Source organism: Eretmochelys imbricata, chromosome 10 (assembly GCF_965152235.1).
Source record: "Eretmochelys imbricata isolate rEreImb1 chromosome 10, rEreImb1.hap1, whole genome shotgun sequence".
In the NCBI taxonomy this organism is placed as follows: Eukaryota; Metazoa; Chordata; order Testudines; family Cheloniidae; genus Eretmochelys; species Eretmochelys imbricata.
This window is the reverse complement of record NC_135581.1, coordinates 8,516,697-8,580,699: the sequence shown is the minus strand read 5'-3', so window position 1 is coordinate 8,580,699 and position 64,003 is coordinate 8,516,697. Positions and strand designations below refer to the sequence as shown.

General features: G+C 48.7%; 2 protein-coding genes across 11 annotated transcripts; both read left to right on the top strand.

Annotated features, from left to right (window-relative positions):
• The first annotated feature begins 9,742 nt into the window (after positions 1–9,742).
• Positions 9,743–45,749, top strand: NATD1 (N-acetyltransferase domain containing 1). Its single transcript, XM_077828724.1, has 4 exons — positions 9,743–9,864; positions 10,283–10,476; positions 33,459–33,577; positions 40,917–45,749. Exons 1-4 carry the CDS (start codon positions 9,806–9,808, stop codon positions 41,031–41,033), a joined length of 489 nt encoding a protein of 162 aa, XP_077684850.1. The 5' UTR covers positions 9,743–9,805; the 3' UTR covers positions 41,034–45,749.
• Positions 45,750–50,924: 5,175 nt separating this feature from the next.
• TMEM11 (transmembrane protein 11) lies at positions 50,925–62,589 on the top strand. Of its 10 annotated transcripts, none has more exons than XR_013347275.1 (7): positions 50,941–51,023; positions 52,292–52,406; positions 54,336–54,422; positions 55,572–55,724; positions 59,243–59,330; positions 60,047–60,254; positions 61,706–61,843. XR_013347275.1 is itself a non-coding variant. In XM_077827908.1 (2 exons), exons 1-2 carry the CDS (start codon positions 50,962–50,964, stop codon positions 62,220–62,222), a joined length of 579 nt encoding a protein of 192 aa, XP_077684034.1. In that variant the 5' UTR covers positions 50,925–50,961; the 3' UTR covers positions 62,223–62,589. The 10 variants fall into 10 exon arrangements, 1 of the variants encoding a protein (XP_077684034.1); XR_013347277.1 differs by having other exon boundaries at positions 60,047–60,202; positions 61,706–61,842; XR_013347276.1 differs by having other exon boundaries at positions 50,953–51,023; positions 52,271–52,406.
• Positions 62,590–64,003: the final 1,414 nt, after the last annotated feature.

Genomic DNA, 64,003 nt, shown 5'->3' with positions numbered 1-64,003 from the left:
ACATCAGCTAGGGCCACAAAACGTGGCCGTGTCACGTCAAACCATCGTCGCCCTGTGGCAAGCGTGGCCACGTTCCATTCAAAACGTGGCCAAGGACAAGGCAAAACACCGCCGGCCGGCCCGGCCGGTTATCACACAACGGTGCCACCTGGCAGCTAAATGTGACTGCACCAGGTCTATAATGTGCCGGGCACCTCCCGTCCCCAACGCAGCGACATCTCGGCAAAACGCTGCTACCCAGCATCAAAAACGTGGCCGGAAACGAGGCAAAACATGGCTGAATCTTGTGAAAACGTGGGCACCGTGCAGCAAAACATCACGTTGCAACAAAGCATCCCTGCGTTTCGTCATCAGAGTGTCATCGTACTGCTTTCAAAATGTTGCCCCGTTGCATCAAGCTGAATCACATGGCAGTGAGATGTCATCAAATTCCATGGACCTGTCATTGCTACACCACAAATCATCACAACACAGTGACACTCCACAAACAGCCTCCGAAATATGCAGGACAGCAGATTTCAGGGAAGATGCCAGTTTATGCTTTCAGGCCGATACTTTTACCTCAAGGAACATTGCTGGAAGAAGATGAGTTACCAGCCACAGGAAGTCTGGTGTTTTTCACTCCCGTTGCGGCTTTCCCTCCCTGGTGAATCCCAATCCCACAGCCTCCCTCTCTGCTCTAAATCCCACCCCTCGCCATCACTCCTTATGCTGCTGCCTTCCCTGCCCCGTCAATCCCATCATCTCCTTCCTTTCCACAGCCTGAAAGAGTCTCTAGGGTACCATGTGCCTCTCCTTCCTCATGTATCTCACTCTGCCACCCTTCTCCAGAGCCTGCAATTCCCTAATGGTTCGTAGTCCCTCCACACACTGCTGCCTTCTCTCATCCAGCTCTTATTGTCTCCTTCTCAAGATTCTGGCATCATGTATGGATTCAACAATCATCCCCCATGCGTAGCTATGTCGTGTTTACGCTTTTAAGATATGCACATTGAAAGGAGCAGCAGGTTGTCCATAACTCCCCATCCTCTGCTTCACCACACTGTCACCCCAGGTACCAGGAAGAACCCCCTGGCTTGCTCCCAGGACCTCCTCAGAATCGAATTGATGGGAAGGCTGTTTGTAAGACTTGTTCTGGGAATACTGACATTTCAATTGTGCTGATTGTGCCACCTAGTGGGAGGAATATTAAGCCGATCACAGTTAGGCCAAGAAATGGATCTGATTTGACAGGTATCCCATGCTAAATGACATATCTTAAGGGTCGCTGAATGGCTCAGAGATTGATAATGAGATACCAAGTCTCCTACCTCTAGGTCACTGGTTCAAATCCAGCATGGGAGTAACCAAGCATTGTCACTGTCTGATAACAGACTGAGGCCACCCTCAGGCCAGTTGCCAGTAGATAAGCGTCTACCTGGTAAAAATCACTGCATCAGTTGGCCCCCTTGTGGGCACTGGCAGACTCAGCAGAGAGGCCAGAAACTAATGAGACTCTAGAGAACCTCTCTTTTAGCTCTAAAGCTGGCCCTTCCAGGTTTCTTTAGCACAAATGTTGGCTTTGCATTTTAATGGCCACAGTTCATTGACCATAGTGAGGAAGGGCTTGCAGCAGCTCTGCTCCAACAGGAGCTGAATGCCAGCATTTCTTCCAAGGGAAAATGAAAGATAGAAATCAGACACTTCCCCGTGCTCCTTCTTGCTCCTTCGTCATCCCTGCCATTGTTCTTGGCTCACACAAGCCCTCAGGAGCTCCTCTGCTTTGACATCACCCTCTGGCATGCTGCTGTTTCCTATCTCTGTCCTGGTCTGCAGCATTAATTAAATGAGTGCCTCTTCTTTCCCATCTCCCCCTTTGCTTTGCTCCCTGGCTCAGCCCTGTGTGGTGGGTTTTATGTTATGGACAAATATCAAGTAAGTGCTATGGTCAAAACTTTCATGTTTAAGGAGCCCAACTTAAGACATCTGTCATAAAAATAAAGGGAAGGGTAACCACCTTTCTGTACACAGTGCTATAAAATACCTCCTGGCCAGAGTCAACATCCTGTTACCTGGAAAGGGTTAAGAAGCTCAGCTAACCTGGCTGGCACCTGACACAAAGGACCAATAAGGGGACAAGATACTTTCAAATCTGGGGGGGAGAAAGGCTTTTGTTTGTGTTCTTTGTTTACATTTTTGTTCTCTCTTGGGCCTGAGAGAGGCCAGACAGAAATCCATCTTCTCCAACCCATCCTAATCCAAGTCTCCAATATTGCAACCAGTATAAGTAAGCCAGGCAAGGCGGATTAGTTTATCTTTTGTTTTATGTGAATTTTCCCTGTGTTAAGAGGGAGGTTTATTCCTGTTTTCTGTAACTTTAAGATTTTGCCCAGAGGGGGATCCTCTGTGTTTTGAATCTGAATACCCTGTAAAGTATTTTCCATTCTGATTTTACAGAGGTGATTCTTTTACCTTTTCTTTAATTAAAATTCTTCTTTTAAGAACCGGATTGATTTTTCATTGTTCTTAAGATCCAGGGGTTTGGGTCTGTGTTCACCTGTACCAATTGGTGAGGATTTTTATCAAGCCTTCCCCAGGAAAGGGGGTGTAGGGCATGGGGGGATATTTTGCGGGAAGACGTCTCCAAGTGGTCTCTTTCCCTGTTCTTTGTTTAAAACGCTTGGTGGTGGCAGCGTACGGTTCAAGGCCAAAGCAAAGTTTGTACCTTGGGGAAGTTTTTAACCTAAGCTAGTAAGAATAAACTTAGGGGGTCTTTCATGCGGGTCCCCACATCTGTACCCTAGAGTTCAGAATGGGGAAGGAACCCTGACAGCATCTCATGTCTGCTTTTCAGAGCTGCTAAGCACCTATAGCTCCAAATCAAGAGAGTGGGAGTTTCGGATGCACAGCCATTCTGGCAATCAGTCCCCAAGTACCTCAGGTAGGGCACCCAAGAATGGAAGTACAGTCTCATGATTAGTGGCCACTTTTGAAACTGGATCTGTAGGCTTCAGCCACCAAACTCATTTTTTATGTGAGCCACAGAGGACTCAAATCCGTTAGGAATCCAGTGGAGAAAAGTTAGTGATTTAGCCAACCAGCCAACCAACCTTCTTCTCTGCCCTGAGCTTTAATCAACTGTACCTTCCCTCCACATATTTTAATGGCAACATAGGCTAAGAAACTCTGCCTTAAAGGACAAGCTGAGTAAGCTGCCTGAGTAACATACGCACAGACAGATCACCCACATAAGGATTTTTATATTCTCCACCCACCTTCATTCCACAAATTCTTTTATTGTCCTGGTCTCTATGAAGAATGCACGCAGGGTGGGAGGGGACAGTCCTGCTGAGTGCATCTCTACCAAGGGAAAGCCAATGGGAAGAGAGGTCTAAGGTGTCACAAAGGCTTCACTAAACCTTATGTTCAGAGGAGACTGCCACATCCTGGGAATTGGCAGCCATATAATGCTGAATGTCCTCAATAGCCAGGCCTATGAGAAGGGTATTCAGCACATGAATAATCAGCGTCATATCGCTTAGCGCTTACAGGGGATCTAATGGCTGGAAGCTGAAGGTAGCCAAGTTCAGACTAGAAATAAGGCACCATTTTTTAACAGTGAGGGTAATTAACCATTGGAACAACTTACCAAGCACTTTACATTTACAATGAGTTTACCATTGTCAGCTGACATTCTAAAATAGACTGTTTGGTTTTTAGGACCAACTTTGTCCTGATCCCCTGTCCCAATCCCCTGTCCCCTCACTCGGCTCTGAAACCCCAGAATGCACTATGGTTTTCACAATAGCTAAGTTAAGTCCAGTGGAGCACAGGGATGACCTGAAGTAGGTAGGAGTGTAATTTGCTGTCTGAAATGAAATCAGTTACTTTTTATGCTGTGGTCCTGTTTTGGCCTGAGTGGCTAGTTTGGGCCCCTGGGAGCAGAAATTGTGGTAGTCAGGTATTTCTTTGATGCAGTTTTATTCATTGACAATGAATGTACACACAAAGAAGCAAATAGCAGAAAACAGTTTCTTTTGCTCACAACAGCAAGAAAACTCTTTTCAGCCTGCATCCTGAACCAAAAACCTCCCCCCAGGTTTCTTTCAGGGTCAGACACTGCATTTTCAGCTGCTCCTTCTGGCTGGCTGTGTTGGTTTCTGGTCCACGGTGTTCCACCTTCACACACACACACAACTCACAGAGCTGTACCTAAAACAATACTCAACAAACATTCCTGGGTGTGTTCACATATTTCCTTTCTCCTAGATGGGGCTTATCCTTACAATTATGTTAACTGAAGAGTGTATTCAAGCTTATCAGTCTCAGTGAGGAACCCGTAACAAAGTTAGTGCAGGGGTTCTCAAACTGGGGGTCGGGACCCCGCAGGGGTTCGTGAGGTTATTACATGGGGGTCGCGAGCTATCAGCCTCCATCCCAAATCCAGCATTTATAATGGTGTTAAATATATAAAAAAGTGTTTTTAATTTATAAGGGGGGGTCACACTCAGAGCTTGCTATTTGAAAGGGGTCACCAGTACAAAAGTTTGAGAACCACTGAGTTAGTGTGACCACCTTTTCAAAAGGCAAAAGAGGGACACATGTAGGAACCCCACCCCCTCCATGACCCCGCCTCCTGTTCCTCCTCTTCCCCCTGAGGCCCCACTCCCTGCTCCTTTTCTTCCTTTCAAGGTCCCACCCTGTAGCCAGGCCAGAAGCCATAGCCAGGCCATGGTAAGAACCACCCAGGGAGCCTGGGCCACTGTGGGGAGCCTCAGACCCTCCACCTGCTCTGGACAGGGGGCCGGGATGTCTGAGAATAGCTCTTGGCCTGCGTGCCCGCCCCCCTGAGACACACCATCCAGGGCAGCTGTTACGACTGCCCCACTCTGGTTTCTGGCCTGGCCAGGAGGCGGGGCCTCAGGGGAGAGGAGGGACAGGGGGTGGGGCTTTATGGTGAAGGGGGGCTAAGGCCTACCTCAGCCCCCTGCTACCACCACCACCAGGAAGAAGCTGGCAACACCCCTGAGCCTCAGGCAGATGCAGAGCAAATGCTGTCCCGGAGTCATTCAGCCTAGGACTGGGACTTGAACTCTGCATTTCTGGACTGTCCTGCCTAATTTGGGATGGGTGGTAACCCTACACCCAGCTCATAACGGTACAGTTTAATACAGCTAAATTCAGGGGCATAACTGTTGGAACAAAGAATCGTGGTCAAAGTTATGGGATGGGGGTCTGCATTCTGGGAAATAGTGACTCTGGAAAAGGAGGCAGGCTGGAAATCATCTAAACATAGATTAATAGATTATAAAGACAGAGGGGACCATTGAAAACATCTAGTCTGCCTGCCTGTGTAACACAAGTCATGGGTTTTTCCTGAATTTCTGTTTGAACTAAAGGTTTCAGAGTAACAGCCGTGTTAGTCTGTATTCGCAGAAAGAAAAGGAGTACTTGTGGCACCTTAGAGACTAACGAATTTATTTGAGCATGAGCTTTCGTGAGCTACAGCTCACTTCATCAGATGCATACCGTGGAAACTAAAGTGTATCTTTTAGGAAAACATCCAATCCTGATTTTAAAATTTCCAGTGATGGAGACTGTATCACTGCCCTTGGTAAATTGTTCCAGTGATGAATTACTCTCACTGTTAAAAAATTGCATCTTATTTCTAGTCTGAATTTATCCAGCTTCAACTTCCAGTCATTGGATCTTGTTACACCTTTGTTTGCTAGATTGAAAAGCTCTCTGTTACCGAATTTCTGAGTTCTCAACATACTGTTGAGGCCAAGAGGGCTCACGCAATCTTTGGATGTATAAACAGGGGCATTCTGAATAGGAGCAGGGAGGTGATATGGCCTCTGTATTTGGCATTAGTGAGATCAGCACTGGAATACTATGTCCAATTCTGGTGTCCACACTTGTAAAAGGATTTTGAAAAATGGGAGATGGTTCAGAGTGCAACTACAAGCATGTTTAAAGGACGGGAAAACGTGATTTATAGTGAGACATTTAAGGAGCCGGATCTATTCAGCTTATCAAAAAGAAAGTTAAGAGGTGATTTGATGGCAGTCTACAAGTACCTACAGAGGGAGACAATATCTGGTACTAGAGGGGTCTTTAATCTAGCAGAGAAGAAATAACAAGATCCAGTGGTTGGAAGCTGAAGCTAAAAATATTCAGATTGGAAATAAAACACATATTAATAGTGAGGGTGATTAACCCTGGGAACAACTTCCCAAGGAAGACGGTGGATTCTGCATATTTAAAATCTTTAAATCAGGACTAGATATCTGCTCTTGTTCAACTACAAGTTATCAGGCTTAACACATGAACTACTAGATGCAGTTCTTTGGCCTGGGTCTGCAAGAGATCAGCTAGTTGATCATAATAATTTCTTCTGCTTTAAAAACATATGAGTCTATGAATCAGTAATAGAGTCTGAACTCGAGACTGGCAGCCACTCCACCTTCCCCTGTGATCCCAAATCTGAACAGGACGGGGCTTGATTGCGATTTGAATGGAAAAAAACCTCCTAAGTACGGCTGCTACTCTGAAACACTGCAGGAAGTGGTGCCGGTGACATAGTAGGTGCCACTTTTCCCTCTGCATCAATATTGAACCAGTAATTCTGCTCCTGGAGGTGCTGCTTTTCCAGTTAAAAGTAAATTCTGTGAGGTCTTGACCATTCGTGGTCTTAAGGAGCCTCTGGGGCTTTTTGCAAGTGCAGAGGTGTTAACCTTCATATCTTGGCAAATTCCATCACCAGTAATTATATTTAGTCTTTTTGAATTTCCCTTTCAGTTTAAATCAAATTAAGTGTTGTTCTTCGTTTCCTCTCCCAAACCACTGTGCAGCGTTACTCTGCATTGTTAATCATGTGCTGGTTTCCACACCAGCGGTGGTTTCCCTGAAAGGGCTGAATGAAACAATCCCTCTGTATTTCTCATCTAAGTCCCACATTGCTGTGTAGCTTAGTTAAATTGTTGTTCCTAAAGTGCTGTGTGATCCTCAGATGAGAAAGGTGCTGCAGAAGTATCAATACAATATTTTATCATCAAAATTCGATATGGTAACATGTCATTGCTAGGTAGAGTATAAGAACATACAAAACATCCTCGAGTGTAATAAAGAGAAATATCCAGCAAGAATTTCATGGCCTGAATCCTGATGACACAGAATAACAGGCAGGCATTCTGGGATTGATGCTGGGGATCTTTGAAGTCAATGGCAGAACTCCCATTGTCTTCCCAGGATGAGATCCCATTTTGAGCACTTTTAAGTTCTCTACGGCCTGTGACTCCTTCTGTCTGTCTGAGCTGATTGTCATAGGCTGCAGCTATTGCTTTGCTGAATAAGTGTATCTGGAAGGTCAGAGGTAGCTCTAATTGCTGGCCTGAGGCAGAGGCAACCAGGCAGAGATACAGACAAAATTCCCAACAGAGCTCAAATGTTCTTGTCATTTTCCATATGGGGATGGATTTTTAACATTCCTAAAAGGCCACCACACATTTCTAAAGTTTTATTACATGCTGTGGATCACTGTGTAGATTTGCAGGCTCTGGGATGGAGAGATCAGTGTGTGATTAGGTGGTGGATCATCCAGCTAAACACTCCATGATCTCAGACAGTGACATGCAACAGTCTTGCCTCTCAGTGACTGGAAACCTGATAGAAGATATCAACTACCAAAAGCATTTGGGAATTCTCCCTAGTTCAGCTGGCAGAGATGCTGCTTTGGCATTTGAGTACCTGTTCTGAAATCCTAGCAAGGGTATAATCCTCATGCAACATGAAGATAAATCCATAGCATCTAATATTGCAACATATTTTCAGGGGGCTGCTGAAAGAACCCAGGTGTGTGGAACTTGCTTTTGTCCACATTAAATCAAATTCTCCCTTTCATTTAATTCACATGATTCTTGGTAAATCTTTCACAGGACCATCTGAAGCTACACAGATGACAGCACTGTCTATTAGTTATAGCAGTCAGCTACTAGTCAGGACTATTAAGCTTAGCTCTATTAAGGTACATATAAAGCATCCATTACTGTAGTGTCTGAACTCCTCATAATCTTTATTGCGTATACCTTCACAACACCTCTAAGGGAGGAAAGAGACACAGGGACTAAGTATCATACCTAAGGTGACACAAAAGGTCTGTGTCAGAGAAAGTAATTGAACACAGGTCTACCGAGCCTGAAGTTAACATGCAAACCACTGGACCATCCTGCCTCACTTATGTGGGGTGTGACCTTGGACAAAAACTTGACAAAGTTAATTAATTCAAGTTTGTTAATCTCCTTGAGATCTTTGGTTTAAAGGCACTATAGACGGTCAAAGTATTACTAATTATTAAATATTATTATTCCCAGTTCCCTACCATTTGATACAGAATAACAATAATGTAGTCTTCTCCAATAATTTTTTAAACTGTATTTTATTAAGTTCGTCCAAAGCAGTTTCACTCAAATGTATCACACTCGCTGGTAGAGATTAAAAATGGGAATGCCCATACATACAGGATCAGATCTGTGGACATCTGGTCCAGTATTCAGTCTGATAGTGGCCAGCACTAAATGTGGGATAATCTGCCCCCCACATTAGGTCTCATCTTGATTTTTAGCAGCTAAAGCTTGGACTAAGACCTGAAGTCTGAGGATTACTCTGGGTATTCTTGATATCCATATAAAAGTCAAGTTCCTGTTTGAATCTTGCTAAATTCTTGGCTTGCACAATTTCCTTGGCAATGAGTTCCACAGTCTAACTATGCATTGTGTGAAAACTATCAGAAAAATGTGTACTGGGAACTTGTATTAGTTCTCTACCTAGGTACTTACATAGCCCCCATCTGAGCATCTTAGATTAGATTTATGCAGCATCAAATGAAGTCTAATCTAGTGTCCAATGGAGACCAGGGCATAGAGGAGGAACATCTGGTTGAGATTCTCTCATGACTGGGATACTGTAATGAGGTCTGCACTGACAAATCCCTGCACCAACAGGGTGCTGCATGGACACAGAGGTTTCCAACATAGAGTTCACTGCAGGATCATGGCCTAAATAAAGGACCTGGATTGTCTGGTCTGCTAAATTCACTTTTCACTGTGAACACAGCACAAAGTGGAGTGAAAGCAGCTGGAGAGAACCAGTGAAGAATTCCCCTCCTGCAGGGGACCTCACTGCTGGCAAAAAGCTGGGGAAGATGGTTCCGTTGCCTCTTGTGACAGCCTCCCCAGCATAGTAGGGAAGGGAAGGGTGGCAGCGGCTCTTGTTCCAGGGCTAGGGGGCCAGCTCTTGTTCCAGGGCCAGGGAGCAGCAACTGGCTGTAAGTGAGTGGAAAATCGGGCCCTTTATCCTTCAGATAGAGCATGATTTGAAACCACAGTACAAATCACTGACTGTACAGGTTAATTATTTTTTAATCTTTGTATCCTGTAAGGTGGCCAAGACAAAGAACATGTTTTCTTTTAATATTTGTGAGCCTGTTCAACTCTCTAGACAAATTGCACAGGAACTTTGTCCTTGCAACATGTAACTTTGTTTCTCGCTCTGGTTTTGCAAAATAGCGTCACTTACCTTGTAAATTAAAGTGAGCCCTGTGGCATCACTCATCGTGATTTCCCGACCCCCAGAGGAAAATGAGTTCTTCGGAAACAGGTGTATTCCCTCAACTGCTTTCAAACGTGTGTTAAACCAGAAAAAGGCACTTTCATTCCCTAATAAGAATGTCCACACGGGGCTTTACCCGGATGTAACTAGAGAGGTGTAACTGTAGTGACATAGCTGTGCCGGAACATTTCCCCGTGTAGGTGAGCCCACAGAAAGAATGGAAATGATTTCGAATTTCCTTTGGGTGACACAGAGCAGGGAAGCCTGTGACGCCAGGTGAGTTCAGCTGCCCCCTGAGGACAATCAGCAGGCTCTGTAATAATTTCGGAGGAGGAAATGAATCACTTGGGAGAAATGAATCATAAAACTACCCCCTTGCTTAAGACAGCATGATTCTTTTCCCTTCAGCAGAGAAGTTCACTTCTCTATATATGGGGGGGCGGAGAAGGTGCGGGAATGGGGGGTGGGTTTCAAGGTGCAGTGTTCCTTTAAGAGTCGAATGGAATGTATCAAAACAAAAAGGCTGCTCGGGCATTGGCTGGGAGGTCAGCACGTGAGTTCACAGCTGATTTCCTGGCTTTTTTTTTTTTTTTTTTTTTTTTTGGTGTGTGTGTTGCCGTGTGTCAGTTTCAGCAGGCGCTCACCATGTCTCTCCCCGCCGGTCCTCGTCCTGTCCCTTCCCCCTGCTGACCAGGGAGAGAAGGAGTGAGTCCAGCCCCAGAAGAACGAACGACATCTCTCTGTCCCCGTTAAAAAAAAAAAACAACCACCATCACCACCCACCCAGCAGCATGGCACATGCCGCTCAGCTCAATATCCTGGAGCAGAACTGCCCCATCCAGGTGGAGCACGATCGCAAGAGGAGACAATTCACAGTGCGGCTGAATGGTAAGGTTCCGGCTGACCCTGGGATCTCACTTTTCTTTCTTCCCTTTCTCTCGCTGTCCTCCACCCTCACCCCCCACCCCACCGGTTTTCTATCTTTTGTTTGCAAGTAAAGCAAAGAGGCTGGTAACGAGAAGAGTGCCCTCTAGCTAAATCAGGGACTGGCTTTCCTCTCACAGCTAGGGAATTCTCTCTCCTTCCTTTTCCTAAATTATTTTACAGCAACATCGAGGGTGGTTATGCAACAGATTAGTTTTGGTGTCAACAAAGAGCCACTGAATAGCAAAGAGCGATAGAGGAGGTAAAGGAACATGCCTCAATCTATTCCCTGCAAGCTCTTCTCTCAGTAACCTTCCATTCCTCTAGCCTGTCTTTGTTACTTTCTGGTAAACTGCTGCTGTATCTGTTCCCCCCCAGGTTGGTAGAGGAACACCTGTCCCTTAAGATCTATTTATAAACATTTTTAGCTGTGCACAGCTGGTTACCTTGTCTGGCCTGAACAAGAGCTCTCTGAATCTCCAAAGCTTGTCTCTTTCCCCCACAGAAGTTGGTCCAATAAAAGATATTCTCTCACCACTTTGTCTCTATTTATAAACAGGCCACTAAGGTTGATACTACCCACTTCTTCCCTTTTCTGTTAACTGCCTTGATTGCCAAGCCCTCCCTATATACTGACTAATCACAGTTTAAAAAAAAATGTAAACTCCCCTCACTGACATATATAACTAGCCCTGGATCATGTGCTCAAAACTAACAGGAGCAGATAGCAGGTTGTTGGTTAAATTCCTTTTGTTTTTTAGACTGGTGATGGGAAGGCACAGAGTGGAAATAACTGACTTTCTGTAAATTACTTTGAGATGTGAAAGATTATCCACAGCTTTTTGTTTTCAGGACAGGGGAGATAATTTTGATAGGTGCTTACAAAACAACATTTTAAAGCCGGATGGGAACTTCTTGGAGTGTGACTTCTCTGGCTTTGGTGTGCTCTCAGTGAATTGCACGTAATGAAAGTGGTAAGAAGCCAGGTTGCAGATTTAAAAAAAGAAGTAATTTCTACCTTGGAGTGTAGAGTTGTAGGGGGAGGAAGAAAACTGTTAGGCCTTAATTCTGTAAACACTTATGCATATACTTAACTTGGCTGCTGTGAGCAGTTTCATTGATTGAGTGGGACTACTTGTGGTATCAAGTTAAGCACATGTGTAAGTATTTGCAGGATTAGGACCTCAGAGGCTACAAGCTGGCCTATAACATTCAGATAATAGAAATTAAAGCTTGATGTAGCTAAATAAATTTGAAGTCCTCTCCAAGACCCCAATCCTAAAAGTGTAGAGAGCTCTTGGCACGAGGCCAGGGGAGGGGCTGTATCTGATCTGTTTTAGGCCCAATCTGTGACCACTTAGCACAGGAGAAATCCTACTGAAATCAGTAGAACTACTTATGGGCATGTTTGCAAGATCAGAGCCTGTTATAGTTAGTAATGCCACAACAATCTGGTTCTAATGTGGACCCTAGTAGCTATCCCTCTTGCTGCATTTGATTAGCTGTAAGAATGAGAAATAGGCACCCAACAATATCTCCTGTTGTCAGGCAAAGATTTTCTCAGCCTGTTTTAATGGTTAGTTCCAAATGTACAAAGATCCCAAAGGCTGTTTTGTTTTTTGTTTTGTTTAGTTGAGCAAAATAGCCTGTCTTCTGGCTCTACAGAAATTGCAGGGTAGATTGCTTAAAAATGTCAATGGATAGTTCAGAAATTATATGTGCAGTAGGAGGCATTCTCAATAAAATAACAAGAATAGTCCTACATTTTATTCTAGTTTGTCTGTCTGTTTGTTTGTTTTTTAAACCACTAATTACAAGTGCAGTCTTCAGGCTCAGCAATGGGTGAGCAGGACCGGACACTAAAGGTTGCAAGCTGAGTATGGGGAGATAGAGAAACTGATTAAGCCAAGCGGTCTCTTGGAATTGCAAGAGATCAAAATAAATCCATTGTGATGGGTTCCCACTTGAAACCTGTATGCAGAGTCATAAATTGGTGCCATTGTTTAAAACTTGTTTGCACATGCAAAAAGTGAGGGGAAGGCTATGGGCAGCAGATTATTAGGGATTTAATTTCTCATCAGAGTACTCCAGATTAAAATCTCTGGCAGTCAGGTTGTTGGCAAGTGATCCTCAGCAGCTGGAAAGGGGGCTGGTGGAGAATACACTTCAAACAAACAGAAAACCACCTATTCAAAAATGTAATGTGGATAAGCTAATTTCAGCCTGACACAAAATGAGTCACTTCAGTAAGGGACTGATTTAACTCCTGTGAGGTCAATGAGAATCATTTCAGTGGGAGATGGATTGGGCCCCAATGGTCAGATTTTCAAGAGGTGGGTGTGCTGGCTGTCAGTGCCTCAGTGGTTGCTGCTGAGTATGGGGCATGTGAGAACCTGGCTTGGATTCTTTTGAAAACTTGGTCCTCCATGATTCCAAATGCAACATCTCAGCAATGGTATGGTGAGCTACTCCTATTACTGTTAAGTACTTCTATGCCACCATTCATCTGCACAGTTTAAAACACTGCATAGAAATTTAGTAGTATTGTATCCATTCTGTAGATGGGGAAATGGAAGTACAGAGAAATTAGGTGACTCATATAATGAATCAGTGGCTGAGCTGGGAATAAAACCACAAACTTGTCCTAACCATTCAAATATGCTCCATGTTTATTGCTCCAATGTCAATCAATCTATTTTTATTTTCACATCATTATTAGCCATTGGTTTATAAAATCAAAACCTAGAATGCAGTCACAAGATAAATGTCTCTTATTAGGAGAATGTGGCTTGATGCTTGTTTCCAATAAATCCCTAGCAGTGAGAGACCTTCCATCTGTCCCATTTCTGCTGTGCTTAATCTCAGTGGCACTTCGATGCCCTTGTTTGAATTCTCCCTAACACAGTAAAACCTGCAAACATAGGTGGAGTTCCTGTGAGTTCGAAGGGGTACCCAGATCACAATGCTCTTGTCGTATGCAACATGAGGCAGGCGTACCAACAATTCCCTGATCCCCTCACATACCATCTATGGACTTCAGGAGCCATTGCTAGTTCAAAAACACCTAATGGTACTGCTGTGCCTGAAACACAGAAGTAACTGTATATAGGTTAAGAATGTGTCAGTATCTAAAGCTGTTCATGGTTCATCATTGTTTCCATCTGCTCCCTGTGCCTAAGCTGATGATGAAATTCTCTTCTCTCACGTGAGGCATATTAATCATCTTACGGGGAACTCTTAGCTTCACCCCATTTCTCCCCAAAAAATTCTTTGCCATATATGGCTTATAAAATTCTGAATAAAAGCAGCTGTTTCATTTTAATGCATTCCCATTCCTTCTTTGCCTCCCAAATGCTGAAGGGACCTAAAAGTGAATTTGGCTGTAAACAGACTTCACTGAGTTTCATTGAGCTAACTGGATTTTTAATCAGCTAAGGTTGTGTTAGAAACACAGGCGAAGAAAACTGTTCACAGTATGACGTTCTTTTTAAGCTGACCGAGCTCCTGTAACATACCACAGCTGTCCTCTCCAACTACTTAATCTTGAGGTAAATTCTCAACAGGAAACTGTTTTTAAAAAAAAAAAAAAAAGTGAGCCCCTCTGTTTTCTAAGTAAGTCCCTTTCAGTGGCAGTTGCATTGTCTCTGCTTAACACTGTATGCCGTGGTCTGTTTGTTCCTGTAGTAACATGCCAGTTGCTTAGTGTCATTGCTAAGAAATCTGGTCTTGCTTTTGGTAGGGTGCTCCCTGGATCAGACAGATGCAGTAGCTTCTTAGAGCAACTTGTTCCTCTTAATTCTGCCTTTCTCTTCTGCAGTAACTTCCTCTAACAGCTTTAATGATCCTCTTTGAACTCCCCAGCCATCAAAGTTTAGGAATAGTGTCCTCTCTGAGCTGAGAGCTGGGGAATGATCTAGTGAGGAGAAAATAAAACCATTCCCTGGGAGTGGCTTCTACCTATTTTTAAGGAACTGTGCCAGTTTACCAAAGTAGGAGTCAGATTCACGGACAAAGTCTGGGAGTGTTACTCTGGATTTACACCAGTGTAACGGAGATAAAAATTTGGCCCAAAGGCAGCAGCTCACGTCAGCCCTACCCTTCATTACATTGGGTGCACAGAATGCTCTGTTGTGGACTGGAACATGCAGAAGCAAATGGGAGGCAAGCAGCAGAGAACACCTGCCTTCAGTCTCATCTATCTAGTATCTGGACATCTCCCACATCTTTAACGTATCCCCTAGCACCCCTGGGAGGGAAGGAAGTATTAGTGTTCTCATTGCACAGACAGGGAACTTACACAGTGAGGCTAAATGACTTGCCTGAGATCACGCAAGAAGCCTGTAGCAGAGCAGGGAAATGACCCCTGGTCTTCTGAGTCCCAGGCTAGCACCCTACCCATTGGACCATCCTTCGTTCGTGGCCTCGTGCTCCTCATGAAAGTCTCAAGCAGTAGTAGCGACTAACATCTTAAAGCCTGAGAGCTGTTTGAAAGTGGAGAGGGTGAGGAGCTGGTGAGACAGTGCTCTTTTGTTACACACAAAATCCATTTTGGCCGGCCGGCCATCTGTCAGCTCTGAGTAAATCCCAATTTCACGGACTGCCCAGAAACAGTGAAGTTAGCCCAGTATCGTGATTTCTTTTTCCTACAGCGTGAAGGCAGAAGTGGGAATGTCCACTTCCCCTTCCCTGCTGTTGAGAAAATCACAGCCCTGGGGTAATATGGCCGCTGGTGGCAGGGGAAGGGGACTCTAACCACTTGGCACCAGCTGCTTCCTGTCTGGCTAGCCAGTAGGGAGAGGGGGCCGGCACTGACAAGGTGAGGCAATTCGGAGCCCCAGCCTGGCCCACCCCACAGCACCCGCTTGGCGCATGAGCGGGTGTGTGAAGGGGGCCCTCCCCGGGTGAGTGGATCAGGGTGTGTATGTGAAAGGGACCCTCCCCAGCAGGGTGTGGGGGGTTGGATCCTGGTCTCGCCCGGATCCTTGTGCTCCAAGTGGCAGATGCTAATCTCAGCTCCTGCGATGTCTCCCCTAGGCCTGCTGGAGGCTGCTGCAGGGTGGTCTGGGGCTCCTAAATTCTGTGTGTTGTCGGTGCTGCCCCCCATCCCAGGCTGGCCAGACAGGAAGCAGCACCAGCAGCCTGGGCTAGAGCTGGGCCATCGGACAGTGCCGTGTGTAAGACACCATCTACCCATCATACCACATACGCTCTACCCCCTGGGCTGGGACTGGCCTGCCACCTATCCACCCCTCTCTGGGACAGAACCAACCCACTACCCCCCATTAGCAGCTGGGGCCTCAGCCAGGAGGAGGAAGCTGGGACGCCGGCTTCCATCTATCCACTGTTGGAAAAGTCACAGCAGTTTGTGGGGAGGGGGGACTTGGTGGCTGTGCATCTCCCGTGAAATGCCAACACTTACCCATGGGGCTGCCCTGATGACTTTATTTTAATAACCCATGATTTACACAAGGCCTTATCTTTAAGGGAAGGTGGAGCTGGATGGGCTTGTGATCTTAAGACCCAGAACAGATGCCATGTGTTCTCCTCTTTGTGAGGAAAGGTTAGCTGCTAAGTGACCACATAATGTTTGACTCAATGAAACTCTTGTATAATAATAATAAAAAAAAAAAGAGAGAGAGAGTCACGTGCTGAATGCACTTACAGCCTGATTTTAAGAGGGGCCGAGCACCCACGATGCAGTGAGGGCTGCAGCCGTTGAGCACCTCTGCACTCAGCTCACTAGTGTGCTTAGCCTGTATTAGATCTACTGAAAACACAGAGCATTTCCTGACGGGCTGGGCTCGATTTGTTTCGTTTTGTAAGACTAGGAACTAAATTCAGAGGAGGTGTGTAAAGGAGCATAATGGTGCAACCCCCGCAGTGTAGACAAAGCCTTAGATTCCAGTTCACTTGGTCAGACTCCCTTAGACCTACTCATACATCCGTGATTCACATGCCAAGGAGCCAGAAAAAGCCGGGGGTGGAAGGGCTGCTATGCACCTCATTACATCGTCCTCTTAGTTGCTTCACTCCTCTCTTCTGACCCCTCAGCTGCTTAGTTGCACTGACTCAGACTCCCTTATGTTCAGAGGGCCAAATTCAGGAGGTAATGTGCAAAGGAAAGGAGTGTCTGCAAGTTGCACACGATCATGTTTACTGCCTCGGGACCAGCCAGGGTGGGGGCGCCATTGAGTCGAGCGCTATACAAGCAGAGTAATGCCATCCCTGCCCCCGGAGAGTTTAGGGCTTGTCTACACTACCTGCTGGATCGGCGGGCAGCGATCGATCCAGTGGGGGAGTCGAATTATCGTGTCTAATACTCCCCTTACTCCAGGGAGAGAGACTGCAGGCAGTGGTGAGGTGGAGCCGGTTCGCGCCGGTTCGCTAGAACCGGTTGTTAAATTTAGAAGCCCTTTTAGAACCGGTTGTTCACCTCCGCTCCACCTCTGCCTCCTCCCCTGAACGCGCCGCCCCGCTCTGCTTCTCAGCCCCCCACCCTGGGCTTCCTAGGGAGGCGGAGCTGAGGTGAGCTCGGGCGGGGAGGGGGGGCGGCACGAGGAGGACCGCCCGTGCCGCAGCAGGTAACCCGGGGGGGGAGGAGGGGGGCATAGGGGAACCGCTCCACACCCCAGCTCACCTCCGCCACCCTCAGTCTGAGCGGGAAGCCACGGCCTGCTTCTCAGTCCTCCCCGGCTTCCCGCCGAACAGCTGATTCATGGGAAGCCGGGCGGGGGGGTGTGCGGAGAAGCAGAGCGGGGCGTGTTCAGGGGAGGAGGTGGAGCAGAGGTGAGGTGAGCTGGGACCAGCACCCAGGGAGTCGGCGCCTAAGGCGCCACTTTTGATGTGATCAGTGGGGGAGCGGCCGCTCCCCCCCAGCTACACTCCCCCGCCCCTAGGAGCCAGAGGGACCTGCCGGATGCTTCCTGGGAGCTGCCCTAGGTAAGCACCGCCGGGATTCCCCACCTCGTCCCCCGGCAGGTGCCTCTGGCTCTTAGGGGTGGGGTGGGCACCCACTACGGTGGCCCACGAGACCCTCCTGCCCGGTTCTGGGGGCAGTCAGGGGACAGGGGTGGATGGGGCAGGGGTCCTGGGGGCGGGGCGTCAAGGAACGCAGGGGGGTTGGATGGGGCAGGAGTCCCAGGGGGCGGGGGAGGGCAACGACCTCCTCATGGGGTGAGGAGGGAACCCGTTGTTAAGATTTTGGCAGCACATCACTGACTGCAGGCTTCTTCCTTGCTGCCACCTACACTATTGCTGGCCTCCAGGCTTTATAGAATCCCTTGCCTATTCCCTCACAGGTGAGCTTCTTTCTGATCAAAGCTCTCCACACTGCCTAAATCTTCCTTGTTTGCTGCATACTTGTGATTGGGCCTGCCTGGCCTAATTCCGCTCTCTCAGGGCTGATGTGGGGCGTACACCCCATCACATATAGCTGTCCTGGCAAAGTACCCATCGTGTAAGCATGGCCTTCGAGTCCCCTCTGAACTCCCCCGTGCATCTGCCACCATTTCAGGAGATGAAAATAAATGCTTGAATTGCCTTGGTAGCAAGCTTAGGCACCTTGTTCTGACTTCACCCATCCCGGGTGATCATTACTTTTCCGTACTGTGGAGAGGGAGAGATTCCTGCTTTGGCATATCTGTGTAAGAGAGGATCAAAGTGGACCTTGCACAGATAGGGAAGTCAAGGATTCAACATCTCAGCTGGCCAAGGGGGAAACTTAACTGTGAGCTGGGATGGCACCAAATAGAATCATACTTCATTTTTCAGTCACATTTGTTTGCAGCACACTCAACCCAAGAGTTTGTAACTGATCCCCAGTCTCCTACAGTGCTAGCAGAGCCCATTCAGAGGCAGGAGAGGTATGTGAAAATGACATTGTGGTGACTCAGCAGAGTTAATTAATTTAACGAAAGATTCAGGTTCCATTTTATTTCTTGGTGAAAGTTCAAGAGTTCTGATTCTAAGTTCTGATTCTATCTTATCTGAGTCATTCACCCCTGTTGCACGGTGTAATTCTCTTAAACCAGTGCCCTGAAAGGAAAAGAGCTTTTGAAATCCTGGTGGGTGTCTTTACCTGTGAAATCATGATGGCTCTTTGTTTTCTGTGTTCTGAACCTGTCCGTTTCTTATCGCTCTACCCACATGCAGCATTCAGCAGCTGTTCCGTGTTTAGGTGCAAACTGCTGCAGATGGTACAAACACACTGTGTTATCTCCGAGGGATCTTACTTGTGTTCTCTCTTGTGTGGGTATTCTCCATATACAATGGAGGTTATTCTGAATGGAAGGGTTGCTGTTTGTGTCTGGAGGGGAAAACCTCTCATTCAGAGAAATATATGCATGTAGTTCTTCTCATGCAGTGAAATTCTTTCTGGGGGTACCTGACAAACCAATAAACTCCCAGGGTACTTGCACAAGACAGCAATGCAAGAGGAAACTGTCCTGATGCAAAGACTAGATCTGCTAAATACGCTTTCTGCATACCGAAAGAACAGAGTTGATAAAAGAGTAGAACCTTTTGATCTGATAGCTAGTCAGTGAATGGCAGTTTGTCACGTACCTGCTCATCAGATTTCTGAGATACATGTTCTCCCTCTCTTCTGCCCCGCCTCTTGTCCCTTCTGTAACGGTTTAGCTCATGGAAGAAGTTGATCTCTCAACTCACTAAGTGCCTGACCACAGCTTGTGGGGATGGCTGAGAAGATAACGTTGCTAGAATCTGGGTTTTGTGATGGGAGGCCAAAGCCCTTGACTGTCTTGTTTGGAAAGTGTTGGTTTACCTGGCTGTAACTGAATATTGCTGATGACTGATTGCAAAGGTGAGGTGCTGCTCAGCTTGCCTGACTCAAGTTCAGGATTCATTAGCTCTGGAGATTGCTTCTCCCCCGTTGGACTCCGCCCTCCCTCTGCACTGCAGCAAGGCCCGGAGCATGACGGAGTGGAGAAGGTGGCCCAGTCTCTTAGCTTTCCTCCATCCTGCAGGGACTGCTTTGACAGGGTGACTTCTTTTGGGACAAGGAGATGGTACTCCTGCATCTGTTCTGCAAGGCTCAATTGTAGGCTTTAGATCTGCTCCTAAGCACGATCCCTGCTCCAGGATGTCACCAACTCCTCTCCGAGGAGCTATGAAGCTATTCAGAGCTCACTTATGTGATGCAGCCTGAATCTCAGTCGCACATTTTGACCTAGCCTGCACTAGGTGTTTCCCTCATTAGTTACTAGGTGTTAGCTAACGTGGTGAGAACACACCTCTTTTCCTAGAGATTGTGCCCCTGTGCTCTTAGTTTGTCTTGAAATGAGACATGATGAAGGATCCCCATAGTGGGGGAATTGCCTCCTCACCCCATCAGCTAGCCGTTTGTTTGTGCCCTGATGCAAGAGGGTTTATATCCCTGACATGGTCATCCTGCCTAACGTACCTGCCGATGTTGCACCTCTTCCTGTCCACTCTGCTTGGTTAATTTCCAATTTATCATCTCTGCCGTAGGCTAGTTTCTGGAACCATCCCAAACTGGCTGGAATGTGTGCTTGGGGAAACTTGCCTGATAAGTTTCACTGGAGAGTTTAAAGATCTTGGTCTTAGACAAAAAATTCCTGCCAGTGCCAGGAATGCACTGATTCAACATTAATGTTAACGCAGCATTAGCACCAGTGGGAATCCTTTGTAAATTGCCCCTGATAGACTGTGCCTCTGTCAAGCAATAGCAACAGGGAGGGACCAGACGCTGAGGCTGTCTTACATGTAAAACGTAGAGATACTTCATTACCCATGGCAAACTCAGTCAACCAGCATGTCTGCATCCTAAAAAGCCCACTAGGGCTACTCCCTTTTCTGCCACAACTTCCAAAGCTGATCTCCGGGCAGTTAATTGAATGGCTACACCCCTCATTCCCAAAATCAATGGGTTTCAATCCATTCAGTTTCTCATAGGAAAAGCTTTACAACATGGCAATGAAAAGCCATTAGTCTCTTACTCAGCCATGGTCATTGCTGCAGGGGAATCCTGGACTGTGAATTGCAGGAGTCTGACTGGAGGTGAGAGGGCTCTGGGAAGCTTTTGGCCATATAACTTCATCTTTTTGGGATGTGGCTGTTTGGGCTGGATGGGGAGGGAAATTTGGAGCCCTGGGAGATGGAAAACAAGAAAGAATCAAGAAAGAGAATCCAGACTCTGGCTAGAAATGTCTGTGCTTTGCCCCATTAGCTCGGAAAGGGCCCTGGATGGGAGTAGCACATGCTGGTGGTTGTCTTTATAGACTGTTTGTATCTTCCATACTGTCCCAAAGGGGTGAGTTAGGTAGTGGGCGCCCAGTGACCCTGTAAGCTAATGCAAAAGCTATTAAGGCAGTTGTTCTCAAGTTGTTCTTGCAGCCCATCTTGCTATGAATTGATGCATCTTTCCTGTGCCCCTCAACTGCCCTGCCCTGTACAGTCACCCTTCCCTCTCCTCATTGCACACACAACAGAGCGAGGGAGGCGGAATGTTTCTCTCTTCTGTTCGCAAGTGTTTAGATCTCTTCCTCCTTTTGCTGCTCCCACCTGCTCAGGACAGAGGCTGGGGATGCCCATTTTTGGGCCCCATCAGGCTGGGGCCGCACATGCTGTCCTGGCTCAGCTAAGTGCCATGGGAGCAGAGGAGAAGGCTGGGGCAGCAGGAGGCTGCAGACCTGAATATATGAGCCACTCCCAAGGCTTGCTGGGTTAGGAGCCACCACTGGGTGAGGGAGAGAAGAGGCGAGCAGCTTTGCAGGACACATTTGGTGGGGGTGGCATGGATCAGACCTGTTTTTACCATTCATTTGCTAGTCCTTTTTGTAACAAGCCGAATTCAAAAGTCTGACTCGCTGGATTTTGACTCTAAATTCTCAAGCACCATTTTTCTTCCTTTGCCAATCTGTAGATTTCAGTTATCATCGCTGAAAATATTTGATGGTCAATTTGTGTACGTACGGTGAAATCGACCTTTACCGATGGTCTGACCTTTACCGGACCTTTACCTTCCCAAACCTACCTAGGGGGTTAAGGGGATGTTCCTGGTAACCTTTAAATCTAACATTTCATCTCTGGTCTTCCTCCTAAATTAGCTCCTCTCCCAGGTCCGGTTCTCTGCAGGAACGCGCACTGTAGGGATATTATTATAGACATTGTAGGATATATAGCACTGTGGTAGCTACTTGATAGTGCGTGTACAGTGGCAGCCTTTCATTCCTGATTGAGTTCAACAGGCCTGTTGTGCCAAAGTATCTCAAGACCCCGGGCTGTGGGGCGGGCTCGGAGGCGTCCTGTGCATTCCAGCTGGACTCCCCTCCTGGGTTTGCAGACAGCCAAGTTCCCCTGCAGTAAAGCTAGGTTTCAGAGTAAGCTGTAACAGCTGGAGCTGCCTTCCTGGGCTAGAGGAGGGGATGGATGCTGGAACCGGGCAATGCCTCTGTCTCCCTGATTGGTTTGTGAATTCCCTGTTACAGCAAAATTGTAACTTCCCTGGCTGTCATTCTATGTTCTTTGCAGTCTCAGGGGATCTTGCCTTTTTCTGATTTCTCTCCCCCACCCCCACCCACCCACTTTGACATCAGGAGGCTCTTCATGGGGTGTTGTGGCGTTAGTGAAGTTCCTATTCATTTTTTTCAGTCATGCAGCTTATAAAACACACCTCAGCGGTAAGGACAACTTTCTGGCTAATCCTGTGTAGGAGGACAGAAGCCCTTAAGTAGAGTCTCTGGGCTGGATGAAGAGGAGATTCTCACGGTGATAAATCATTATTAGAGTGATGTTTCTGAGCAGAATATGGAGGAGCTGTCAGAAACTCCACTGGGAGTAGAGAGGCCTGCTGGTTAGGGCACTAGCCTGGGACTCGGAATTCCCTGCTCCACCAAAGGCTTCCTGTGTGAATCTTGGGACAGTCACGTCGTCTCCCTGTGCCTCAGTTTCCTTATCAGTACAATGGGGATAATAGCTCTGATCTGCTTCACAGGGGTGTTGTGAGGCTAAATACACTGAAGACTGTGAGGTGCTCAGGTACTATAGTGACTGGGGGTTGGCAGATAGATTCCAAGAGGTGGGTTACAAAGACCTTCACGGTGTCCCTGACAGGCTGATTCCCTCAGAATGTGGATAACATGACCTGCACCTTCTCACACCTGCCCAAAGCTACTGATCTTGTTACACACCTTCCTTGTGGCCGTGCACTGTGTGAGTTACACCAGGTCAGCCTCTGTCAGGCACCGTGGGCCAAACTCGGAAGTGATGTGTGTTTGTCTAAGACACAGGTTCTCAACCTGCCAGTTGTGACTTGATGGGGCAGGGAGGGTTCATGACTTCTTTGCCCTTCCCATATTCCTGCATGGCAGGAAGTGGGGAGTGTCCCAGTACAGAAGAGGTTGGGAACACTGTCAGGGAATCTCTGCTCGTGTGACATGCAAGCTGAAGGGGTGGAGGAAGGTGGTGTTCATATCATCTTAGACTCTCTCCTGAATTTGGCCCAGAAAGGGACTGTGAATCCAGAGTGTTTGAATAAATGCAAAGTAACAAAGGTGCAGAGTTATTGGTCTCCTGCTGTCTGCGTGTCTCTTTCCCCATCCCCCCCACCTCCTCCCGTCCCCCTCGCCATGTGCTTCCTCATTAGTCAGCATTCCTGATTTGATCTCTTCTGGGTTTTAGCACCTGAATGTACAAAAGTGTTAAGCAAAATCCTGGGATTGAAGGGAAAGCCCATGTGAGACAATAACTGGCCTTCCAGGGCCCGCGATCCCTGGTGTTCCCTGGACCACAGCAGCCTTTTGCTCCATCCCCCACCATGGCGCTGCCTGTCCTATTGTTTTCCCTGCTTGGAGGCTTCCTAGCATTGATACTGCCGAGATCAGCCCTCATTGTTCAGAGGGTGAGAGCAGGAGACATTGCCCTGCTGGCTGAAGGGCTGGCAGAGCTTAGTCCAGGTTAGCCCACTCGTGCCAGTCACATGCTGATGGCGTCTTGTTCGTGGACATGTCTCTCAGGATGGTTGGCAAGGGGTGTCTAATGCTTTCTAGTGTCTGGAACCCACTTCTCACTAGGGAACCGCAAACTCATCCGGCCTAACGTCTGCCTACCTCGCATGGCTTTATGCTCACCCACCCCAGGATGTCCCCTGATTGCTGATGTGGCATTCTGATGAGCTGCCCCATTATTCCATAGGGTAAGGCCTTTCCCATGCCCAGATTGCGGGGGGAAGGCAGTTAATGTCTTCCCTGGTACTGCCGGCTGCAGTCCGTCCATTGAAATCCTGCGCAGTGTCCTGCGGAACCTGCTACATCCATAGTTCCTGGGGTGAACTGGGCCTAGTGGACTTGGCACTTTGAGCAGCCGTGAAGCTACGCTGCTACCACCCTTTGGCAGCTGGTGCCAACCTTCTTCCCACTTCTGATCCCCCTGTCAACCCCACCAGACTGAATGAACAGGAGCTTCAGTTGCACCCTGGCAACACCCAATCCGTGTGCAAACTGGAGCTACTTTCCTCTGGGTCTGCTGGGGATCTGCCCCAGTAGGTGCTGCCCCAGCTTACACTGAAGACTTTGGGAGTTTTCTAGGAGTGTCTGTGGGAGCTGGTTTAAACCCTAAGTTTGTCACCTTGCTTCCACCACTGCATAAGGGCCTGTTTTGATCATAAGCTGTTGGTGTGGTGGGTGGCAAGCAACAGGGGTTGGGGGCTTGTGCTGTAGGTCTGCATGGTCTAAGGGGCTGGAGATTGGTTCCTCTGAAGCCTGAATAGTCGTGGGTTTTATGCAAGTTAATCTCCACGCTTCCTGAAGAGAACAGAAACCAGGGACGTACTCTGTTCATGTCACTTTGTGCCTTCCCTAAACTGGGGTAGAAAGGTTTATTCTCTACTCCATCAGCTATGTAATCTGCATTGCAACCAGAAGAGCACATGTAATCAGCCCATGTGATGGTCCATCCTCTGTCCAAGGCTCCTTTGTGGAGAAGAGACCCTTGCACGCTCTGATCAAACACCACAAGTGCAGCATTAAATCCTCTCCAAGACAAGATACTCTCGGGTTCGCTAAGACATGGGATCGCTGGTGAGAGAGCCCCTTGCAGATGGCTAGTTATTCAGGCTGGCTGAACTTCGTGGTGTCTTGGGGTCCAGTTGCTTCAGCTGATGCCTCATGAATGCTTCCTTTCTTGCCATCGTGGAGTCGGGAAGGGGCTTCTGTCACAACCTCTCAGAATCATTTTTCATTTCATTCTGTAGTGTCCGGGATGGGGGCTTTTTCAGCAACTCTCCTGCTGCTGCTCTCGGCACAGGTACAGTGCCGCTACTTCTGACCGTGGTGGGAGGGTTGTGAAGACCAGGTGCGGGTGTCTTGTAACCACCCCGTCCTCTGAATTCTTGCAAAGGAGATTGTCCGTTCCTCTCCTGCCTCTGGAGCTCTAGCACTGCCCTGCTGCGGCCGGCACACGCACCATCAGTCTGGGAGTGTCGTGACTGGAACAAAGGAGGTGCCTGGATTCTAATACTTGCTGAGCCCCTGAGTCGCTGTGTGACCTCAGGAAAGTCGCCTGACCTCCCTCTGCCTGATCCAGGCAGCTGAAAAACCATGTATGTTTAAAAAAACGGCGGGAGAAAGAGAGAGGAGAAAAAAGGGGGAAGAAAAGGCAGGAACCCCACTGAAAACCAGATGCTGCATCAGAGATAAACTGAAGAAAAATCCCGTCTCATTTCACAGCATCGTCAGGGGCACTTCCATGCTATGTAAAGCTTTCATTTGAACAGCTAAGACCTCTCTGTAAGTCTCTCTCCCAAGAGACTGGGGGGAGGGGATAGGTAATGGCAGACTGGCAAGATGCATGTGCTTATTGCTGTGGGTGGAATGAATATGGAAAAATCATCTCTTCGATGTTTCTTTCCATCTGAAAAATGCAGTTCATGTTCTGGCCTGTGGCTGTGTCAGATTCAGTCACACAGGGGACACATGACAATAATAATAACCAATTCATGCATCTCCCCACCTCCCTGCGCTACACGCAAGAAACAGGGTTGGTGCAACGTTAAGGTTGCAAAGTGGAAATGGCATACACACAAAAAGACAAGAATGATAAAAGAGAAGGCCTCAACAGCCACGTGAATGGGATTGTATTGTATACTCCATTTTGGTATCTTTATGCTATATGTTTAATGACACCGGTGGTGACGCTGCAAAGGGGCATAAGCATGTGTCCTGCTGATTTCAATGGGACTCTGTGAAGGACAAACCGTACAGCTGCTGGGCATAGCCATTGCTGGATCAGGGCCTTATGCAGTACCATATTAATCTACCATAAGCATTTGGGCCTTGATTAAACAAAGACCTGAAGCATGTGCTTAAATTCCATTGACTTTAATGGAGCCTGAGATATTCTGTTGACTCAAGAAAATGTGAAATTACAAGCTGGGCTGGTAGTTCTGCCTATTGTTAAGGTTGCTTGACACTTCCCATTATAAGACTGTTGTCAATTGCTTATAACTTTGCCAAACTTTAACCTTTTGGGCTGAAACTTTCCATGTTGGGTTTCTGCCTCTGGAAGAATTTAAAAAATAAATAAAATCAGCCAAAACAGCTCTGCCTTTTCCAAGAACGAGGCTAGGGGAAAACACATTGCTTTGCCATCTAAAAAAAATTCTGGCAACCTTTCCTTTGAAAAGTTGTAATGCCTCCATGCCATTGAGAAGTGCCTTGAAATTTGGTAGCAGGGTGGTCTTCGTGTCAGAGATGTGCCTTTTGCCATCCCTAGGAAAACCTGCTCAAATCTGGCCAAGTTATCGGCCTTTGAAAAACTTCTACTTACGCATGCCCAGTAGAGCCTTGTTGGAGTTTAATGCCTACGTTCATGAAGATTCCGTCCTCACTGAGCGTGCTCGAGCCTCACATGGTTCCTAGTGTGCCATCCCATCAGAACGACTGAGCATGCTTCTCCGCGGGGCTGCAGCGGGCATGGATGGGGCTGGCAACCATATATAAGAGTAGAGAGTCTCACGCTCTCTTTCCTGTGTGTTATGGAGTGGGATGTAGGGGGTCTGGCCTAGTGGTCAGAGCAGGAGTTAGGTCTAGTGGGCGAAGCAGGTGTCCAGACTGGGGAAGAAAGCCAAGGGTCAGCACCAGAGTCAACTGCCAGTCACCAGAGCCAGGGGTCAAGCCAGAGTCAGAACCAGAAATCGAAGCTGAGGGTCAGACCCGAGGTCAGATGCCAAATGCCAGAGCCAAGGGCTAAGCCGAAGTCAAAGTCAGAAGTTGGAGTTGGAGCCAGGACTGGTCACTGAGGATTGGAGGCGAGGTGTGAGGGCAGGAGGAAAGGCAAGGAACAAGCATGGAGCAGGAGCATCGTGAGAACAGGGGGTAAGGCAGGAGCAGAGCAGGAATCAGGAACAGGGTTGGGTGCAGGAGGCAGGCACGAGCAGGGTCCAACACAGTCACAACAAGAAACCACCTTGTTGTTCAGACAAACTTCCTCCTGGTTTAAATAGTGTAGTTGGACCAATCAGTGGAGCCATGCACTCCTCCAATCAGAGCTCCCATGGATGATGCCTTGACGGGAGCTATAGTCCTAGTAACTTCTCAGCCCACCAGGTTTCAGTAGACATTGGGTGGAGACCAGGATGTGGTGGTGGCGGCTGTCTGGGGACTCCCAGCCCTGGGTTCAAGACCTAGGACATCACACTGTGTTTTCAATTACACCCACACCGGCACCCAGCCAGCATGGAGAAGGTAGCTGCCTGATTCAAATTCATAGGGACAAAAGCCCTGGACTGGGGTGGGGTTTGAGGAGACTGAGATTGGAAGTGGAGAGGAGGAAACTGGAAAGGGAGGGGAATATAACCATGACTGGAAGGGGAGAGATGGCTCAGACAGAGAGCCAGGAGGGAGGAATTGGGACTGGATGGGCAAGAAGACTGGAAATAGTGGAGAGAATGGGATTTGGAGGGGGAGACTAAACATGTCTGGGCAAGGAGGCCAGGACTGGGATGAGGAGCCAGGGCTTGGGAAGAGACATGACTGGGCCAGGTACAAGATGGAAGAGGTGGGTAGAAAGGATGAAGCTTTGGGGGAAGTGGGAGAAAAAAGGGTCTGTGCCCACTTCTAGGGGCTGGAATGGAGCTCAAGATTGCAGAGTCTCACCGTTCCTTTGCTGTCAGCAAATACCTGTGAAACCCACTGGGGCAAAGTGTGTAGTGTGTGTCTCATTCCCTTCTAGTGCTGGTCCACAGAGAGGATGACAACATACTACTGCTATAAGTGACTCCATTAGCTCAAGTAGTAGAGGTCTGTGCAGTGGATCTAAAGATTGCAAACCTGCTGATGATCCATGGGGCTGTCAATATGATGCTGCATGAAGCAATGTGTATTTTCAGTTTGTGTTTTTGCCCTAGGAAATTACACACACACAGAAACAGGTAAAAGAACATTAAGGTTGCAAAGTCATGCACTCAGAAGTTGGGCAAAGCCAGAATAATTCTGTGCAACCTTAATTCAGCCCCCTTCTGTTCTGCAAATGCATTATGATACAGTCTTTAATTACATGTTCACATACTTTTTTTTTTCGACAGTAATTTTGTTAGCTCTTCAATCAGCATAATATTGTATCTACTTTGGAAAATTCTAAATTGATCATATGAAGGGGAGGAAAAAGCATGACAAAAGCTTTTACTCTGACAAAAAAACCATCCAGGCGTCCTTTATCCAACACTTCAAAACGAAACAAAACACAAGATCAACTATTTCCTTTGTGGGTCACTTGGAACCTTAATTTCTTAATTTCCTGATTTTATGTAACGCTTAACTGTGCATCCCTCACACAGTCTTTTGCATTTAATTTGCTCCCTTTTTAAAAACGTTGATAAAGCAAGAAAAGGCAAAACGAGACCAATCCAGCTATTCAGGTACCAAAGCTTCCGAATCTTGCCAGTGAAGCTTGTCAGGCCCTTGCTCCAGAGCCGTTCTGCTGTTGGAGGGACCAAGTTCCCGTGACTTTCCCCAGTTTGTAAATTGCTTTAAGCAATAAAGCCACGGCATGCCCGGGTGGATGCCTGCACCCCCATGGACTTCAGTGGGGCTCTTCATGGACCTTCCACGCAGGATCAGTGCCTGTGCACGCTCAATTGGCCGTGGACACACGCAGCGTACGCCTATGTTTACCTGGGCGCCAGTAAACAACTCCATTTTCTACTACGTACTTGGGGCATAATTTTCAAAAAGTCAAACAACAGATGAAACACTCATTTCAAAAGTGTGAGTAAAAGCCTAACGCTTCCTGAGAAGAAAGATGGCCTTGCACTTAAGGAGCTGGACTGAAACTTGGGCATCTTGGTTCAATTGCTGGCTCTGCAAATCCCTTATGGTCTGGTTCACCCATGTGCTTAAAGTTAAACATGTGTTCGCATGCTTGGCTGAATAAGGATGGTTTGCTCATCTGGGCCTCAGTTCCCTATCTTTAAAATGGGGATAGTAGGTTATTTCTCTGTGTATTCAGATTGGAAATCCTTCAAGGGTAAGACTGTCTCTTGTTAGATGTGTGTACAGCACCTAGCAAAATGGGGCACCAGTCTTGGCTGGAGTGTCCACTTGCTACTGTGATAACAAATACAAATATTCAATAAAGAAGCTGCCCAGGCCATGGTTTCATATTTTAAGACATCTTTTGCTGCAGTACTCTGTACACGCATACACGCACATATACGTAATAGGTTTTTATCGAATGAGAAATGTAACTTTTTCCCCCCATTCTGCCACAGCTGAAAGGATTTTGCTTAAACTCTCCAAAAAATCAGCCAGAGACCATGGAAATTTTCAACCCCGAAGACGAGTGTGGTGGAAAGTTAGGAGCGTGTGAACAGAGCACTTATAACAAACTGTTTAAAGCCTTTAATTATAGGCTTTAAATTACTGGCTACTGGTGACTGCTTTAATTAGGGCCCTACCAAATTCACGGCCATGAAAAACGCAGCATGGACTGTGAAATCCGGTCTCCCCCGTGAAATCTAGTGTTTTTGTGTGCTTTTACCGTATACTATACAGATTTCACGGGGGAGACCAGCGTTTCTTAAATTGGGGGTCCTGACCCAAAAGCGGGGGTGAAAGTCAGCTGGTACAGGCCAGTACAGCGTACCAGTAAAAAGTGGCAGCCAGGTACCAGCCCATACTCAGCTGACATTAAAGCACTGCCGTGGCAAAGGGCCACTTTAATGTCATTGGCCCTTTGCCCCCCCCCCCCGCCCCCGGCTGCTGACAGGGCTGGGGGGGGCAAAAGGAGCGGCTGCCCCAGGGCTGCGATTTAAAAGGGCCCAGGGCTCCGGCCGCTGCTGCCACAACCCTGGGCCCTTTAAATCGCTGCTGGAGCCCCAGGCAGCATGGGCCAGGCAGTGTGGATGGGCTGGCTGGGGGAGGCATTTCTCAAGACATTCTTTCCTTTCCTGTTTGTTTTTCCTGACAGCCCCCTGTATTAAACTAAACCAGTCTCATACAGTAAACACCCCAGTGTTCGTAAATTATCACAGAGCAGCTCCAAATACATGACTGTTTGTTTCCTCCAGTGTGGGAGAATTGTGTATAATTTCCATCCCTGTTTTGCAGGTAGAGCTGGTTGAAGTCTTTACTGTGAACAATGGGCCTGATTCTCCATGTGGGTCATTCCACCAGTGCAGAACGAGTGTGCAAGGCTACTACTCTGTTTTCGTAGGGTCTTATTGCCACTTTGCGCTTCAGAAGATGCAGGGCAGTGGAGGATCAGGACCAGGATTCTCTATAAACTTAGTTGCCTTTCAGTCCATTTCCCAAGCCTGACTTCTTCAAGCGTAAAGGTTTGGCCAGAAACTGGAAAAGGTTGGCTTATTTAACTAGCAAAATGCGGCGTGAGCAGAGATACGATTGCTCTCTGTCAAAACACCAGTGGGTAAACACCAGGGAGGGAGAAGAGCTATTTGAGTTAAAGGACAAAGTCGACTGAGAACAATTGGGGTTAAACTGGCTATGAATACATTTAGGCTGGAAATTAGAAGAAATTTTCTAACCGTCAGAGTGAGGTCCTAGAACAGCCTTGCAGCAGGAGTGGTGTGGGCCGGGAATCTAACTAGTTTTAAGATGGAGCTTGATAAGTTTATGAATGGATTGATAAGACTGGATTGCCTGTGATAGCAGGAGACTGGACTCAGTGACTCCAGTCCTGTGTTCCTAAATAGCCAAGAATTTTCCATCTATCTGTTGTTTGTAAGCTCTTTGTTTCAGCTATTCGTGGCGTGTGATTGGTCACTCAGATCACATGGTATTGTTGTTACTCTCTAACTGGATGGTTAAAACTTTCTAAACGTGCAAATGACACGTGGTGAACCACAGTCGTTCTGCAGTGCCGGGTTTACAATGGCTCCATGGAGCCGGGCCCATGCTCAGAAGGGGCCCCAGCCTGCTCCACTTGCACTGCGCCCCAAGACCCCGCTGGCTCCCCCCGCCCACCACTTGCTCCTCTCCGCCTGCCCGCTGGCCGACCAAGGGCTCCTCTCCGCTCCCTGGCCCCACCCCCCTGCTCCTCTCAGCCCCCAGGCTGGACCCCAGTGCACCTCCAGCTCCGGGCAGTCTCTGCTTCACACCACCTCTGGGGGCCCCCGTGTCTCCCCGGAGCTGAGCCACCTGGGACTGGTGCAGAAGCCTGGCCAGTCTTGGCCAGGTGGGGAGGGATGTCGGGGGGGCTTGGCTGGGCTGGGCCCCTCCAGGCAAATGCGTCTTGAGGGACCCCGGCCGGGGCAGGTCCTGGCCTGGCAGATCTCGCCACTCCCGAGGGGCCAGAACGATTCCCTGCCCTGGGACCAGCCCTGGGCTGCGCTACTGGCTCAGCCCGGCAGACACGGTCACCTCCCAGCAGGGTTGGTGAGTGCGGCCGGGAGGCAGGGCTTGGGGGAGTGGGTCTGTGGGGAGTCTGGGGGGGGGTGCTGGGCTGTGAGGGGGCGGGGAGGATCTGTGTGTGTTGGGGCACTAGGGAGTGGGGGTTCTGTGGGGGTGCTGGGCAGTTGTGGTGGGGCTGTGGGGCAAGGGGGCACTGGGCCCAGGTGGTAGTGTGCAGGGCGCTGGGCATTTGTGGGTGGGCCTGGGGGGGAGCACTGGGCATAGTGGGCCCGGGGAGGCTCTGGGCATAGGGAGTCAGGGGGTGTTGGGCAGGGGGGCGGGCTGTGTGGTGTGACATGGGCCTGCCCCCAAAGGGGAGGGTAATGCTGGCAGCACAGGGCCGGGCAGGCCACTGTGCGTCTGGCAACTGCCAGTTTGTAAATAGTGCCCTCGCCATGGACGGAGCTGGACTTCCCCTGCCATGCCCCATTGCCCCTGGCTGACCCCTCGCTCCAGGTACTGACCTCCCCGCGCTATGCCCCATTGCCTCCATGGGGGCCCACAAATATGTTTGGCGCCAGGCCCACAGAAGGTTAATCTGGCCCTGTCGCTCTGGTGTGATTTTTGTGAATGAATTTTCATTTGTACTAAAACGTGCAAAGCTTGAGGTATGGTAAACGCTTTCACAAATAACCGGTGGCTGCCCACATACTCACAATGTGACTTCATGTAGATCAGCCAACTGCAACTGGCTGGTGAGGGAGACAGTCTTTTCTGATCCATCAGCTCTGTTTGTGGGTTTCAGAAACTTTCTTATGCACGGATGTCAAAATCTCTCTGTTCTGTCTAAATTACTATCAAATTGCAGTGCGTGAGCTGTTGCTGAGAAAATAATGGTAGTTGCCTTTACTTGCCCCCTGCACACCCCGATATCTAATTTGGGTGTGCAAAATTCTACTCATTTGATGTGGGGGATTTTTTTTTTGACAGTTGTGCAAAATATCAGTCACTAACTTTTCTTCATCCCAGTAAGAATGAGTGAATACCTGGGCCAGATCCTGCATAGTCCAGCCCAGTTTGTAATCACGCTCGCACAACATGGGTATGAAATGCTACCATTCTGATCTCGTAGTGTGTTATACTGATTTCTTAGGCCAGTGCAATGATTGCACAAGGGGGAGAGCCCTCTGTGTCTGGACTGGTGAACATTCATGACCATTCGGCAAGGCTGATCTAAATCCTTGGTACAAATCCCTTTGAGAAACTTTAAGCATAACCTATGGAAATGCAGAATTCAAATGATTTCTCTTCTAATATTGGTCAAATCTCAGGATCTTTCAAATGTATCACACACCACTTTCCACGTACTGAGACCTTTTCCCTTGTATTTGAATTACGAAGAGAAATTAACAGTGTTGTTATTATATATTTGTCATGCATGTTTGTGTGCCACATTTGATCATGATTATAGATGGAAACATTTAATTTTTCCTCAGGGGTGTGTGTGTGTGTCTGTCTGTCTGTCTGTTTTCATTCACAGAAGAATTTTTATCCTCTACTAGATCCAAAGTGTTTGAAATGCCAGTTCTGGCTGCCAGATCAGAAAATGCTAGCAGATTTTATACGCCACAGGGGAAAAAAAATAATATATATTAGAGAGGAAAGATCTGTTTGTTAGGTCACCTAGTCCACCCATTCCCTCCCTCCCCCACAACCTCTAGCCAGCACAGGATTTGAACAATATTTGTACATATTACAAATCATTTCATCATAATATGGTAATTCAAGGCCTGGGGTGTGTGTGGTGGGGAAACCTCAAAGCTATCCCAGTAGGCCAGATCCTGCCCTCGGTTTCACCTCATTTCCATGAAATGGGGAATCGGTGTATAACTAGGAGCAAAAACTGAGCCATTGCATTCCAGTGTGCTAGACTGTGGTGGCCTCCTTCTGTTCCAACAAAGAGATGTTGCAAGCTCCTTCAGCAGAGCTGATCCCTAGATGCCAGGAGTTAGGATAGACACCCGTGCTAGCTTAGCATCACTGTGAGCTGCATTCACCCGAGCAGAGATTTCTATCCCCCAAGGCATTTCTGTAACTAAACTCCTGCCTTGCGTTCCGTAGGTTGCCACGACAGGGCAGTGCTGCTCTACGAGTACGTGGGGAAGAGGATAGTGGACTTGCAGCACACAGAGGTACCAGACGCCTACCGAGGAAGAGGAATAGCCAAGCACCTGGCTAAGGTACGACCCAACCAGCCTCTAGAGACATTTTGCCTTCCTTTATGGACTAATATTACTTCTCTCACAATAGCATTTAGAGACCAACTGAGATCAGGGCTCTGTTGCGCTGGGTGCTGTATGTATGCAGAGTGAGCAGCAGTCCCTGCCCCGGGGACCTTTCAGGCTAAAGGGACACGTTGGACAAAGGGTGGGAGAAGAAGCAGAGGCATAGAGATGTGAAGTGAGCTACCAACGGTCAGGCAGCAGATCGGTGGCAGAGCAAGGACAAGAAGCCAGATCCAGTGCCCTAACCCCTGCACCATGCTGCCTCGCAAATGGCTAAAAGCAGCGGTTTGCTTCTGCAGTGTTTAGAACTCACTCAAGTAACCCATTTGACACAAACTGTGAAACAGGACCAGTTTAGAGCAAAAACCTTAGCATTTTTCCAAATCTTGGGGAAAAAAAAAAAACAAAAACCCTCACCTGGCTCTCTACCCCTCCCTCCCAAAAAATCCCCTCCATCTTGGAGGTTTGGATGCAAAACAGAACACTTTGCAAAAAAAGTTGTGAAAATTGACATTCCTGAGCCACAAACTGAATCTGTGAACAGGCATTTTAATGAAATTTTGCAAAAAAAAAAAAAAAAATAAAGCCTTTTTGCCAGGGTCTGTTCCAGCCCAGGCCTGTGACTCCAGGGATTAGCACCATGTCCTTCCAGAAGGGTGGCACGCAGGAACACCAGAGAAAGGGGAGAGGCCATCTCAACAGGGGGTGGGTTGCACCAAAGTTGCCCAGAAACACTCACTGGAAGGGCGCTGCAAAAAGCAAGCTGCCGAAGGAGCAAGGGGAGGCGTGGAGAGGCGCAGCAATGCTCAGAGCCAGGGGAGGCCATCTGGCCAATTAGGGCCTGCTCTAATAAATCCTGATGAACGGCCATGTTCCTTCCGCTCTCCTTTCCCAGCAGTTGGCCCAGCTGCCTTCGCGATTAGTGTGGTTGCTGACTTTTGGCAGTTTGCAATTTCAACCGCCCCAGGCTATGAAGGAATTTCTGCTTCTGGGCTAGTGCTTTTCCGCTGTTCCTGAATGCGTTACTCTCTGAAATGGCTTCTTCACGCTGCTCTGTCCTTCGTCTTCTCGCTGGATCCTCTTTCTTGGCAGGAAATGTTCCTTTTCCTTTTCCTGCTCCGTAGGCTGAATCGGCCTCATATTGTTTCCTAACTCACATGCCTTGATGCACACGTCACTCCAATTGCTCTCTGCTGTGATCTTTCCATCTCTTCCCTGTAGTATGGAGACCAGAGCTGCGTTCCACGGTGCAAACGTGCTCTGGCTCCTGGCTTCTCCGGTGAGAGAATAACTTCCCTTGATTTATGTTCCTTCCCGTAGTGTAGACTCCTCAAGACCTTCTTTGTTGGCGTGCTGCAGTGTTATGGTGAGTCTGCTGCAGGGGTGGGGGTATCTCTCTCACACACAACCTTTTATTTCCCCCTTCCGTTTGCACCTTTGGTTCAGGCTCTTCCTTCCCTGAGCCTCTTTGCTTCATTATTCTGTCACGCTAATGAGCCACTCTGCAGCGCAATGGATCCAAAGCATTCTGTGTCTGATCGCTGTATCTTCCCCATGCGCTGTATTTTCTAACATGTCAACAAAGCTTTGGAACGACACCCTTTGTCAAAGTGACGTTTTTGTGGGAGCAGAGCCAAACCACCCCAAATTACAGGCGCTGCGACCCTCACGTTAACCTCTCCTCCTTGCCCCTAATCTTGGCGTTCTTTGTTCATTTCGCTGATTCTTCCCCTTTAAGGTACCAAGAAGAAAAAAACAAAAACAAATCAGCCAACCAGCTTGCAATCGAAGGTTCCCATGGAGGATGGGACGTGCTGGGAATGCACAGGCATGGGGAATGAATGGATTTTTGATGATAAACTCCTTTCTTGTGGGCCTTCTGCGGGACGGAGTCTCTAGGGGCCGTGCTCGTGGCTCAGCTGTTCCTTCTGTTGCCTGATGCAATAATGTAGCTGGGGGCATGTTCCGTTCTCACTGGTGTCCTTCCTGTGTCATCACAGACTCTCAAAAGTGGCTGGCAAGTGTTTTGCCTCTTGCCTGTGTGTGTTGTGGGAAGGAGGACGGGGAGTTTTGTGTAGGCAGCAAGCTGGGGAGATGATACTCTGGGGGGATCTGGTGTTGTGGGATTTGGAGTGGGGGGTTTTCAGCATTGCTGGGGGTTGGAGGAGTCCAGAGCCTATCACCCCGTCCTTAACAGAAGAAAAGCTTTGCGAAGGTGGCTCTTCCCCCAATGTCTGATTTGAATGGGACTGTGATGGCCGCTCTGCAGAGCGTCCTCCTGTCTGCCCCATTCTCTCCAGGCTGCAATGCCAGGGATGTTCTCGGCTGCCTCCACGCCCTGGTTTCTCCCGGCACAAATCCCAGCTGGTGTTCCTCACTTCCTCCTTGGCTGATGCCCAAGCTGAGTTTGCGTGTACACCTCCAAGCTTACTCCTCCATGTCACAGTCTCCTCTCCCTTCCTCCAGACTGTCTGTGTGCATTTGCCCAGTCTGTTCATGCTCCATGTTCTAGGCCGGGGGACCCTCGAGCATGTTCTCTCACAACAGTGACCTTGGAAATGATCTCTTACCATTTTCTCATACTTTTTTCCTCCTCCCCCTGCTGTCCAGGGGTTACCAGCTCCTCTGTTACAAGCAGGGCTGCACGTTCAGTGGCTCGAGCCTGCCTCTCTATTAGAAATCCTCTCACCCCCATCCTCTTGTAACCCACACACCTCCTGGGTGTGGTGTTCTATCCCAGCCACTGGCACTGTGGACCACTTAGAGAGAAAGAGATTAATGACTCTGCTCCACAGCCTTAGCTAACAACCAGCCGGCTTTTAGCTCATGCAGTAGGGGCTCATGCACTGAGGTCCCAGGTTCGATCCCGACCGCCAACTACTGGGGTCTGTCGGTGTTACTCTCTCCTGCCTCCACCCATTCTGGATTTATGCTCATGATTTACTTTCCCCTTTGATGGCTTCAAGCAGCTTGATAGACATTCTCTGCTAAACTCCTCGTCTTCAGCTATTTCAGGAATGCTCTGCCCTCAAACTAAATTCCCTGGATATTAAGTTCCCTACACCCCAGCCTGCCTGCCTCTGTGCTGGTTTCTTGAGGCCTAACTCAATCACTCATACACCTCCGTGCATTCCTTCTGCTTATTGTCCTACCCTACGTTCTCCCCCCTCCTGGCAGCCTCTGCTTTCCCACTCCTTACTGCTACATCGATTCTCCCTCCAAGGCCACCGGTGACTTGTCTTTTATCTGGATTGCCTGCTGCAGGAGTAATGAGCCACGTCACCAGCACTGCTTAAGGAGTCCCACTCTCCCTGCTCCAACCAGGCCTCCAGGCGTTGAACCCTCTTTCTTCCAGGCAAGGCACCAATACTGCAGCATCCCAGTTAGGAACATAATCCCTAGAAGTTCTGTGCCTGGTCTTTCCTACCAGGCCTTTCAGCCTGCAGTGCAGGGCAGGGTTAAGTGGCTCCTCCTTATCGCATTGGCCCTAATAAAGAGTTGCTTTCCGCACTGCTGTAAATCTACAGGATGAAGCCCTGAAGTAAGTCTGTGCCTGCCCCACAGCACTTGGTGTCTAAAGGCACAAGTACAGACAAATGGCACATCTGCAGCAGCGTGGCCACCTGCGCTCGAGCGCTCCATGGACGCAGGGTGGGGGTACGTTCTCTGGGTTAGCTCCAGAGTGAGCAAGAAACATTGGGCCCTGCTAGATCTCACTGCTGGGCTCTGTCCCTGGTGGGTACCAGCCAGCCCCGTTACAAACCTAGGATCGCCCTGGCTACAGACTGTGTTACTACCAACCTTCTCTTTGGGGTGGGTCCCTCACTGCTTCCACCCGCTCTTCCCAGTCCTAGAGCACGCTCCCCTCTGCGAGCGGGGAGTGTTAGCCTGGTGATTCCGGAGCTTGCTCCCTGCTCTGCTTCCCCTGACCCATCCACTCCTCCTCCATGAGGCAAACCTGTTTGCAAGGCCCGGGCTCTGTGTGGCGGGGAACGTGGCCTGCTGCATACGTTCCTAATTCCTGCCGTGCCCACTCTCCCCTCCTGCCGCGCTTGCCCATTCACACCCGCCCTGCTGCATTCCCCATACTCCCTGCTGTACGTGCCCCTTGCTCGTCCCCTGCCTGCTGCTGAACGACTGAGATGCTCAGCCAGCTCGTGATCGTTGTTAGTCATTTATTGTTTCTCCCGTAAAGCTGTACCTCTCCCACCCACTGCATGGCTCCTGGAGCGTGTGGCTCCTGCCCTGGGGGAGAGCCGTTGGCAGGGACAGTAAGACAGGGGAGCAGTTTTGCAGGACAACTCTCCTCTTCCAGTAGATATTGTAAAGCCTCGTGCATGTTGAGAACAGCCTGCCCCACCTTGGATGCAGGTGGAGCTGCCGCCCAGCAAGTGGGTATCTCTTTGGCTTTTGGGAGGCTTCTCAAATTGCAAAGGCGGAGGGGCGCTAGCTTGGAGTCTCTGAGCAGCACTTTCCTGACGTGTCTAGTACTCATTACTGAGGCACTTGTCGCTAGCCTCTGTTTGCCAGAAGCTGGGAATGAGCGACAGGGGATGGATCACTTGACGATTGTCTGTTCTGTTCATTCCCTCAGAAGCACCTGGCATTGGCCAAGTCAGAAGCTAGATTACTGGGCTGGATGGCCAGTATGGCCGTTTTTATGTTCACTTGGCTTCCCACCGGGTTTTCCAAGCTCGGGGAACAAGGTGAGGTGTATCCTTCAGAGATAAGCAGGCTGCCCCAGAAACACCCCCACATGAGCTTCTTAAGTGACACTGCACCTCTGCTCCATCAGCAGAGAGATGCCCCTTTTATCCTCCTTGGCACTGTTGGAAGCCCTGTTTTGTTCCTGGCATCTGACAGCTTGGCATGATTGTCCCCTAGCCAGGCCAGGAAGAGGGTCCCTATAGAATCACAGCCATGTAATGGAAGCAGGGACTTAACTCTTGCTCTGTTGGCTGGGAGACAGTTCACTCCACATGCTCCACTTCAGGCACAGGGGGCTCTCAGCAGCTGGTTTCTGTGATGAGTGACTGATGACTCTGTGAGCAGCCAGCTGAGTTCTCGTCCTTCTCGGGCACTGGCTATAGGTATGGAAATCTGCACTCAGGGGTTCCTATTTCTGGCCTCCAAATGCTGTTGGGCAAGTCCCATCACAGCCAGCTACTAATCCAGCCGCCTCCTCTTTCCATCTGAAAATAAAAATACCCTGCTTCTATCCCAGCAGCTCAGATTGGCCCCAGAGAGCGGACGCGGGAGGGATGGTATGAGTATGGGACTAGCAGCCAGGAACTAAGGGCTCCATTCTCCCACTGCAGCATACAAGTTACTCCCTTTGACCTTCAGGAGCCATAACTCCTATCCTGAGCCCTAATTCCGGCTTTGACCTGATTGGGTGAGTGGCCTTGAGCAAGGCCCTTTACTTCCGTGCCTCAGTTTCCCCCTGTAAAAAGGGCCTACCGATCTACAGGAGTACGTCGGGGTGAATTACATAAATGCCTATAAAGAGTGTTGCAGATGAAAGCTCAATATCCTTGCAACGGGCCTGATTCTGATCTGTCGTAAAGCTTGAAGCCAACAGAGTTATAGAGGCACAAGAATAGAATCAGGCCCCCTGCACTATCCATGCCTCTCCTGCAGAGGTTACTAGATAGGGAGGGTAAATCCTTCTTTATGCTGCAGTTCACACACGTCTCTTACAGCTGCCAGTGTTCGGCTGTAGGTGTTTGCGGGGGTGATCCCGCATCCTGGGTCAGATGAAGCCCTTTTTCCTTCCCACCTCAGAACGTGTGCCCTTTCTACTCCAGCTGGACAGGTTTAATCGCATCATCTGTGAATCTACGTCCAAAAATAAAACGGGGGGGAGGAGTAACTGTCAACTTTCTTTCCCCTCCCCCCACATGCCCACAACCCGGGACAGAGAGGATTAGGAGAACACGTGAGGGGCTGTCGGCTGCCCTGGCCGTGTGGGATTTTGCTCGCCCTCGCCAGCACTGCTTCATGGCAGGGGCAAAGGGGCAGTGGATGGGGATTTCTCTCTGTATATGTCTTTGATGGAGGGTGGGTCGCTTTGAACCCAGCACATGGGACCAGCTCTGTTAAACTGACGGTCCAGGCACAGAGCTGACAGCTAGCTTGCTGCTTTTCTGCTTGTACCCTCCAGGGACTGCAGGTGCAGGCATCGAGCTGCTGCTTTCCTTTGGAGAGCAGTAATCCCGCTGCCTCCCTCCCCTCTGCATCACACAGAGGGGAGATGGGGACAACTAGCAGCTTCCTTTGTCTGCATGAGGCCAGGGAAGAGGGGAAGGGATGCTGCTACCTCTGAAAGGGGCAGGGACTTTCCCAGCCTGATGGGAAGCAGCAGCAGGCGGGTTCCTAGCTCGGGGGGGGGGGGGGGGGGAGTTTGCCCATTCCCGTCCCCATTCTCGGCTAAAACCACATTTGTTTTTTTCCTCTCATGCACGCAGCGGCGGGTCTGTCTGCCACCGCAGCATCTGCTGCAAGAGCAACTTCGCTGCTACCCCTGGAGGGGGCTCCAGTGCCGGGGGGCTCTCCCCACCAGCAGCGTTTCATGTGTGGGAAAGGGGGAGAAGGCTGGGGCAGTGAGACACACAGGCCAGCTTCATACAGGCACGCAGCAGGCTCAGTGAGAGTCAATGGGCTGTTCCCGCCGCAGGGGCCCCCGACCCCAAACGTGGGGGGAGGGGGGACTCTGTGAGTTACCAGCAAACCGTCCCTTGTAAGGGGCCTTTGCAGCGTAACGCAAGTGCCAGGCTGTCCTCCGATGGCTGTCCATTCCGGGCAGCGGCTACATGGGCCCCCCTCCGCTGACAGGAGTGGCTGGCGCAGGAGGGAGTGGCTGCTGGTTCGGCTGATTTCCACATAGTCCTGAGGAAGCATAGATTATGGCTGCTCCACCTCCAAAGCCCCATCTCTGCTGCGCCCCGAGGGGCGGTTGCTGGGGGCAGAGTTCAGCTTTTCTGCCCCAGGTTGCTCCTCCTGCTCCTCACCCCAGTGGGGAGCATGTGGCCTACTGCCTGGCACTGGGGGCCGTCATTGAAACGGCTCGGCACGCCCAGGATTGAGAGATGGCCAGATGCAGGCAGGTTTCCCTTCATGGCACCAGCCCGAAGGGCCCCAGCTCTCAAGGAGTCCTGAGGTAACTTCCCTGGTGCTAGGGCCGCTCCCCTCTGCATGGTCACAGTCAGTCGGGTGTGAGCCGGGATCCCGTTGTAGCTCGCTCCAAGGGGAGTGTGGCATTTGTAAACCCATCTGTCCTCTCTTGTGGTTCTAGGCAGCGCTGGACTTTGTGGTCGAAGAGGACCTGCGAGCTCACCTGACGTGCTGGTACATTCAGAAATACGTCAAGGAGAACCCCCTGCCGCAATACCTGGAACACTTACAGCCTTAAGGCAGGAGGCTGCAGAGCCCGGACTCCTCTGGCAGTAGCACGCCCTGCCCCTGACTGTCTGATGCAGCCTTCGCTTCTGCGCGGTCTCAGGAAGCCCCACGCGCTCTCAGAATCCTTATTTTTTTAAGTGCGGACGTGGGGGCTGCGACCCTCCCAAATAGCGCCTGGGCCCTGGTAACGCACGGCAGCCGGGCCCTTCCACAGCTGGCTCAGGGTTCTGTTGACAGCAGGCTCCCCTGACACCGTGCCACGGGGTGGAAGGCGATGGCATCTGTCGGCCTCCTTCAGCAACGTCCTCACCCCTCGTCGAAAGCAAGAAGCTGGCGGGCGGATGTCGGCTTGGGGTAGCCATTGGGCTCCACCTCTCCTCCGGGAATGTGCGGGGCTGCTGCAGATGAAGCCAACCTGAGCTGAAGGGGGATTGTGGAGAGGGACAGGGTCTTACCCACCTTTCATCATGGAGGGGATGGAAGAGTCCGATGATAAAGCGTGACAAGCCCAGTCGGTGCCATTTGCTGTGTGGGCTGGAGCTGGAAAGGAGCGAGTTCCGGCCGGTTAGCTCTCTTCGGGCAAAGCAAGGCGCATTAGCATCAAGTCCCAGAGGGTGGAGGATTGGGTCTTAGGGGACTCTCTCTGCATGCTCCAGAGACACTGGGGCCTGGATGCCTTCTGTCCCAGAAAGGGGACCAATGTGAGATGGTCTGTGGTCAGCCTCCGTCGGGGCGGGCAGCATCATGTAGGGGTGCTGAAGAGCAGTTGCTCAGCCCAGACCTCCTTTCAGAAGTCCAGTGGCTTGAGGTGTGGGCAAGGGAAGAGAGATTATAAACTTTGTTACTCCGTCAGGGGCAGGCGTGTTTTGAGCCAGTCTGTCATTTTGCTGGATCCTCAACTCCGGCCTGAAGTGGGGGGTGGGACGTTTCCCTGCTGGGGCTGGAGCAGTAACAGGCAGCTGGGAGAAAAGCAGAGGTGGCTGGAGCACACCCTAGGAATACCTGCCATCACCATGGGCTTTGCCTCTCTGCCTCTTTCGGATTCCAAGTGGAGGTGAGTGACAAGGAAGGGACAGAAGCACCATCAGCAAGGGGAAGGCAGGGGTCCCGTGGATGAGCTAAGCAGGCTCCACCATCCCAGCCAACCGCACAAACGTACACGCCACGCCGAGCCAAGCAGGACATGGATCCTTGAGGTGTTCAGGCCACGCCGGGGGGAGGGAGAAGGGAATGCGTCCAATCCCCGTGGAGAAGCAGGGGTGAGGCTGTTGCACTCAATGCCAAATGCTGCCTCCCCAGCCCAAGCTCTGCTCTTCCACTGACTTACTGAGGCTTTGGGAGGCTGGGGCCAGGAGCAGAATGTCCCTGCAGGGCAGGGGTCAGGGAGACAGATGCGGCGCGTCTGCTCCCACCACTGCTCAGTAAATAGCATAGGCCTGGGGTTTGCCCAGGGATCACTCAGTGGTCACTTCCCTCTCTGCTCCCCTGCCCAGCATTGTCCGCTAAACCCTACTGCTAGGGAACCCAGGCACCCTGGCGGCTGAATCCAAGAGCTGCCCGCCCAAGCGAAAGGTGTCAGACTTTTGTCCTCCCCTTTTAGCGCAGCAGCGGGTGGCTGACATGCCAGACAGGGAGCGAGGGGCATGTTCTGCTCCATCCCAGTCTCACACTGATCATTTAGACTTTGGGGTGTGTGTGTGTGTGGGGGGGTTACCCTTCAGGAAACTCTCAGTGCTCGGGATGTGGAGGGCTACACTCTGCTCCAAGTCACACGGGGCACCATCAGGAAAGTCACTGGGGTTGCCTGGGTGAAACGTGTAGCAGACTCTCTCCCAGCACCCTCAGTTAGCTCACCCTGCTGATGTAGAATGGCTGCAGTGAACTGCAAGGAGCCCCTGTATTTATATTAGGCTAAATCCTGAGGGGTGCTGAGTATTGCCAACACCCGTTGACTCCAGCAGAAATTGCAACACCACTTTGGAGTTGACCCTATTATTATCTCTGGGCCAGATCGTGAAGGCCAAAGTCCTAAACTCCTAATGGAGGCCTGGCCTATGCGATCTCATTTGCTTTTGTTGGACATTATATATGTCTTCTGGCATTAATTCGAGTTGCTATTTTCTTCAGTTACTCTGTCTTTAAATTAACCCTTCTGGTGCTGGCTTCTGCTGCAGAGACAGACCAGTCAGTAGAGCTTCTCTGAAATGCTATTATTCCCTCTCTCACCCATCATGAAATGCCGTACCTAGGAAGCAAGGGAGGTCTGTTTTGTCCTGTGCACAGGCATGTGAGGCAGTGAAGAAGCAGATCAAGAGTTCCTGCTAACCGGCCCCTCACTACTGCTCCCAGGCTGTTCGGCCACAGCCGGGGCACCACCCGTTTCCGTTTGGCATGTGGGGAAGAAATAACCCAGTTCAGATATTGAACCATGGCTATGCACGGCTTGCACCCTCACATCCTGCTGCTGCATCAGTGGTTGGTGACTGTGCATCTGTGTGCCGTATCCTCCCCTATTGACAAGATGTTGTCCCATTATCACTCAGCATCATGGCACTGAGAGGCCCAAACTATAGCCAGGGCTCATTAAATATCTTTCAGGACACTAGATAGACTTCAGAGAACCAGGGAATGGCACTCAGGAGAGGTGTCGATGCTGTTCTCTGCATGACAGAGCACCCACGGGGTAGGTGTCTCAGGCAATTGATAGTGTGATACGGAGCCTTTCACCGCTGGGCCATATTCAAATCCACCCTACTTTGGTAGTGTCTGAAAGTTACAATCTGATCACTGCTCAGGGGTCTAAGAGAAACGAGATGGGTGGAGAGAGGATTCCAGTTCTGTTCCTGGAACCTAAGCTCAAGCCCACTGCAGTCAATGGATAGACTCTTGTTGACTTCACTAGACCGTGGTTCAGCAGCACAGAACAGGTGTCCTCATCGCTGGCTGCTCAGCTGGTCTCTTTGGTAGCAGTCTCAGCAGAGCATCCAGTGACTGAATCAGCATGAAGACTGAACTATCCTCCTTAGACTCCAGACCAAGGTTGAGGCCCAGTGTGGGGGCTACAGGGCAGGTAGTCGGCCTTGCTGCCAACCAGACTGTATCTGTTCTGCAGACCTAGGACTTCAGACACCAGGGCTGTCACCAGCAGTTCCTTCACTCATCTTAAAATGACTGGTTGAAATCTAACTGGCTTGGTTTAGCTGACAATGCTCCGATATCATCCTTCCTTGTCGCTGTCTCAGCTTCATACCCCTCCCCCCACCCGCAACATCGTTGGCTGGAATAACCCCTCAAACCTGTCACAACTCCAGCTTCCAAAGTGAATGGACCTTTGTCCTGTCTAACGAGGCCGATGACAGTGACAGAAATGCCTCTGATTCATGCTGTCCGTGGTAGTATATTGTTGGAGAGACCGCCCTGAACTTCTCCATGCTTCAGAGGCCGGGGGGCTTGACTGCTGCTTCTAGGAAATCGTAGGGGGAATCTGAAAAGCAGCATGGGTACAGAGTTAAAGGCCCAGTGCTCATGTGGAATCTAAGGTGCTACACACTAGAGTTGTGTTTGGCAAAATACAGATAAGGCCTAGTTAAGATGGGCACGGGCAGATCTGGCTGCATCAAAACTGAAGAATGGTAGAACTGCCCTGCTCATCCCCATCTCCTTCTCCTGTTGCTTGAGATGAGAAGACACTATTGTAACAGTGGTCCAGCAGAGTTGCTTGAGACTCGCCCACATGGCTGCCTCGTAGAAGCAAAGTGCTGGTCCACCCCCATCATGGAAAACCTCATCCCACTTTTCGTGTTAACTTCTCTCGGGTGTACAGCTTCCAGACATGCAAAGTTATGTCTCCTGCTGGAATGCCCACTGGAGGACTATGGTGTTATCATTATCACATATTACGCTATTGAGCTATTTCCCTGGGAACCTTGGGCCTCCTAGATCAGATCGAGATTGGCCACCCCTGCCTTAAAACAAGCGCAGTACAGGGACTTGCTGCTGCTTCACTCTGAGGTGCTGTCACCATTTCCGTTTCTGATCCCATAGAGACATTTGACAGTGTTTGTGCTCACAGTTCTACTGCTGTATCCATCCACCACCTTTCATTTCTGGTATTATTTGACGTTTGGGAATAGCAATACCTACTAGCCAAGGCAAGTCATTGGTGCTGCTGCAGTCCTCCGTGCTACAGTAATCCATCATTGGCAGCTGGATGTGACTTGCAGGTCCCTGGTGATGGAAGACTCCCCCTACTCCGCTTCCGTCACCCATCCTTTCCTAGCTCATCCCTGTGGGAAGGAGTCCCCCCCACACACACACACCTTGTGATGCTCGATGGTGCTGATTGAACTTGGGGGATCTCAGACTCCTAGACGTTCTTAGAACAAGAATGGGAAAGTGATTTCAGGTGTGTGTTGAGATCACAAAGCTCATTTGAACTAAAGACCTAAGGACTCTATAGGACATTGTCAAACTGACTTCCGTGTCAACCAATTTGAAGCTCCCTCTTTCTTGTATGGCCTCCAGTGTTGTGTTTCCTTCTGTCTAGGGTTGTGTTTTTTTTCCTGTTGAATTAAGTGGTAACTATGTGCCTTTCCTACTCAGGACCTGACACAAATGACCTTTCTGCTTTCATTTGTGTCTAACATTCTCCCTCCCTATCTGTCATACTATTAAACATGAACATATTGCATGAAATACAATACAATAAAAGGTGTGGCTTAACCAATCTGCATTGATGGGGGCTGCTCCTACTTTGGGGAAAGGGATGGATATTTTTGCAATTTTTGCACTGGGACTTGGGAAATCTGGGTTCAATCCCTGACACTGTCACAAAATCCTGGTGTGTGACTTTGGGCTGGTCACGGTTTGTGCCTCCATTTTCCCATCTGCAAAATGGGGGTGCTAGTTTCCTATCCAACAGGGGCTGTTGGGAGGATAAATCCATGATGGGGGGGGGGGAGTACTCAGAAATTATGGCACTGAAGTACATGTAAATACATAGCTGGATTTTTATTCAGAAAGACACTTCCGTATAAGAGGTGAGGCTTGGTCCCGGTGCTGAGCTGCTGACCTGAACATGGTGCGGTATAGTCATAGATGCTCTGTGACTGCTCTTGTCTTTTCCTTTCCTATAACAAGGGCTACCCAAGCTCTTTGGTAAACCACCCTCCCTGAGGACAGGGACCCAAACCCAACTAATGGGGAGGAAGGAGAGGCTCCCCTTTGCAACTAACCCATCCAGTTTCAAGGAGTTGTGGACTGAAGCTGTGGAATATTTCAGGGTCGTAGTTAAGGCTGGCTGTACACACCCAGGCCCAGAATCTGAAAGGTATTTAGAAGCCTAACTCCCACTGATTTCAATGTAAATGAGGCTTCTAAATACCTCTGAGGAACTGGGCCGTAATGCCTGCTTCAAGCTCAGTGCTTCTGGAGTCACAGCCTGACCCCCTGCTGCCATCCAGCAGCAGGACCACCAAGATGAGTTCTCTCCATCTGGGGTTCCTACAAGGGCCTGGTAAATTGTAAGCCTGTCCCTTGACCTGTGGGTCTGCGTTCTTGTGTTCTGGGGTTAGAATGCATGAATAGTATTTCAATAGCTTGGAGAAAAAGATTTACTCCCTGCAATTTTTGTACACAGCAAGGATAACCGGCAGGCTCCACCACGAAACACAAGGCAATTCCATCAAGGGGTCTAGTGCCTTCACAAGCCCTGGGAGCACAGCTCAAGTACTTGGTCTCCAGGCCCCCGAACAGAAGTTGTTTTTATGATATTGTTTCAAAAAGAGCTGGGTGCAAGCCACAGAATCTGAAGCCAGATCTCAAATGCCCCAGGCTGGGGGAGAGGGGTTGTGTTTGGTCGTAGGGTTTGCATTATATCCATTGTAAAACCGGTGGTCATTTGTAAAACTCAAGTCTGGTTCCAGGCTTTGATTTCAAACGCACGCACCAGAGGTTTTGGTCGATGCACCTTTTGAGCTGTATCGTCATTTTTGGTTTATAACACAAAAGCTGGACTGTTGCTAGTACACTCTTTCTATTTACATTCCACATTCCAGAAAGTCTTATTTCCACTGACCCGACATCACACAAAGGGTAATGTTGCTGTTTGACAGTACAGTCCATAGTGAATGGACTTCTGCTGTGCTGTAGGCATTTTCTAAACACGTTGTTTGGAATGACGTGGCTAGAGTGTATATGCACCACTGCCCTCGGCTGGAAGAAATCAGAACTTATCCTGTGTACGTCATAACTAAGCCCTATGTGCCAACACCTGTAAAGTTGTAGGTGACTAAGGAGTTGTTACATTATCTTTATTTACATTATGTTGCTCATCAATACCATTATTGATAACCACTGGTATTTTCCTAGCAGGGAGCTATACAGACCTCCTTACGATATTCTGAAATTCACTGTCAGTTACTTCACACATGTACCAAAAGCCAACGCCCTGACCTCTTGTGGCCTCTAAAGGTCTCGCGGCACTTTTTGTAGGAGTTAGGTGTCATTGGGTGATGGACTCTTCCTGCAGACCGAGTGAAACAGCAGGAGAAAGGAATTTTAAAAGTGAATGGGCCAAAGCCCTTTTAAGAGGGACCATTCGAACAGAAGGTGCTGTGGCTGTAGAACAGGACAGTTGGTGGCTGCGGAGGGAGCAGAAGCTGATGTGGTCGCTCTCTTTGATGCTGTGATGGAAGCAGCAAAGACTGTGAACTGCTGCCGCCAAGCAAGTAAAAATGAACTTCTGGGTTACGGAGGCTGCAGCATACGAGAGCTGCTGTTTCCGAAGGGGGAAATGGTTGCGAAGGAAAGGAGCACCTCTCTCTGGAAGGGCTCTGCTGTTATTCCTGAACCTTGGCCGAACTGCTCCAAGGTGGCATGTCCTGGAGAGCGCCATCAGATCCAAGGAGAAGAGGTGTAACATCAGAGAAGCTAAGAGCAGATCCCTTTGAGCCATCTGTAAATGGACTAGAGAAATGCTGGGCAATCTCCAAAGGGACCGCAGGGACCAGGAGTTTTGCTGCTCCTGCTGCTGAGGGGAAGGGGCCTCCGTTGACTGAGTGTGAGGACAGGGTAGGGCAGGTATTGCCCCACTGAAGTTCTTTAGCTGGGATTGGCCACCCTCATAGAATCATAGAATATCAGGGTTGGAAGGGACCTCAGGAGGTCATCTAGTCCAACCCCCTGCTCAAAGCAGGACCAATCCCCAATTAAATCATCCCAGCCAGGGCTTTGTCAAGCCTGACCTTAAAAACTTCTAGGGAAGGAGATTCCACCACCTCCCTAGGTAACGCATTCCAGTGTTTCACCACCCTCTCTGCGGATGTTGTGAACTCTGCTGTAGCTGGGGGAAAAGGATGTTGTTTCATTGGAAAATCTTGTTTAAGATTACTTTTGCATTGCTGTAACCTAAGACGGGGAAGCGTCAATGATAGAAAAGATCCTCTTCTTTTTAGCACAAATACAGTGGACCAGATTCATCCCCTGCAAACTGTAGCTTGCCAAACCTACTACAAGGCTGCTGTTCTCAGAGGGCAGTGGGCCTATAACCCAGGGAGGATGGGTGCTGTTCCTAAAACTGCCCTCCTCTTAGTGCTTACACCTGGGATGGATGGCAGCTTTCATTTCCATGGGAGTTCTGCTAGGGGAGGCTGCGAAGAGGATGCGCTGAATCTAACCCATCCCCGAATTGCTCTAGTCCCAGCCCCTTCCACACCAGCACTACCCACTTCCTGAGAGGTACTGGCCCCTGTTGGAGGGTAGGCAGGGTGTGGCCAAGCACTGGTACTCCTTCCACCTACTTTCTGTTACAGTTGGCCTCCTGTTCTATTCTGTTTCTGTCCACGTGATCGGCGCTAAGTACATACTGGAAGGTATGAGGTGAATTTGGTTTCTGTAGGTCCTGGCCAAATTCCATCTCAGGTAATTTACAGATGGCAATCTGAACCAAAAAAAAAAAAAAAAAAAAAGAAATCACCCCTGTAGTCTCCTAATCTGTTATGTGGTGGTGTTTCTCCCATTTCACCCTGTGGGAAGCTGCATTTCAGGGGGTGGGTGAGGTCATCCTTTTGCCAAGTTTATATGTCAGTTTGTTAAATCTGCAAAATGCTTTGGGATAGTAAGAAACTGGAGACGGAAATTTGCTAAACCAGCTAGTCCACTTCCTTTTATTAGGGCAGGCTTATTCCCAGAGATTCCATGCTCATGCCAAAAGATGGGATGAATCTTTAGTTCAGATTCAGTTCAGGCACAAATATTATCATCTCGACAGTATCCATACACAATACAGCTAACTCTTGTCACCCACTTGTCCTTCCCTGCCAGGGCACCAGCTCCCTGCGTGCCCTCCATCCTTCTCCCTCACACGGTAATCCATCTCCATGTGTCAATCAGACCTGTCTGCAAGTGAAACCCCGAGACTCGCATCTTGGGTGCTGTCACCTCTCCCCTCCCTAAAGTTTTCCTTGTGATTTGATCCAGAAAAATAGACATAAAAAGGGATTTCTTTTAAAAAAAAATCATGAAAATAATGTATTCCCGGCGTTTACGTGATGGCACAATGGAGGGTGTTGAGCTCAGGAACAGTCTTTTCTGCAGCCTGCAGCTCTCTTGCTCCGTTACTGTTTTCAGTGCAGCACTGAACCAAAGCCTTGAGAATTCCAACAACGCCTGGTTCCCAGCAGTGTAGCGTCAATCCTGCCTCGATTGCAGAGTTCCTCAGATGGCATCCACTGACTCTTGGGGCTCCTTCATGAGGCAGTGGATGGTGTTCAGAGTTCTCTGCTTAGTCTCCCTTTCTGCAGCCTTTGCTTTGAACCTTTGGCCTTCATGCCTCTCCCCATTTTGTCATTCATTGCCCCCCAGAATTAGTTACTTTCTGGGCTCTGTGGCTGCTCCCCCTCACTTGATGGGGCAGGTCTTTAGTTCTGGGTGGGTTTCGACTCTCTTCCCAGGATGCCAATAGACCTGCCTCTATCGCATGGAATCTCAGACCTGCCCAACTGAGAGCGATATGTCACCCCTTCTTGGTTACCCGCCTACAGCTGACATAAACCCGATACCACAGTCCTACAGCTGAAGGAGATTTCTCTTTAGCTCAGTAGCAGAAGCCCTGGCTTGCTGGAGCTAAAGAAATCTAGCACCTGCACTGCAGCTGTGCGATGTTCAGGTTACTTGGGGGCTCGTAATCTACAGCATGTATTATTACACTGCCGTCCCCTCCTGCTCCTTCCTAGCAGGCCATGGAGGGTACCGTGCTAGGGCTGTAGTCAGGAGTCTCTGTCGGGCCCTACCCAGCCCCTCTGCCAGGTCAGCCTGTCCCCACTGCTCCACCCAGAGCTGGACCCTGCCCCTGGGGTTGGGTGGGGTCAGGCCTGTTTGAGGCCAGAGCAGTATCCCACAGGGTAGCCTCTCCCTGATCTTAGCCTGGGCTTTGGGGCAGCCGGCTCACAAGCCTACAGAAGCGGGGGAGGGAAGCCCGCGGAGGAGGCTTTTATAGGGGCTCGGCCCCTGCCCCCAACGCTGAGAGCACATTCCCGACCCCACTTGGAGCCCCACGTGGCCCGCTCCCACGAGGCTGCCCCGGTGCTGTGTGGGAGTTGTAGTCCACTTCCCCAACCACTCCCCTGGGTATTTCCCTGCGAAGACAAGCAGGCTAGGGGGAGGCCACGGGATTGAGCTCAGGGCCTGGGCCTCTCTAGCGCCGCCCGGCGCGTCCCCAGCTGGGAAGCGTCCCCGCCTTGCGGCCCGCAGGACTACATGTCCCATGGGCCCCAGCGCGGCGCAGGGCATGGTGGGGGTCGTAGGCCGCTCCGGCGGAGGGCGCGCTCCCGCAGTGGTGCCAGCCCCGCGGCCTGGACTCCATTTCCCGGCAGGCTCGGGCGCGGGCCCGGGCCCCCTTGGCGGAGAGACATTTGCGACTCGAGCCGAGAGTCTCCAAGATGGCGGCGTGGGGAAGGAGGCGCGCTGGCCCCGGCAGCAGCGGCGGTGGCGGTAGGGAGAGGTGAGGCCTGGCCGAGCGGGCAGCGGGCAGGGCGGGACTCCGGGGCGCCGCCAGAGGGCCCTGAGCAGGGGCAATGGGGAGTGGACCCGGGATCCTGCTTGATCCGGGCTGGGCCCCCTCCCCGAGGGCGGGATGGGACGGGGCGGGGGGCACGGCACAGATGGGGAGGCTGGGCTAGCGAGGGGTGCAGGTCGGGGGGGAAGGGGGAGGCCGGTGGAGTGAGGGGCTGCAGGTCATGGGGGGAGGGCACAGTGTGGGGGGGACGAGAAAAGGGGAGAACGGGGGGAAGGGGGAGACTAGTGGGGGGAGGGGAGAAGGGGACCGTGATGGGGAGGCCGGTGGAGTGAGGGGGTGCAGGTCGGGGAGAAGGGGGAGACCAGTGGGGGGAGGGGAGAAGGAGACCGTGAGCGGGAAGCTGGTGGAGTGAGGGGGGGTGCGGGGCTGGGGAGGGAGGAGAGGGGAAGAACGGGTGGGGGAGGGGACAGTGAGGGGGGGTGCGGGGCTGGGGAGGGAGGAGAGGGGAAGAACGGGTGGGGGAGGGGACAGTGAGGGGGGGTGCGGGGCTGGGGAGGGAGGAGAGGGGAAGAACGGGTGGGGGAGGGGAGGAGGGGACAGTGAGGGGGGGGTGTGGGGCTGGGGGGGGGAGAACAGGGCAGTGATGGGAGGAATTCAAGCCACCATCTGCCAGAGTGAGCTCAGGACAGAGCTGCGGTAGTCCCGAGCCTGCGGGTAAATCCAGGGCAGAGTCCAGCTGCGGCGAGGGAGGCACGGTCTGCAGCTGGCTCCAGCTGGAGTGCCTTGGCTGGGGGCGAGTTTCCACGGGAGTGAGGAGCACGGGGCGGGGGAGGGAAAGGGAAGGAGAGGCAGCGTTAGGGGGAAGGTCAGTGCGAATCTGCACGTTACCAAAGGCAGCTTTAACCCTTAGGCCGAACGATGCCTCGTGACCCTGCTCAGTGGTAGGAGCATTCTGGAGACTAGGACGTGCCTTAAAAATCTGTTGAAAGGCTGTGGAGGCAACAGAAGACCTTCAGAGTGACCTCCCTTTGGAGAGGGCTTAATGCTGGTTGAGTGGCTTGTGTCCTTAGGATTTTACTGTTGTTCTCCCTGGATTTGGAGGCTGCAGAGTAATTTTAGGGGGAGGGAAGGGTGTATAATTGGCCTGGCTGCTCTGGTGGCGGTTGCTGCTGTTGGCTTTTGTAGTGTCTGCACTCACAAAGAGCTTTCTAAAATGCATGTTTGGTCACCAGCTTTGTTTCTGCCTCTGTCAGGATGGATGAGCAACTGGGACATGGTGGAACTACGTGCGGAGTAGCTGTAGAAGTTTTGGAAGCCTAACTTTAAAGACAGGAAAGAGAGAAATCTTTTTGCACTACCTTAAAATCTGTATGCATAATTCTTTACTTTCTTAAAACTTTTGGCTCAATTCTGTTGTCCCTTCCATTGGCATCTCCTTCCTTCTTCCCACCCTGGTGCTAGCTAGTGTAACCAACAACCTTTGAAAGCAGCTGTCTTTTTATGGAGTAGCAAAATTGTCCTTTGTTCTACAGCCCAATTTAAAGACTCTGACAGCCCTAGGTGGGGTGGTGGTGATAATGTTGTATAGAGATACTTTGAAATCTTTACAAACACAAACGAGTTACTTGCCTAACTGACCTGTTCTGAGGTTTAAATATGATCCTAACTTTTACAAATGAGTGTGGGGGGGGAGGGGGTTTGGGCATGAAAATAGGCACAGAGGTGACACAGCAAGATAATATATCTGTGACTAGAGTACCTCTAACCACTACTACACACTCCCTCCCGACACAAACCTGGCAAAGGGCTAGTCTTATTAGGTGTCAGACAATTCCCCTTCCAAATAACTTTGTATGGTAAGATCACCTGCTTTTAGTGTAAATCTTCTTAGCCAAGTGATGTTGTTCTCCCATTTGTGGAATTGGAGATATCCACTGCCAGACTCTCAAGAGTCTTTTCCCATCTTGTGTGGTGTTGGGAACACGGCTTGTGTACAGGGCAATGGTGATGGATCAGTTATCATCAGACAATGACATGTATATGTTATATATAGCAAATACAGTTTTCTTATGTTCATGAATATGATTCTTGTTCAAAGACAAATTCTTACTGACTGAGAACACTGATCCAGTTTTCTCATCAAAGAGCTGTTTTAAGGTATTTCTGTAGCTCAGTTTGTAGCTGTCAGCCAGCTAGTCTAAAAGGAGTGTATGCTGAGGGGTAACGTCAAGGGAATAGCTAGTGAATAAAATACTGTCCAGTGTTAGGAAAGTTAGTCAAATGTAGCAAAATGATTGGCAGCTGTAACTATGAAGACTATATCCTTCCATAAAAGATCTGATTGATACATGGAAGGTCTCTTTGGTCACTACCAGATTATACTTTATTCGTGGGGCATATGGCTAAGGATGTAACAGTATAGTAGCTGTCGATTCTGGGCTGGTTTTATGATGGTGGTTAAAAGTTAAAATACTGAAAAACAAACTAAAGAGAACCCACTAAATATTGCTTTCCCTCATTCCAAAGGGACTCTTTATGCAGAGTATCTAAAGGGAATTGCTAATCCGTAGCCCAAAGCAATTTATAATGGAGAACAGCTACTGAGTGCACTTGGAGTTCTTGTCTAAAATTCTGCACGATGACCACTAGAGCACAGAACAGAATGCCACTTGTTCCCTGGGGAAATGTTCTCACAAACTTGTACAGCTCAGAATAAACAATGCAATAAGGCAGCTTTAATGTCATCCCAACTATGTTTCTGGGCAGTCTTAAAGGTCTTTTCTTTCACTACCTGTACTGCTTGGATTTCCAGCAATCCGCTTGCTTGGAGCAGTGATTGATCTGCTTCCATTAGTCTAGCTAATCCTTTTGTTAAACTAAAAGTGGCACTTCTCCTGCTCAGTGTGGTCTCCTTAATGCTATTGCAATGTTTTCAGTGGTGGGTACTGTCTTCTATCACTGGTGCAGCTCTGAGGGTCTCGGACTCATTTTCCCTGGTCTGTTCTCCCCTCCCTCCCCACAGTCCTCTTTCCAAAGAGAACTATATAGAATTCCTTATTTGGCTATAATCTTATTGCATTTAAGTTGCATCCCTTGAATGGAAATTTGCTTTGCCTCTGTGCTGTTGCTTCTTCTCCTCTTTGTTCTGACCACATTGATTATTGTTCTCTGAAGATTGTGGTCGAACACACTATCTCTGTGCTGAGATACTGATAGTAATGGGTTAAGAATGCTAGAATGTGGGACGGCGCTGTTGCCATACCTCAGTTCTCATGTGGAGTACCCCTGTTGTTGCAGTCCTGGACCTTTCCTGAGCTGAAATGGACAAACTTGTCAAATTGTATGATGGTTTTGTGATGTGGAATTTTTACACTGGGGATTAAGGTGAGACCACAACTCATTTTTCATAATTGAAAGTAACCAGAGTTGAACCCAGATCTAGAAATAAAAGATTGGTGCATTAATGTTCTTGAGTCTGGCCTGTCCACGCAGTACTGACTTATTCAGGTTTGGCTGGGACTCTAACGATGTCAGACACTGTGTGCTTTTGGCCATCTGTGATGTGGCTCTATTGGAATTCATTCACACGCCAGCCTTCAGTCCTTAGTTGCACTGGTGTACTCATTTCTTTTGTGCATGTTGCATGTGATGCAAGTTTTGCAAATCACAAGCATTATCACACAATAGGAAGCCCATCTTTTTCAGTCACCACCCAAACAGGTCTCTCTGCATTTGCAGTTCTCATGAATTTCTGCCTAGTACTGTTTACCTACAGTCGTCAAACCTCTTTGAATGGTGGAACCACAGGTATTCTGTTGTCCCTGAGCAACGGAGGGGAGGGATAGCTCAGTGGTTTGAGCACTGGCCTGTTAAACCCAAGGTTGTGAGTTCAGCCCTTGAGGGGGCCATTTAGGGATCTGGGGCAAAAATTGGGGATTGGTCCTGCTTTGAGCAGGGGGTTGGATTAGATGACCTCCTGAGGTCCCTTCCAACCTGATATTTTATGATTCAAGTTGCAGTGGGGGAGGTTTAGGTTGGATATTAGGAAAAATTTTTTCACTAGGAGGGTAGTGAAACACTGGAATGCGTTACCTAGGGAGGGGGTGGAATCTCCTTCCTTAGATATTTTTAAGGTCAGGCTTGACAAAGCCCTGGCTGGGATGATTTAGTTGGGGATTGGTCCTGCTTTGAGCAGGGGGTTGGACTAGATGACCTCCTGAGGTCCCTTCCAATCCTGATATTCTATGATTCTAATTGTATCTGCTATTTCAAAAGGCCAACCTGGGGCTTACACGTTGTATATAAAAGGGGTTCAGAAACTTGAACAATAAATGCAAGAAAGGAATCGTGAACTGTGCACAATTTGGGGATACTTCTGATCAGGAGTGGAGATGCTTTCCAGACACCAACCAGTCAGAACTTAAAACTACTAGCCAGAAGTATATATGATAGACGGGACAGGGAGGGGGTCTCCACCAGTGAGGTCCAGGGGCACCCCAGTGATGAGAAGACTTACCTCCTTTCCATTCCCAGCTGCTGGCTGGAGGAGGATGCTGGGAGAGTTCTTCCAGGACATTGTCCTGGATCCCAAATTCAGCAGAGCTGGCAAGAGAGCAAGATGTGAAAGGCTCCTCCTGCTGTATACCTGTGCTATGTCCTGCCGAGTTTGGAAACTGGGGATTAAAGGTATGTGTGGTGAAAAAGAAACAGACCATGTGTTTGTGACTAGGAGACCACGAAAACAGGCTAGACAGCACTGCTCATAGGGTAGCTTGAGAAGCAGCCTGTGACATTTAGGTGGCCACCAGAGGCTTTTTAACTTGTTAGGGGAGACAGAGAGGGCAGATTTTGGAACCCTAACTGGGAAATTTTGTGAGTGCCTAGCATCTAGCTAGCTGCAATGTGTTCTTAGTGCACTCAGTGATGTTTTTAGTAGGGGAATAAATTTCAAATTTAATTTTAAACTCACCATGTGGTTAACATGGGCATTTTTGCCCCTCTTGCTGGTGGTTGCTGTATCAGCTGCTGAGGTGCATTGTTTGTAATCCTGCAAGTACAGAAATCAGTGTAAATTACCGTATAAAACTAAAGGAGTACTAGTGGCACCTTAGAGACTAACCAATTTATTTGAGCATAAGAGTTTCGTGAGCTTTCGGATGAAGTGAGCTGTAGCTCAGGAAAGCTTATGCTCAGATAAATTGGTTAGTCTCTAAGGTGCCACTAGTACTCCTTTTCTTTTTGTGAATACAGACTAACACGGCTGCTACTCCGAAACTTATAAAACTAGTGACAAAAGCCATTTAATCTACTGAACCATCAGAACAGAGCATTCCTCTGCCTTTTTTTTATAAGGACACTGAAAAGCCAGGCATCAAGAATGAGACACTTAAAAAAAAAAAATGACAGGAAATGGGATTCATCCGTTAGTGATATGCAAATAGCATTCAAGATACAAGTTACACAACCACCACAGAATGAATATAAAACTTTCCTGTGGCAAAGCCCTTCCTTCTTGGAAGAAGGGCTCTAGAAAATCATTTAACATTGCCCAGTTTAACACCTGCTTTTAAGCATAACTAGCACATCCAGCCTTTGGCTGTCAGGCATCATTACATGCTGTCTGAACATGGATTCCCTCTGACATTAGTTACTTATCGCACTTCCAAGTAAAATCGAGAATAACTGAGTTATCAATACCCCCACCTAGGTCCATACAAGCATAGCACTGACAATGTTTAAACCCTGGCTGTGTTTTTTCCAGGGGTGGTGGTGAGTTCCAAAAAGCATACTTGCCAGGCTTCAGTGTGTGCTGTTTTGTTCAAATGAAAGGCTCTATGTCATGGAAAATCAGTTTTGTTAGTCTTTGTACTTGAGGTCTCTGAGGCAAGAACCCCTTTCTTGTTCTGCATGTCAACAAGTTCTGGTAAGTCTTGTAGACAGAGTTCTGCTATGGGGGGACATTACACACTCTTTGGATTTTTCTTCTTTTGTGTGCGATTGGCTTCCCCAGGCTTTCCACCTGCTGCAGCCAGCCTCGCATGTGGGATTGACGCACACTGAATTTAACTTCCCACCTGCCTGAACTTTAGTGTAATATTTATCTTGCATTTGCCCCATATGTAATTTCTACTCACTCCACTGTCTCCTCATACCTGCTACTGTTTGAGTAGCTCATATCCTCTCTTCTCCCCCCCAATCCCTTGTTTTTAGGATTATCTAGTCAATTGCCAAGATGAACAATTGCATCTTGAGCACTGTCTGATGGAAGAATAAGTTGCTCTAACAGGGATTATTTGGTCAAGGGATCAGCAGCTGCTGTGCTTGGAACCACAAGAGCATAACACACAGCAAACACTTCTTGTCAACTGTTGAGAATAGCCCACTTCCACCTTAGTTGCATTGGCTCATTAGCACTGGACCCCCCCCCCCCACACTTGGTAAGGCAACTCCCATCTTTTCAAATGCTGTGTATTTATACCTCCCTACTGTATGTTCCACTCCATGCTTATGTCCAAGTAAATTTGTTAGTCTCTGAGGTGCCACAAGGACTCCTCGTTCTTTTTATATGGAACAGTTTTATTGAGCTTATTTTTGCTCCCATGCATCATGTTTTGACTTCACACCTATAAAAGCCTAGAGCCCAAGAATGCATAAAGTTTCTGAAGAGAGAGAGGAGGGCTTGAATAAACTTATTTTCCTATCGTAATTTCAGTCCATGTTTAATGTGTTCCTGTCCTATTTTCCTTGACTGGAAGGCTATTGACCAAGTGGGTCTATGAGGGTATAGAAAGTGTGGGGAAAGGAAGGCAGGGGAGGAGGAATATTCAAAGATCCTTCAAGGACCAGAAGGATTCTGGAGGGAAGAAGTCACTTGAAACCTGAGGCCTGGTCTACACTGGCGTGGGGGAGGGGGGGTTGATCTAAGTTACACAACTTCAGCTACATGAATAACGTAGCTGAAGTTGGTGTACTTAGATCTACTTACTGCGATGTCTTCACTGCGGTAAGTCGACTGCTGACGCTCCCCTGTCAACTCTGTCTATGCTTCTCGCTCCGGTGAAGTAGCAGAGTCAACAGGAGAGCGCTCGGCGGTCAATTTTTCGCGTCTTCACTAGATGCGATAAATCAACCCCCCACTGGATCGATCGCTCCAGAGGTAAGTGTAGACATGCCCCGAGAGTGTTGGGGTCTGAGCTGGGTTTGTGTGTTCCAATCTGAGAATGGGCCCTTGCCTCTTAACTTGCCAGAGACCTAATTTGAGCAACCAACAAAATTATAGGAAGTTTAACTGTGGGTAGGGTGGTTCTCTCAACATAAACATTTCCCGTAACTTCACTTGGTTGACATGGCATTTCTGATGTAAGAAACTTGAGCCTTGTTTTTAGCTAGGAAGCAGAACCATTGCTGAAAATGGCTTTCAGCAGCATTTCCCCTTGAAGCTGGATTGAAGTCAAGTGTTCGCACCAACTGGGTGAAACCACTTGCTGTTTCACAAAGCCTATGTCTCAAGTGTGCCTTTCAGGGTTTGCAGTTTCCCAGAAAAAAATTAGTTTAGGACAGGGCGCTGGTAAATACAGGCATACATATGGTTTAAACTGGGGGAAATAATTGCATCAGTGTTCGGCTAGTTCAGCAAGCATAGAACAAATCCTTTTCAAGCTTTGGATACATAGATTCAAAACTGAGGAATGGGCTCAGTCTGTCCACTACATCAAAGGAGGTCTTCTGCTGCAGAACGCTGCATGGCCAGATGAACCTGGTAGTCTGCAAGTCTGTGTACCTCTGACTGCTTAACACTTCAAGCCTACAACGGTATTATTGTCGTTTTCATATAATCCAATGGTTCTGACTTTGTTTATAGAGTATTAAAAACAGAAATGAGCCGTGACATGCATAACTGGCTTGAGAACATATCAAACCAAAATGGATAGGCATTCCAATGTTCAGTATTCTAATTAAATATATTAGTATTTCGCCCACTGCAGTTTTAATTGTACAAACCTAAACTAATTGATTGATCTACTCCCTTGTGTAACCACAATTTGAATATATAACTAAAACTAAGTGTAATGTGGTGTGCATTAACTAAACGGTTTTTAAAATAGAAAATGCCTTAAACTGTGGCTAACTCGTTTTTTATGGGGTCCTTAAACTGTGGCTAACTCGTTTTTTATGGGGTGATTAAAAAATGTGGTTTTTACCAGGTAAAAACCATCTCTGGTAAATATCATGCCATCCCTGATGCATTCTGAAATGGATCTGAAAATTCTTCTGTCCTGACTACACGAGCACGTAAGACGTCTTCAGTACTTACTCAAGGGGGAAACAGTTGGTGAAAAGATTTAACTTCACCCTGTATGCCATGTCTACATTTGACTCTATTTGGGCAATGAAACTAGGTTGCTCAAATTCTTTTCCTGGTGCTGTAATGCTAACCCAATTCTGTTTGGCATTTAAACCTTAGGAATGTCTTTCTGAAATGAAAAACAAATACATGTTTCAATATGTTTTAAAGCAAATATTGTACTTTCACTAGACATGATCCCTTTAAATTAGCAAAAATGTTTTCTTGTAAAAGTTTGCAGCTCCAGGGCTGAGCAATGGACAAACTGAAGGGGTTAATCTGCTAGAGAACATTTGTTTTGTTTTGTTTTTTGGAAAAGAAATCTTAAGCTCCACAGTGAAATGTTTTGTTTCCATCACCAAATAAATAGAATCTCATAGGAGATGTGCCAACCAGTCCTTGTCCTAGGCAGCATTGGCAGACTCTCCTATTCTAAGTGCAGACATGCTCAAGGCAAATGTAATGTAACCAGAGAATGCCCAATGTCTAGCTTACACGGAAAACCTTGCTTGCCAACCAGACTCTTATAGAAACAGCTTATTCTGTCCTAAAGAAGGAGGCTGATAAGTCTTAGCTACTGCTGCTTGGTATTGTTGGTCACCATTCACTGTAAACAAGCTACTTCAGGCAACAGCCTGTAATTTAACAATATTCTTGATTGCAGGTGGCTGCTGCACAATACCCTTCACAGTGTGACTAAAACAGAATTTAAAGGGTAATGGCTGGTACAACAGGAGCTTGCAAACATGTATCCTCTCTTCCTTTGCCATTTCCAGTGCGAACCCACTATATCTTTGTACTAATGGAGCGAGAAAGAAGGGTTAGTGTTGGTCTCGTTGCAGAGTTCTCCATTGCCAGATCACTAATACCAAGTGAGTCCCAGTACTATCAGGAACGATGTCTGCTGCGAGTAGGACAAAGTTGTGTACTGGTTGCTCTTGCTCTGCTAAAGGAATTTGCCAAATAACTATATCCTTGGGAGCGCATGTGCTCGGGACACTGGGGCTCTAAGAGAACATATTGAAATCAGTTTCTTTTAAGGAGGTAAAACCCACCCTGTGTAACAGACAACACCATTTGCTCTGTTCTGCTTTCGCGTTGAGGGCACAGAGCAGATGTGAGGCTACTGCACAGATAAGCGAACGTATCTGTGGACTTTAGAGTAACACGATAAAGGATAAGATGCAGCTGAGGGGCAGGAAGCTGGAAACTAATCCAGGCTACCTATAGCTATTTTACAAAGGGCTGGAGATCTTACATGCAGTCTGTGTGTACAGAACTTACCTAATGCAGTCCAGTGGCAGGGATAGGGAGACTGCTCCAGGGTAATGCGAGCAGCTGTTTCTTAGCATTTAACCAATGTTGCAGTAAAACCCACCTCTTTCCCCTGTTGCAAGAGGAAGGAACCAAATGTGTTAAATTCTGAGTGATGCTCTGCTATCACCTCTCCCTCTAGCTACACATTTGTATCATTCCTTATCACCACAGGCTGGATCCCACGAATTAGCCAGTCTTCTAGCAAGCTGGAGTATAGGTTGCATAGCTGTTGGTTCTAGAACTAACATGGTTGAGGTGTGGATCTGGAAATGTGGGGATTAGCATAGGTTGTTCTGATCCATGCCAGGAAAGAGGGTGGCCAAAACGCATGTCTCATTGAAAATTTGCAACACCTTCGTTTAGGGGACAACTTGTTTTTGTATCCATAGTTTTTGTGTTTTTTTCTATTGGTGGCTAATTCTATCATTTGACAGTCTCCTCTTTGTGACATTGACACCAGTGCTTAATTTTTGCCAGGGTTGATCCCCGAGAACTCTGGGCTTGGCAGTTCATAGCTCTGGCACCTCTGGGCTTGCTGCATCAGTTATGAATATAAAAAAAATTGCTTGAGCCCCAGCACCTCTTTAATTACAAATTAAATGCTGGTTGACGCCATCTCCACAGCAGCTGACTGTGATGTCACTGATGGCAGAAGTCAGGTGGGGAATCTGTTTCAGGAGGATTCAACCAATCGCAAGATCTTGTTTTCTTGAAAAGTTCTTAATTCCCCGAAGTGAGGAAAGTAAAGTTCACTTGTATGTAAAATGCATAGTTAAGCCTAAATGAAAGAGCTTTTCCGAGTTTCCCTTGAACAATCAGCTGCTCTCAAATGAGTTTTGATCAGAAAAAGTACTACTTTGTTGAGGGAAGAAGCAGTGATCAAGTGACCATGAGGTGCTGACCTGGTTTCAGTTGTCAATCTCTCAAACTCCAAGATTACTGGGTTAATGTAGGGGTAGGGTTGTCTCTGTGTTCTGTAGCTTAATTCTGTGTTTTCTGTTAACAGGATCATCTTGTCCTCCACGGAGTGTTACATTGTGCATGAAATCTACAACGGGGAGAATGCTCAGGACCAGTTTGAGTACGAGCTGGAGCAGGCCCTGGAAGCACAGTACAAATATATAGTGATAGAGCCCACTCGCATCGGTGACGAGACCGCTCGCTGGATCACAGTTGGGAACTGCCTGCACAAGACCGCTGTCCTAGCAGGCACCGCTTGTCTCTTTACCCCGCTGGTACTTCCAGTAGATTATTCCCATTACATCTCCCTGCCTGCGGGCGTGCTGAGCATGGCCTGCTGCACCCTCTACGGTATCTCCTGGCAGTTTGACCCCTGCTGCAAGTACCAAGTGGAGTATGATGCCTATAAACTTTCCCGCCTGCCCCTGCATACACTCACCTCCTCCACTCCTGTGGTGCTGGTGAGAAAGGATGACCTGCACAGAAAGAGACTGCATAACACAATAGCACTTGCTGCCCTGGTGTACTGTGTAAAGAAGATCTATGAACTCTACGTTGTATGACTTCAGTAGGGAAAAGAGAAAGCCACAAAGACAAGTGTATTAAGACTCCCACAGTAACATTTTTTTCCTCTGAGAAGCAGTGGAGACTGGGAAGGCATTTGGTTTAATAGAGTTATTTTTAAAATAACACATCACTGGTGCACCAAGGGTTTTCAGTTCTTCATTACTCTTAAGATGTGGATCTGCAGTGACTTGAGAGCTGTATGCGAGGCTGTGGGAGCCAAATCCAGCAGTGGAACGTTGATGGAAGAAAAGGGGGTGTGAAAGTTTTTTTTGGGGGTGGGGGAACCTTTAAGTATATTGTTTAATTGTATACACAGAACCAGCCCAAAGTTATCATTGCCCATTAAAAGATGAGAATTTCAAATGCTTTTGCGCTCTTTACTACTAAAGTGGCTCCTTTTTGAGTTCGGTTCAAGTGGGGAGGGCACCTAACATCTTGCCACGGGAGCCATGGTAATTCACACTTTATATATACACAGCAGCAATGCCCATGTGACCTTGCAATCTGATGAAGGGGTGGCTTTGGTGAGCAATGGGATATTTGACTTCCTGTGCATCACCAGTTGCTTCTTGGTAAAAGGGTGCCAGTTGTGACAGTTTTTATGATCTGTCTCGAGCACTGATGCTCTGTTCTTAGATTGCAGTGCTGTCCTGCCATTTTCCTCCAGAGCTCAGTGGGAATTAATCTAAATTTCCTGTTGGTGCCAAGTACTTCCTGCTCAACTTGCATACAGGTTCTTCTCCACTATGGACACTTCTCCATTGGGTGTAAGATTAAGATCTCTTGGTGTGGTAGGTAAGTCTTAAACTGCTTTGGAGTTGAGGGCTCCAGAGGGGAGCAGCTGACTACTTCACCCTTGTCATATTTTGTTACTGTCATGCGCATTTGTTACTGTCATGCACATAATTCCACTATGTGAAATTAGAATAGTATTAGCAACATGTGCCCTGATCATTTACTTCCTTTGGCACTGGTGGTAACTTCTAGAGGAACTTGCCGTTAATGCAAGAGGCCATCTACTTAACTGTGTAATTGCTAAGTAATTATGCCCTATTCTGGAATTTAAAAATTCAATCTAGTGCATAAATGCCTAGCTGGAAACACTCAAAATCCTCTTCTGCTTGAATGAAAAGCATTTGTAACTGACCAATCTTGCAAAACTGCATTTTAAAGAGGAGTAGACACAGGCTCCTATCTCTTCCTGCCAGATGTGATGGTACGTGTGGTCTGCTATAGAAAGGCAGTTCTGCTTCTGGTGTTTGTCCTGGACATGAGAGCAAAGCCCTGTAACCTGAACAGGTGTACTGCCTGCTTAAATAGCTGTTGCAACTTGACCTCCCAAGCTCAGGTACTGACCTTGGAATGGAGTCACACAAGGTCAGAGACCAAACTAAACTCACCTTTATCCATATGGCACAGCAGGCCAGAAAACTCCCTATCACATTGAAATTTCAGCAGAATATTTTGGCTGAGGGCTGGGACTTGTAGTCTTCTGTTTTCATTTAAGCATCGGGTATGGAAGGCAAAGCTTTCGTTCCAGGCATATGTTCTCTACCTGCACGGATACAAGTAAGGCTATGTTTATAACACAGAGGTCATGGAAGTCATGGAACCCGTGACTTCCAGAGACCTCCATGACGTTCTCTGCTTCAGCCCCAGGGGCTGCAGGACTTGAGCTGACAGCCAGTGGGGCCCTGGCAGGGTTCCAGTGACGGGACAAACAACTGAGGGGGCCCTCCTCAGGGTTCTGACCACAGCCTCGCATCAGGGGGAGGGG

Bases quoted from the DNA above. Each gene is read 5' to 3' on its own strand.
- TMEM11 (XM_077827908.1), top strand. From the start codon at position 50,962: ATGGCGGCGTGGGGAAGGAGGCGCGCTGGCCCCGGCAGCAGCGGCGGT. The intron at 51,024-61,705 runs GTGAGGCCTGGC...TTCTGTTAACAG, and splicing joins GGCGGTGGCGGTAGGGAGAG to GATCATCTTGTCCTCCACGG.
- NATD1 (XM_077828724.1), top strand. From the start codon at position 9,806: ATGGAAATGATTTCGAATTTCCTTTGGGTGACACAGAGCAGGGAAGCC. The intron at 9,865-10,282 runs GTGAGTTCAGCT...CCTGCTGACCAG, and splicing joins AGGGAAGCCTGTGACGCCAG to GGAGAGAAGGAGTGAGTCCA. The intron at 10,477-33,458 runs GTAAGGTTCCGG...TGCGTTCCGTAG, and splicing joins ATTCACAGTGCGGCTGAATG to GTTGCCACGACAGGGCAGTG.